General features: G+C 38.6%; 3 protein-coding genes, 1 long non-coding RNA gene and 1 pseudogene across 6 annotated transcripts; 4 read left to right on the top strand and 1 right to left on the bottom strand.

The window, feature by feature from the left end:
- Positions 1-16,785: 16,785 nt before the first annotated feature.
- On the top strand, positions 16,786-23,358 carry LOC145776342 (uncharacterized). Of its 2 annotated transcripts, XR_014290207.1 has the most exons (3): positions 16,786-16,871; positions 17,963-18,136; positions 21,552-21,698. It is a non-coding gene; the product is annotated as an uncharacterized LOC145776342 (long non-coding RNA). The 2 variants fall into 2 exon arrangements; XR_014290206.1 differs by lacking the exons at positions 16,786-16,871; positions 17,963-18,136 and adding an exon at positions 22,337-23,358 and having other exon boundaries at positions 21,601-21,676.
- Positions 23,359-31,317: 7,959 nt separating this feature from the next.
- On the top strand, positions 31,318-46,143 carry LOC145775827 (uncharacterized). Of its 2 annotated transcripts, XM_082587203.1 has the most exons (5): positions 31,318-31,334; positions 40,850-40,927; positions 43,333-43,503; positions 44,160-44,284; positions 44,687-46,143. In XM_082587203.1, the coding sequence occupies exons 3-5, from the start codon at positions 43,399-43,401 to the stop codon at positions 44,910-44,912; spliced, it is 456 nt and encodes a 151-aa protein (XP_082443329.1). In that variant the 5' UTR covers positions 31,318-31,334; positions 40,850-40,927; positions 43,333-43,398; the 3' UTR covers positions 44,913-46,143. The 2 variants fall into 2 exon arrangements, with proteins under 2 accessions (XP_082443329.1, XP_082443330.1); XM_082587204.1 differs by lacking the exons at positions 31,318-31,334; positions 40,850-40,927 and having other exon boundaries at positions 43,318-43,503.
- Positions 32,680-33,591, top strand: LOC145776034 (protein CFDP2-like). Its single transcript, XM_082587442.1, has one exon. The coding sequence runs from the start codon at positions 32,680-32,682 to the stop codon at positions 33,589-33,591; it is 912 nt and encodes a 303-aa protein (XP_082443568.1).
- An 8,113-nt stretch (positions 46,144-54,256) lies between the features above and the next one.
- On the bottom strand, positions 54,257-57,579 carry LOC145776033 (uncharacterized). Its single transcript, XM_082587441.1, has 5 exons — positions 57,453-57,579; positions 56,838-57,011; positions 54,857-54,981; positions 54,297-54,340; positions 54,257-54,264 (listed from the first exon to the last, which is right to left on the bottom strand). The coding sequence occupies exons 1-5, from the start codon at positions 57,549-57,551 to the stop codon at positions 54,257-54,259; spliced, it is 450 nt and encodes a 149-aa protein (XP_082443567.1). The 5' UTR covers positions 57,552-57,579.
- A 2,640-nt stretch (positions 57,580-60,219) lies between these two features.
- LOC145776032 (uncharacterized) lies at positions 60,220-62,402 on the top strand (annotated as a pseudogene).
- Positions 62,403-72,089: the final 9,687 nt, after the last annotated feature.

Raw genomic sequence — 72,089 nt, 5'->3', positions numbered from 1 at the left:
GTTTTGTCAATGAGAGCATTTCCATAGAACCTTTATTTCGAAACCAGGTTTTCGTGTCTTTATCCAAGAAAAGATTTCTTATTGTATACAAGATTTCTTATTGTAACGTTTTTTATTCGTCAATGAATATTATCTGCTTGAAACAACTGTTTTGAATAGTTTGTGGCCTCCATAGCCTACTATTTTGATCGTGGATTGCTATTCTTCTTTGTAGAGCTGATAACGCAAAAAAGCTTGCTATTATTGTTTCTAATTAACAGCTTTACGATCACTGGCTTTTCTTTGTAGCATAAGAAATAACGCGCTTTGTATTATTGAGGTCAAACCAAACAAAAGAAAGCAAGAGGATGCTTCTCTCTGCTCGCGCATATCGATGCACGAAGCAATTATGAGCTTATGGCTTGTCATCGCAATGTAATCCATTTCACGCTTTGCTGGAAGTTAGCTAGAAATAGCAAAAATTCACCAAAATCTTGAATTTACAAGAAAACTACACAACTTTTAGCATCAAATTTAATATCATCAGATCCGCCTGGCAATTTTAGGAAAAGTCAAGAAAAACCAAGTGCATGGCGTTACTGTGCTTCAAATAATTAAAGGAAATATGAGGGGGGGGCCAAATCTGGCCTCCCTTTGAGGAGCAAAGTGTTAAGATACTCCTTATCGTATGTTCAAACTTTTTGTCTCTTCGTCTTCCGGGATGAAACATCCTGAGATTGCTGGGCTTCACATTCCGAATCATTCGACTTATCCTTTCGCTTCAAAAATTTATCCATAAGATTTGAACTATAACACTAAAATTTAAAAACAGAAAAAAAATATCCGTGTCAGTCAGGATATTAGAAAAATCGCAGAGGTGGCACTGCAGCTGACTACCGGTAGGCTACATGTTTGACAAATTTATTTCTGCACAAACTTTTGCAACAGGCTATCGCTTAGCCTCAATTGTTGTAGGCCTACTGACTTTGTAGACTACCGGAGAAAAAGCTGCGCAGAAATATATTTGTAAAATATGTTGTCAGCTGCAGTGCCACCTTTGCCATTCTACTAAAAGTTAACACAAATGAATTATCTGATAACTTCGATTCGTTACTATTCTATCGTCCCTTCGCTACTGCTACTCTTATACCTAAACACTGCCCCTTCGCATTGAGTTATTTCTATGTTTTATCTATTATTTTTATTTTATTTTGAATTATTAAGCTAGGGCTAAGGCCAATTCGAACAAAAATTGAAACTTCAGAACTTCATAACCTTACCACGGCCACCTATGGGGTTATCTATTTTAATGCTCGGACTGCATAGACCTACAGGTAGCTAACCGAAAAACAGTTTAGCCTTTTAGCTAGGCCTATATAGCAAACATTCCCGACTGCTATACACCGTACGTTTAATTGTTGCATCATAGACGCCGCATGCAATTTTTAAGGTAGAGCAATTACCAAGACGTACTAATTCATTTCAAATATTTAAGATTGACACGGCCTAACATTCATTAAATAATTCATTTTAGTTACAAATCACGGCGGCATTCATCTGCGACAATGGAAGTACGGTACCGTACAATGTCAAGCCTGTTTTCGCCATTTTGTCATATCGTCAGGGACCCCCTGTGCAGTCTTTGCGGACCCCCAGGAGTCCGCGGACCCCACTTTGGGAAACCCTGCGCTAGAAGACCAATTGAAAGCTGAAGCTGACAAGTTCAAATTCTATAACAGGATGTAGCCTACCATTTGTACACTAGCAGATGAGAAACAAAACTTGTCAACCAAAAGCCTCCACCAGGACGGCACAGCTGCAAGAGGCAACTGATAAGTTCAGACGCCCCACCATCCTGCAGCTCAACATAGAAAGCTACACAACAAACAAGATCAAAGTTGTGCAGCAGCTTGCCCATACCAACCGGGTACTAATCCTCCTGCAAGAGCCCACTGCACCTCTGCAGATAGGCTAACTATTCCCAATTACACGCTAGCTGGGTTTACCTTAAGCAGGAAGCACGGCATTGTCACATTTGTGCATGAGAGCCTGAAGTGGACCTTTGGCGAACAATCTCCAACTGATGCCGAGATTGAAGCGGGTGTGTATTTGTATCTCAGACTATAACATCGTCAATCTACAAACTCCTAGCCTCGCAAATGTTGCCACTGTAGCGGACATCATAGAAGTGACGCGCTCTGCGTCAGAGAAAATTAGCTCTCGGGCGCCACACCACCATCCCTTCCAACGTTCCTCTTCCTAGTCTCTACGCTGGCGATTTCAACTGCCAGCACACCGACTGGAGCTACAACAACACAAGCATCGACGGAGAATTGCTGGCTGAATGGGCCTCTACAAACCATCTTGCTCTCCTATTAAACCCAATAAGGAACCAGCCAGTTTCCACTCCGGCCGCTGGGGAACAGGGACAAACCCTGATTTGGTCTTCGCGAGCGTCGACAGCTTTCTTCCAGACAGACATGTGCTTGAGAAGTTCCTGCGGTCCTAACACCGACCGTCTCTCATCATTGCCCCAAAACTTGTGGCTCCTGTCCCGAGTTCACCGGTGAAGCGATGAAACTTCAAAAAAGCCAACTAGAATCAATACAACAATGAGTCTATTGCAAAGTTACCAGCATCTGAAACATGCAACGCAGACGAGGCATACCAGGACCTTTGCAATGCCATAATAACTGCGGCAAAGGCCACAATACCACATGGCCATCGAACCAGTTATACACCAAGTTGGAACTCTGAGTGTGAGGCTCTCTATCACTCCTACCGAAACGCCACATCTGGTACTGCTTCTAACACCGCCGCCACCAGACTACTTGAGCGGCTGAATGTACAGAAGCTTGAGCGATGGAACGAAGCTGTCCAAACCATCGACTTTCACACTCAAGCCGTAAAGCATGGACCATCATCAATAACCCCACTGGGCGCTCAGCAAACTCCCCCCGCCAGTGCCCCGTTTCGGTAAATGCCATCGCTTCCCAGCTAGTGCAGAACGGGGTCTACAAGACAAAGGACCGCAAGGCATCCGCCTTGTCGCCAGGGAAGTATCTGCGCTGTGGTGAGTGGAAACATCACAAGAAGAATCTTTCTCTAGAGGATTTCACTCCAGAAGAATTCGCCACCACTCTACGCCTAATGAAACCACACAAGTCTCCCAGGGCCAGATAAGATCTTCCCTAAGTTTTGCTCCATGCTGGCCCTATCTTCAAGTCCTGGTTGTGTAGATTCCTCTCTTCCTGTCTGCACCAATTACAATCCCAAAACTCAGGAGAAGAGCTTTAGTAGTTGCGTTCCCTAAGGCTCACAAGCCACCAAAGGACCCATAGAGTTATCGTCCGATATCCCTTCTGTGTTCCTTTCAAAATCCTTGAAAGGCTGATCTATGCCCACGTCAACTCGATCATCGACCCGCTCCTTCCAAAAGAGCAAGCTGGGTTTCGACGCGAAAAATCTACCGTAGATCAGGTCACACTCTTGACCCAAGGCATCGAAGACTGCTTTGAGACAAAAAAGGTCGGTGCTGTTTTTCTAGATATCACAGCTGCTTATAACATCGTATGGCATCGCGGCCTTACTTCCAAGCTGTTTCGCCTGTTTCCTGACTGACATATGGTCCGTGTGATTATGGAACTTGTCAGGAATCGAAGCTTCACCCTCACCACCGGCAACTCACGGTGAAGCAGACGGAGACGCCTGAAAAACGGCGTCCCACAGGGATCGGTCCTGACTCTACTTCTTTTTAACATTTACACCCACGACCTGCAAACCACGGTCTATGCAAAATACGTTTATGCGGATGACCTGGCAATTCTCCACTCCACAAAGTCGTGGGAAAATCTAGAAGACGCCTTGAGCCAGGACATGAAAAACCGCTCAGTTTGTCTCCAGAACTGGCGACTGAAACTCAGCGAAACCAAACTATGGCAGCAGCTTTCCACCTACACAATCGGAAATCTGATCGTCACCTACATGTCCAGAACAACGGAAAATCTCTGTCATTTTTCCCGGACCAAAGTACCTTGGGGTGACACTAGACAAATCGCTCACGTACTGCCACCATTTGGTGTCACTGCGCAAGAAACTCACATTTCGTGCTGAGCTACTTAAGCGCCTGGCAGGCTCAGCTGAGGGACGAAGGATGACCCTTTGCGTATAACAGCCTTAGCCCCTGCCTACTCTTCAGCAGAGTACTGTGCACCTGTTTGGTGCCGCAGTGCTCACTGCCATAACATCGACACTGCCATAAACAGCGCCCTGCGCACAATGACCGGATGCCTAAGTCCCACACCATAGGACAATCTCCCCATTCTCGCTGGCATCCAACCTGCTGAGCTTCGTCGTGAAGATTGAAGAAGCCATTCTGTCTATCGGTCGACGGGCACTGGAGCCTAACCATCTTCTCCACCATGCTCTCTGCTCTCACAAGCAAGCACCCCCGTCGACTGAAATCAAAACACCCATTCGTGCCAGCCGCTCAACTTCTGATCAACAAAGTTGATGCACAAGACATCTCTGTGGCTACTTGAACGGACCATAAATGAAATTCTGAATGGAAGTCAAGTACCACAAGACTCCATTCGTTCATCTCCGACGCCGACACGCGCCCCATGGGCCTGACACTACAAAGACAGGCATGGGTGCGCTTCAACAGTCTTCGTACGGGCGTAGGGCTTTTCCGCTCAACCATGCACCAATGGGAAATGGCCTCTTTCCCATCCTGTGAATGTGGTGCCGAGGAACAGACCGCAGACCCAATCATCAATGACTGTAAGCTACCATCTTTGCCACCTAACGGAGTGGAAAATGTGCTCGTCATGGATGATGAAACCAAAGACTGGCTGCTCTCTTAGTACCGGTAGCTTTCAAGTGTAGTCTGCGAACATCGTGAATCTGGGGTGGTAAAAGAATAGACCCTCGACCCTAGGCTCACACGAAGGCGAAGACGACGACCAGGATGTGGCCTGTATTTTAAGAAAGTCAAGTAAGGCTAAGTGTCATGTGCTACTGACAGCTTGTAAGGCAGAGCAATTAGTAGTAATAATGACAACAACATTTATACAGAGCCACAGTGCAAACTAACAATTAGCAAATTCTCGGGGTGTGCGCTTGAGCAACGCATTCTAAGGACTGCTCTCCATTCAGCGGCACCCAATGGATGAAACCATTCCCCTCCAACAACATTTCATTTTTCAACAATCAGAAACTTTACTCTGTCAATCTCGGTAACCGGCCCTGCGTCAAGAGCCTCTACAAGTATGCGAAACTGCCAGGAATGACCTATCAAGGTTTTGTCAGTCCGATGATAAAGATTCAAAAAAATAAAATAAATAAATAAAAAACTGATCTCTACAGCGCTACAAACATCAATAATGTGACACATGTGACATCCCATCAGTGATGTCACATGTCACGCATGATTACGTTACTGCTTTGGGGCAGAAGAATACTTTAAATTGTCCAGTTTGTTTACTTTGATTTTGTCTGCTGTAGACTTTATGCGCAAAAAATTCTACAGCTCTAGAACCTACGCGTCATCAAAGCAAACAAACCACATGAAGTAAAGGCTAAAGTCAGGTGACAAAGACGTCGCTTACCTATTTTCAGCAGGGCCGGATTAACCATTAGGCTAATAAGGCTATAGCCTTAGGCCCTGGAAAAATTCGGCCCTCAATTTTTGTAAGGCTGATAGTGATACAGATCCAGTAGCCTACCAGTAGGCCTACAGTTTTTTCTTAAAAACAAATGACTGAGTTGAGTCAATAGCCCACATACGAAGAACCCATTTCTAAAACCACGTTGGCGCCACTTTTACTGAAATTGAGTTTAGAGCAGGGTTTTTTAATCTGGAGGTCGCGGCGAGCCGTTCTTCAGAGGTTCGCAAGGTGCTTGAAATTCCAGTGTAGGTTATTGTTTTCAATTCTTTTTTGCCAGAAAAGATTAAAAACTGTGTTTTTGGCAATCGCCCATTCCTCTACAGTACTTGAGGTTATTATATCGTTTAAGCTTTCAGACGTCGCAAGGCTTTAACTATAGGAAAGCATTCGATATTTTTCACCAAGTTCTTGTACGTTGCTTTCTGCAGACTAACCAGTAACAACGCTATGGTAAAAATGCAAAATTATGTAGAATCTTATGCAAAATAGATTTCTCAGTATTGTTTTCAATGGCTTTGAAAAAATTGGTGCCGGCTATCTTGTTTGAAAGTTCTTTCAGCAACAGGTGCACGCATTGACAAACTTAATAGTTAAAAATATGCAGCACCAACCATCTCACTGAGATTGATTTAAATGAATCCATAAAAAGATTGCAATAAATTCAACCGGTGAAAGTGCGAAAACGTGGATTATTCTCATTATTTTTTCTCCTATCATCTAACTAAGCTTGATAGAAAATAAAAATAACAATCTGTGGAAATGTAATAAAAGCCGTGATAACATCGCTAAAAAACGTTTTTCGTTTCGGAAGTTTACGTTGGAACAGCAAAACTAAACATTGGTTAAATTTTGCATTAAAGATGCTTTTGTTGAATACTTTTATGGGGGGGCGCGAGACTACAGTGATTGCTCTGAGGGGGTCGCGGTGGAAAAAAGGTCGAAAACTCCTAGTTTAGAGTGCCATCAGGTAAAGTATTACCATAGGTACCTACTATCCATTTCTTTCCAAAATCTTTTCCATCTGCTTCAAATTTGACAATAAAAATTGTCTTTGTTCCCAAAACCAATTATGCGCCATACTTCTGTTAACTTATGTTTATGTTATTTTGCAGTAAGTAATTTCAATCTTTCATGTATGTATTTTTATTACTTTTTGTAGCTTGGTTTTCAAAAATAGGCCCTTCTCTAGTAAACAGCCTTAGGCCTACAGTACCCTTAATCCGGCCCTGATTTTCAGTGCTGTATTCGGGGGTATACGGTGGTATACGCAGTATATGCTAATATCTGCTTTTTTCGGGCAACCATAGTAGCCTATACCCTCTGGTTTTCCAAATAGAGTGCCTATGCTATAGTATGCTATCCTTACTGATTCTTGACAACTACGAACTAACTACTTAACCATTTGAGGACCAATGGCACACGGGTGTACCATGAACTTAGTTCCTTACCGAGACACAAAAACAATTTTGAAGGCTAACTCTCGTCCAATTTTGATGTTGATAATTCATGGTATGGTAGAATAAACATTAATATTTTGAAAGTTGTGTATTATTTATCATTTTGGCAAATCTGACAGTATACCCTGTGCTTTTTTTACGAATACAGCACTGCCTGTCTTGCAATGATAACTTCAAGCGGCTTAGGAAATGTTTCAACCAGGGCTTCGGGAGGAAATGCTCAAAAATGGGGAAATCAGAAGGAAATAAAAAAATTTATAACAAAAAACAAAATCCTTGTCATTTATGATTGCTAGAAATGCATGACTTCTCTTCTATAGACCATATTCGGTTTACTGCACTTGCAAACGAAAAACTGCATGTTTCACATTCCTCAAACTTTTCTAGATTTTTCAACTTAATTAAGTTAGCTTTTAGACTAATTTGTTGCTTGGATGGCTTGAGAGTTTGGCTTTTAGATTATGCAGTGATGTGAAAACCAATAACAAAAACGCATCATTATAATGAACTAGCCGAGGTAGCACGGGTATGCAGATACCACATCAGCTGGCACTCATACTCGTAGTAGGCTGGATGTGTAAGCTGGAAGTGGAATAATGTTTGCTTTACATAGCGCAGCCATGCAGTGCATCACTTTTCAACCAGTCATGCACTCAACTTGACAAAAAGTCAAAAGAAAAGCTCAAAGAAGGAACTTTTATGATTGCAATATCAGACCAGTGCAAAGCAAAAGCCTGGCTGACTAAACATGAATTCATTAACTTCAATAGCTCGGTTCAGTTATGTCAGTCGCCATTTTTGTCATTTTTTTATCATGCTTCAGTTCACCATGTTTCTGTACACAGTAATCTTATTTTTAAATTTTATATACAACGGTGTTTTATCAGCATGCTCATTGTTAAATCGTCGTCATCGTGTAAGCCTCTAAGCCTCTAGTTATTTTTAAGTTTGTGTGAAAACATATCGTAGTTTTGGGCGAGTTTTAGAGTTCTCTCGCAGATTTTGTTGTAACAGCAGAGACAGCAGATATTGCGTAAATTCTTTGTCTTACTAAGGTCATCTTTGGATATTTTATCTTTGTCATCGAGCGTGGCGGCATTTCAAACTCTAGGAGAGTCTAACTCTAGATCAGGGGCGGGCAACTTCTCCAGTCGGCGGGCCAGATATGGGAAAATGAAGTACTTGGCGGGCCGGATTCGTGAATCGCTACATTAATCGCGTATTTATCTACTTAGACAAGGAATAAATCGTATGTAATGTAAACTTGAAGTTTGAAGCTTAGAGATCAAAAACAGTATTTAATGAATTTATTAACAATTAGCATAATGTACTTCAATAGCTGCTGAAGTCAGTGAGACATCTGTGGTCGATTTCGATAACACTTTCATTGCAAAGCAAACATAAGGCCTACTGCTTACGTTTCTTGGCAAAATCCATGGGAAAATATTTATTGTAAATTCATAATCTAATTTTAACTGAAAACAAAGAATCTAAAAACACAAAGAACTGAAGAATAACTAACAGTCACTATTATTTGCATACGTTCCTCCCCGTTTAATTATTAGGCTACACTAATTAGCCAAATTTCACTTTGATATATTTTTCCGGCTTGAAACAAGGTTTGAGACTGAAGGAGATTCTTACAAGAGACAAAGAAAAAGGATGGAAGGTCCTGTTTATGACAGAATATAACATGCTTATCACTTGACTAAAAACCGAAAACAAAGAGTCAAAGAACACAAAGAACTAAAGAATAACTAACAGTCACTATTATTTGACGTAGTAAGCAAGTAGTGGGGGATTGCGGCAGAGTGTGGCCGCGGGCCACATTATCATGTAAAGACCGGGAACTGTCTGCGGGCCGCTCAAAATCCCGTCGCGGGCCGGATCCGGCCCGCGGGCCGTATGTTGCCCGTCCCTGCTCTAGATACTGGTCAGGCGAGTTTCCTTAAGCTGGTTGTTACGTATAGTATAGTGTTTGGTTGTTCAACGTAGATTGTATGTATTTAGCGTAGATATGTGTCATTGCTTTCAAATCCTGTAACTGTCCCTTTAGGCGTGGTTTTAGTCAATAGTAAAAGTTTATTTGACCAGTTTCTTGCTTAAATGTGAGCCTAGCGTGATTTCGTACGAATAGTGCAGTTTCATGTTATGACATAAAGAATAAAGATGGACAGTACCAGTTTTTTACTATATCATCTTTCCGAAATAAGCTTATGGAGTTATGGTAGGTGTTTGCATGGAGATGGTGTTTGCCATATGTAATTGAAAGCTTACTCTCTTACTATATATCTCTGACTCTCTTTTAATCTTAATTTGATATGTTGTTTGTCTTGAATTTGTCTATTGCAGTGGTTTTCAACCTTTTTGGTGGAACGGAACCCAATGAAACATTTCAAAAGCTCGAGGATCCCCTGTTCAATAATTTAATTGCCTTATGCAAAAACATCGTTTGATTAATAAAATTAAATTAAAATACTCATGTAGGCCTACTCATATCCATACTTGTAAGGCTGTAGGCATAATTTTATAAATATATATAAAAACAAACCTAACACTAGCAAAACAAATTGATCTCTAACACGTTCACGGCGATTTGACCCACCGGTGTACAAACGAAAGAACTCCGACTGTCTGAAAGAACTCCTTGAAACGAAGAAAACCATGGACTTCTAAATACTATTTAGAAGTCCATGAGAAAACATGTCGACGAAATATGGCGGGAAAGCAGAATGTTAAAAGTAATCGCACCACAAGAAAACAGCAAAAATTCGGGACTGCAGCGAACGTGTTAAAGTGTAGCAAATTTTTTATAGTGGTAAACCTAATCAATATTTGATTATATTTAAACAATATGCATATAATAAGAAAATAGACTCTCGGATTTAAATGTAAACTTGCGGAACCCCTAGACTTATTAGCGGAATCTTAGGGTACCGCGGAACCCTAGTTGAAAACCACTGGTCTATTGAAAGCGTAGGCTACTGTTCATTTAAGTGAAAACGTTAGGCGTTTTAAACTAAATTACTTTAAGACCATTTCGTTTGGCACCAACAGACGAGACGATCAGAGACCCGATTGCCAATAAAAGCTGCACACCCTTGTCCTAGCTCTTCGGATTTGGAGAGCGACGTCAATTGGTGAAATGCTACGTACAACATAGGGTTCAATAGTAAGATTAAAAAATATTCCAAAGGCAATTGGCCGCTTTACTAAAATTTGCAAACATGTTGCATGGCAACCGTACGCGTATTTTTAATCTGCCTGTGTCACAATCAAGGTGCAATGCCTCGCGATGGCTTGCTTTGTATCTTCAACGAGCGTGTTGTTTTGGTTGTAGAATTCTGGTGCGATGTGTTATTATCGGTTATGACCTGAAGCAACCTCTGATTACGAAATCTGTATTATGTAACGTGTTTTCTACAACCTTCGTCCCTACGTGACATTCTGGGGGCTCGTCCGGGATAACCGAAAAACCGAAGAATACCGAAAGATTTATTGAAAGAATAATAAATTAACAACAAGCTGTCAAAATGGCGGATGCCGTCAAACATGAGATGATTGAAGACTTACGGAGCATGGCTGAACGAATGGGGCTGAGTGACAATGAAAAGTCTCAATTTGTGATGGAAGAGTATCACAAGATAATGGCCCAAAAAGCTCAGCGAGAAGCTGACGAAAGAGAAGATAGAAGAGCTGCTCGTGAGATAAGGAAAGCAGAACTTGAAGCTGAGGAAAAGCGAGCACAACTTGAAGCTGAGGAAAAGCGAGCACAACTTGAAGCTGAGGAAAAGCGAGCACAACTTGAAGCTGATGAAAAACAAGCACAACGAGAAGCTGAGGAAAAACGTGCACAACGGCAGTACGAAGCAGAAGTTGAAGAAAGAAGAGCGCAGCGCGAAGCAGAAGCTGAAGAAAGAAGAGCGCAATATGAATTGGAAAAGTTAAAATTTGAATTAGAAAGACAAAAGCTGGACATTGGTGAGCGATCTAATTCTACTAATGATAATGCTCGAGATGTTATTGTGGCGCAAGTTAGACGTCCAGATTTGCCATCATTTGTTGAAGAAAAAGATGAGTTGGATAGTTATTTGTTAAGATTTGAAAGATAAATAAATAGCTTTTTTTCCTTGGTCTGAATCTTAAAACATTTGACCAGGCTAACACACACAATAGTATTTCAATAAGATAAATTTATGTTATGGAACCGGTTTTCTTCCATTAGGAATCGTCAGCATAACTGAGTCGAAATAAAAATTAGCCTACATCAATAGGTGTCAGCACAACTGAGTCGAAATAAGAATTAGCCTACAATATCAATAGATGTCAGCATAAATGGACCAAAAACAAACGAAAAATTACAAATTAATTAAATAAATAAAACTGTTCAAGTCAAATTGAAATTACAATATTCGATAGTTGCGTTTTGCTTAAACTATGAAGAGAAGAAAAGGCAGAAATAAAGAAATGAATATGAAGGATTGGAGGTCATGAACAGTTTTATTTATTTAATTAATTTGTAATTTTTCGTTTGTTTTTGGTCCATTTATGCTGACATCTATTGATATTGTAGGCTAATTCTTATTTCGACTCAGTTGTGCTGACATCTATTGATGTAGGCTAATTTTTATTTCGACTCAGTTATGCTGACGATTCCTAATGGAAGAAAACCGGTTCCATAACATAAATTTATCTTATTGAAATACTATTGTGTGTGTTAGCCTGGTCAAATGTTTTAAGGTTCAGACCAAGGAAAAAAAGCTATTTATTTATTTTCTTAGTGATATTGCTTTCTGTATTAGGTAGATCGCCCATTTGAGGAAGTGTCATAGTACCAGATCACCTTTTTCAGTTGGTTTTTCCCATTTTTGATTTGAAAGATATGCTACAATAGCCAAATTAGAGAAGTCGACGTGGGCTACCCAGCTAAGCATGTTATTATCGGGACAAGCTCTTGATGTATATTCAAGACTTTCGCAAGAAGAGGCCATGAATTACGACAGATTGAAGTTAGCTCTGTTAAAGCGATACAATTTTACTGAGCATGTATACCGTCAAAGATTCCGTGAGGCAAAGCCTGAACGACACGAAAGCCCAGGTCAATTTATTGAACGTTTAAGAAACCTTTTGTTAAAATGGTTTGAACTTTCGGGGGCCGAACAATCATTGGACGGATTGGCAAATCTTATAGTTAAGGAACAATTCACAGATTCATGTTCAAAAGATCTGTCTGTTTATTTAATGGAGAGAAGTCCAAAGACTCTAGAAGACATAGCCAGTGTGGCGGAACAATACTTAGTTTCTCATGATGAGAAGTTGTCGACTGAAGAAACGCTGTCATGCGATAATGACGAGGAGCAAACAAATAATTTTAAAGGAGGTGCTGTTCCAAGAGAAGTACGTTGTTTTAATTGTAATGGCTTAGGTCATAAGTCTGTTAACTGCCGGAGGAAGACTAACAGAAATCATCAGGAATCGAGAAAGTGGTGCAATCGTTGCAATAGGCAAGGACACGAAGCGAAGGAATGCAAGGACAAGTCGTTTTCCCTATCCAATCAGTCTGGAAAAGATAAAGACACTGACGTTTATCGATGCGGTTGTGCGTTAATGATTCCTGAACCCACGCTTGACGAGGAGAGACCGGATGAAGATGTTTGCGGAAAAATAATACCTGAAGATTACTTGCCAGTAGTGGATGGAACAGTTGGAAACAAAAAGGTAAAAGTTTTACGTGATTCTGGTTCTACGGGTATAATAGTGAGGAGAGATTTGGTTAAAGACAGTCAGTTAACGGGAAAAACTGGAATTGTGATGTCGATAAATAACACTTCAATCCAAGGACCGTTAGCGAAGATATATATCGAAACTCCGTATTGTAGTGGGACTGTGAAAGCATTATGCTTACAAAACTCTTTAGTTGATCTTATAATCGGAAATGTTATTGAGAGAAATTCTGAAGTTACTTGTTATTCTTGTGGCAAGAATGGTCACTTTGCTCGAGATTGTTCTGCAGATAATCAGCGACGATCTCACGGTCATGGATACAATGAGCGCGAAGAACCGAGGAGAAGAGGCAAGCGACGACCATTTGGAGTTTGCTATAGATGCGGTAGACGCGGACATTTCGCCAGGGAGTGCGTTGCTGACGGCGGACATTCGGAAAACAGACGTTGCCGTGACAACCACTGCTACCGATGTGGGGAGATTGGACACATAGCCAGGAACTGCCCTTTTGATGAAAAGGCTTGCTACACTTGTCATAAAGAAGGTCATCTCGCCAAGGACTGTCCGGAGAGGAGGTGTTTCCGATGTAGGAAGATGGGTCATCTCGCTCGCCGATGCACTGAAGATGTTGAGGACGTTGGAGACTTTCGCCGAAAACGTGACTATTGTTTTGAGAAAAGCTATCGTTGGTAGTTCATGCAATGATGGATTAATGAGAACTGTTTTATTGAGTAATTAATTGTTTTGTAGTGTGCTTTGTATTGATTGTGTTGTTATATTGTTTGCAACAATATTCTAAGGGGGGGCGTATGTCACAATCAAGGTGCAATGCCTCGCGATGGCTTGCTTTGTATCTTCAACGAGCGTGTTGTTTTGGTTGTAGAATTCTGGTGCGATGTGTTATTATCGGTTATGACCTGAAGTAACCTCTGATTACGAAATCTGTATTATGTAAAATGTGTTTTCTGGAATCATTTTCCCTACGTGACCTTCTAGAGACTTCTGTTGTTTACATTTAAATGCTACGTGACCGAACGATGAGTTCGTGTGATGCAACATTACGTAACCTTTTCGAAGTTACTGGACTGAACAACCAACTATAAATAGTGGTGTAGTTTGTGTAATGTTATTATTATGATGATTATTATTGAGTTGGTTATGAGAGTTGTGCTATGAGTTGTGGATTGGTAGTTGATGCAGAAATTAGAGTTATTTGAGAAGCCGTTTGTTAAAGTTCTTCAAGAAGTCAGATTATCATTTCGCTAGTAGAATTATTCGACATTTAATTGACTGCTTTTCGGTTATAACCCATTAAACTACGTCATTGAATCTTTCCAAGTCTTTTTCCTGGTAAGAGATAGAAAGAAAGCGTGACAGCCTGTCGTTGCAGCAGATGAGGTTTATTAACCAATCAAGAGGAAAGATTTCAATCAGCTGATCGCAGTCATGCCACTCATTTCCGAGGACGGTTCAAAACAAAACAATAATCCTCCCAAAGTGGGCTACCTAAGTTTGCTTCTGAGCAGACGAATCAATATCTTGAATCAAATAACAGCACCGGCACACAAAAGCAGTGGGGCAATCAGATCCAGGTGTTGTGACCATGCTAAAACCTTTTGTTTTGTGTAGGCTACATTATTTATTTTTCGAGGACACCTTATAGTTTACATGTCGAATTTACATATTTCCAGACCTTTGCTATGTTCTGGCAAGTGGTATTGCTTTTTGGCTTTGATAGAAGAAAAAAAAACAAAAAAAACATGATGATGATTTTACAGGAAGGGAAGGAAAGGAAGGCTTTTCCCAGAAAGGCCAATATTTTCAGCGACGTCATAAACGAAGGCCATATAAATTAAAGGCTCCAAACAAGTCCAAAAATTTAAGAATGTTTCCGTACTATTGTAGGTCTGTAGAGTCACAATGATATTGCTTTCTGGTGAATGAGCTGTAGCAGGTGACTGTAGGGGTGAACAAAACTAAAAAAGTTTTTAAAGCACTGCAGTAGACTATTAGACCAACGCACAGCAGCGCTTTTGGGTACTTTGACTAAGAGAAACGAGCAATTCCTCACACAACTTTTTGGAAGCGTAGGCTACAAACTTATTTCAATGTTTTGTTGTGCTTTATTTAGATTAAGTCAGATATTTTGCAAATTTGAAAATTCACAATGGGTTTAACAGATGAAGTAATATTTGAAAGAAATGATGAAACTATTTATTGGAAAAAGTTGTCTAACTCTGACCAAGACGAAGTTGAAAGGCTGACTAAAGAATGCTTTTCCAAGAGAGAACCTCTTTGCCAAATGTTGTCAAAGACATACACTGCCGCAGAAGATATTATAAAATTTAATTGCTCTATGGCTCTGGTTGGTGTTGTAGGCCTAACTTACACAAGATCTGCTAATCTAAACCAGGCATTCCTAAAGTATGGGTCCCGACGCTAAGCGGGATCGCAATTCATAATTTTAGAGTTGCCAAACAAATTAAAAATGGGCCTAGAGTTGATAGCTTACAATGAAAACTGCCCACCAAAGCGTTGCATAGAAAGCTATTTTCTAAAAAGGGTTTGCAAAATAAAAAAGTTTCAGGAGTCCCAGTCTAAATTCTATTTGAAGAAATGTAGTCTACTGTACAATACTTCACGTAACAAAAAAATTGGAAAGTGTTTTGGCCTTACCGAAGTTCAAATTGTTGATCTCACTTCGTTATCGGCGATTTTGGCATTGGTTCACTTTGTAGCATAACTAGTTTGGAGTCGTAGGTTGATATATAAACTAGCCTAAATCTAGGTTGATATATGAATAAATAGAATATATTTAGCAGCAAGCAGCACAGAATCTAAGACAGGGATATCCAACCTGCGGCCCGCCTGAGATTTTTGTGCGCCCCCTAGTCATTTTCACTCCAAGTAGTATTCTGAACTTTGAATCTTTGCCTAATTGAAATTTAGCCTACCAGTCAGCTTTTAGGGGCGTAGACGCGTAGTACTAATATAGTATGGGAGCAACAGTAGCCTATTATATATGTGTGATTATATTTAAATTCTGATGGCTCAGTAGAGCAGCCACCTTAAAAAGATTTTAATTATTGTTGCCCGAAATAAAACAGTTCATGGAGAAAAAGAAACAAAATGTGAAGTTTATAGAAAATAAAGAATAGTTGAATGATTTGTCTTTCCGAGTTGACATCACAGAAATGCTAGTTGAGCTGAATTTGCATTTACAAGGGAAAGGTCAGTTGTGTAGTTCAATGTTCGAGCGAATAAGTAGTTTTACCAGGAAATTAAAACGTTTCATAGCGCAACGGAAAGCTGACGAAATTGCACATTTTCGTAGTTTATCTGAAAGAGCTTAAGACTGTTCTGTAAGCTATGAAAAGTAAGCTAAGTTATGTGAAGATTTGCTTAAAGAATTTACAGTCAGATTTTTTGATTTCAAAAAGATTGAAATTGAATTAAAATTATTCAGTGATCCATTTTCATTTTAGTGTGATAAAGCGCTACCCGAATTCCAACTTGAACTGATTGAACTGCAAAGTGGAGAGAGTTTGAAAACTTTCCACAGAGAACACACTCTTCCTTTATTTTATAAAGAATTACATTCGTAATGAATTTTAATAAGTTAGTTAATTTGTCAAGAAGATTATTGTGCATGTGGGGCAGCACATATTGTTGTGAGCAGTTATTTTCATCCATGAAAAACATCAAAACTACAGAAAGAAACAGACTGACCGACATACACTTAGCAAACATCTTAAGAATCAAGACAACGTCCTTTAATGCAAATGTTGATATAGCCTACTTAGCTGGAAAACAATGTCAAAAATCTCATTGACTTTGTATTGTAGAAATAAATTTTTGTTTCTTTTTATGTTTGTGTCATTTGTTCCTCTTTTCAAAGATGAAATTAATGGTTTTTAATTGTTTCTTTATGTACCCATTTTTCTTCAAATTTAATAGGTTCTGCGGCCCATTAAATTATTTAAAGTGACAATGCGGCCCACCATAATAAAAGGTTGGACATCCCTGATCTGAGAGGACGTGGGTACGTGACTCCAATCATTTTAAAGTTGTAGTAAAAAAATTCTTTTTTATTTGAATAAATTTTCTGCACTTTATGGTATTATTAGGGATGGTTAGGGTTAGGGGATCGGAATTACTCAATTAAGTTGCACAATTCATGCCCTTGAAACTCGAATGCAAGGTAATTAAAAGCACCCCATTTCAAGAATATGTCACAATATTGAAGTTGGTGTTTTTAAAAACATTGTTTCCCACGAAGTATTTACAAACTCATTTATGAATCATTATCGGCTTTCGGTCACATCAAAGTTTTGTCTTTTAGTTATCAGGCGAAATTAATAAGTTCAAAATCAGTGGAGTTGAGATTTACTGTTTCGCGACGTGCAGACGTCACTAATTTAAAAAAATGCATTTTTATGAATCTTTTTATCTTTGTTGGTTCGAGAGTCAATTCATTTGTCTTCTTTCATCTACAAATCAAAGAAATTTAGTTTCATTGTGCGCTTGAAAAAAATAAATGCAGGAGTAGCTTATACTATGTAATGGCGCAGAAAGAATCATGAAGTGCAAAAGTAGGCTTGCGTATGAAGTGCTTGGTTACAATCAAATATTCTTAAAGTTTCTTTGCTGGCATTGAAACAGCTATTTGGCATTTAATTTTTCTTCTATAAGATGTTCTCCTGCAACATTCTGACAACAACAGTAATCTTGTTTTCCAAGTTCATCTGTTAATAAGGTCCAAAACGACAAATGTCTACAGCTACTTGTCGGCTGCGTAGCCGAGTGGTGAGAACGTCTGCGCGACGTTCGAAAAGTCGTGGGTTCGACACCGCTCCAGAGCACGCGACTGTGTCTCGGCAAAGACACTTATTGGCAAGCCAAAATAAGGGGAGCAGCTGACTCGAAGACTATATGTCGCTGCTTCCTGTCGTCTGTTGTATCGCATCTGTGATCGCAGTGTACTGTATGTTATCGCAATGGTCGCAAATAAAACACGATTATTATTATTACTACAATTCATGTGCTTTAGCCTACTTTTGATATACTTTATGACATCTAGCTGATCTAACTTTTGTTTGTTTTCTTTCTGCTAAATATTTTATTGATGTACAGACCTCATTGAAACAAAACTATTCCATTGGAGCATATGATGCTAAACACAAGGACAAGCTTTGCGCATTTGCAATGGTATCTCATAATCAGCCTTCTACTGAAACCCACGATTATGCGACGTTCACAGAAAAGAAAAAGACCACCGATGACTCAGCTATTGCTCAATTGTATCGGGTACGTTACGTTACACTTTCGTGTTTTTTTATGTTACAACATTTTATGAGCCACTTAATACTTTATGCACAGAATACTTAAAAATGATGCAATAAACATAACAACAACAATTCATTTACTTTCCCGTTAGCTCACTAGTTACATGCCCGACTCAAGGTCAAGCGGCGCTGGTTCGGCTCTCGGGGTGTGCGCTTGAGCAACGCATTTTAGGACTGCTCTCCATCCAGCGGCACCTAGTGGATATAATTATTCTTCGACAACAACACTACAACACAATCGGAAACTTCACTATGTCAATCTTAGTGACCAGGCCTTCGTCAGAGGTTCAAAGCCTCTACAAGTAAAAAGAGGTTCAAAGGTCAGAGGTTCAAAGGTCAGAGGTTCAAAGGTCAGAGGTTCAAAGCGAAACTTCCAAGATTAAGCTTTCAAAGAAACTTTTTCAGTCAGAGCGTGAAGATCGAATCAATCAATCTTTAGGTTTTGCTCAGTGCAATATCTGGGGCTGTTTGTGTAAGGACAAAGTTGATATTCAGTTCAGAATTGCAGAAAGACAAACTCGCAGGGCCTCTGAGAGAAATTTTCAGTAGGGGTACGAAGAGTCATTCCGGGCCCCCCTCTCACTCCGGGCCCCCTTTGTCTTGGGAAAAACGTGTGATGTTTGCTTAGGCGTATTCAGTAGCGTAGCCAGGAATTTTGAAAGGGGGGTTTTGACCACCCAGCGGCGGGGGGTCTGGGGGGCCTCCCCCAGAAAATTTTGAAAAATTACTTTGAATTTGGTGCATTCTGAGAGCATTTTCAACAAAAATGTGGGTACGAATATTCCTGTAAAATGGTGCTGTCTGGTAGCATAGCAAAAGGATAAGATCATGTTTTCTTCGGCATTTTTCGGAAATAAAGCTAAGTCTCTGTGTTTTCTTGTTACTAATTCCTGGCTGAGATGTTTGAATGTTTGGTATTGGCAAAACTCGATCTTTTAATGCAATTTTGTTTAAAACTAGGCAATTTTTTTTAAACTGAAAGCATCATTCTCAATATTGTGACGTCACACGCGTACCAAAAGGGGGGTTGTAACCCCCAAAACCCCCCCATTGGCTACGCCACTGGGCGTATTGCACACCGTACACCATTTTACTGCAGAATTGGACATCTGTGCGCAATAATAGTATCAAGCTGCAATAAAACAATTCTTTAACTTTAATAGGCTATGCACAATAATACTGAATATGAAAGAGGATAAATATGTAATTTCCCTCATATGATATAGGCCTACCCTGCCCTGCTGCCAGATAAGATAAGACTGAGCATCATAAAATACAAGTTTATAACAACAGAGATTGGCATTGGCCTACCCTAGATTAAATTCTATTCCCATGCATCTGAATAATGACATAATGTAAGGTTTAAGTCGCTCCGATAGCTCAGTTGGTTAGCGCGTGACTTCGTGAACGAAGAAGCTTCAAGATCAAGCGGTGCTGGTTCGACTTTCGGAGTGTGCGCTTGAGCAACGCATTCTAAGGACTGCTCACCATTCAGTGGCACCTACTAGATGTAATAATTCCCCGGCAACAAGACTTCAACAATCGGAAATTTCACTCTGCCAATCTGGGTAACCGCCCTGCTTCAAGAGCCTCTTATACAGTCTACAAGTAGGCTATGCGAAACAACCAGGAATAACCTATCAAGGCTTTGTCAGTCCGAGGATAAAGATTCAAATCAAGTTTGCCCCCTTTTTCAAATAGTTTTTAAAAAACACAGAAAAGCCCAAAAACACCCGGGCATTAAAAAAAAATAGTGTTTTTTCAACCCAGCTTTTGCTACACTATTCTCCCCCCCCCCCCCGGACAGGAAAATAACCAACTTTTATGATTTAATTTAGGGTGCTTTTAACAGAAAATGTTTGCACGTAAAGCGTTAAGTCACCACTTTGGACACCTAATTTCTTTCCGGGCCCTTTTGCTACATTACGGGCCCCCCAAGGACTAACGAATAACAACTTTTATGTTTGAATTTTGTCGTTTAGGATGGTTTTAACGAAACATTTTTGCGCGTAAACTATAAAATCACAATTTCGGGCCCCTCAAATATCACATGCCTGGGCCTCAAGGGTACGCCGTACCCTCCGTACCCCCCTCTCGTAGGCCTTGCAAACTCGAAGCTCTTGTGATTTTGATTTTCGACCAGTGCACCATGGAGCAGTTGTTAAATTGATAAATTCCTTGCAAAACACCTGGCGATCTTTCACAGAACATTAGTGTTCCGTTGAACACCGGTTGAAAATCACTGGTAGGCTAACTTATATAGACTAGTGGAAAAGTTGTTGTGACACACAACAGAACTTTTATGCATAAGAATGTTATGCCCTGGTTCTAAGCATAGGCGTACGAGTCAGGGAATTGGGAGGAGAGGCAATTTTCCTTCGGTATGTAAGATAGGTCGCCAATTTGGGCTTAACCTACTGTAGAATTGTGTGATCACACACAAGCATTTGTTTACACAACTTCTGGGCAATCAAAAAATAATAAATTACCGTAATTAAATTTTATCTATCCGTTGTACGTCGCGTGACCAGTTATTGGTTGTGTGTGCCATTCGCTTGCTTTATGCGCAAATTACGCTTGCAACCGGCTACCTTTAAATTTATTTTCGTCAGTGATCGATGAAGACGAATTAGATGATTTGGCCAAAGAGTGGTGTGTACTATTTCACGCTACCAATGCTTTTTCTGAACTTGTCCATCTTAAACCACCTGAATTTTGGCACAAATTAAAATTGGTTAAGAATGGGAAATGGTGAGCCAAAATTCAAAATGTTAATTAAATTAATATGCAGTCTGGTGGCTCTACCACATTCAACAACTTGTGTTGAAAGCAAAAGGATTTCTTCACAATTTTCAAATTTTTTTGTCTACTTACACAAATGAATAGATAATTGTGTTTAAAAGAGAACAGTGATTTGTAAACATGTATCTTTTCTAAACTGTTGATTTCACAGTCATGTTATTCTTCAAATTGGCGCAAAATGGGTTGCAAATGTCCAATTTTGCAATCTTGTGCTTTTGTATCCAAATCTTGTGCTTTTTCTGAATATGCTATGGCAGCATTGTGCCATAATAAAGATGTCAAATCTCACTGTGGATCGCACAATAAAATTTGCACTAAAAGTGGGTCGCGAACTGAGAAAGGTTGGGAAGCACTGCTCTAGGCCTATATCACAATATTCGAATTCAATGCGTTTTGTAAAGTGACGTATGTTTCTTGTAGAAAAACAGGGCCAAGTGTAGAATTGCACCTAATATTTTTGTTGCAAATATGATTTGAGGATACGATATTGTTTTTGTTTTTAATTGTATTGTAGAAAAAAATAAAAAAAATAAACTAAACTGCATAGCTTTCTTTTATCTTTTTTTTCTCTTCAGTATCTGAATATATTCGACGAAAATCTGCGCAAGCACATTGGCTTAGCTGACTACCTAATGGTCGAAATGGTAGTAGTGGAGGATGGCTATCTTAACAGGGGAATCATGTCTCGTTTATTAGAAAGGTAAAAAAGCTTCTGTCGTCTGTAAATATGACGTGAAAGTGCATACTTGTTGTTGCATGCAAGACAACTAAAGCCGATGTTGGCGTATTGTTGTGGCCACAAACTGACCGTTTTGACCTGTTTCCTTGGTTGCGCAGGTGAGCTAGATTATGGGCAACGTAGCTCACTAAAGATGCTATCCAATTTAATCAGTAAAACTTGAGGGTAAATTTGTTGGAACATGAGGCTAATCACCATGCACTCAGGTTGCTATACAAATCTAGAAACACTTTTCATTTAAAAATGCAACCGTCGGAAGGTGAATACATAACACAAATGGCAAGTGTTGCCACAAGAGAATCATCGTTTTAGTAACTTGGGCAATAGCCTACTTTCTTTGAACACGACACCGAAAATGTCGTGTTTGGCTTCAATTTTTTGTTCATATTTCATGAGTTGCGGCAGAGTATAACCAAAAATACCAGGCAAAAATGTTTTCAATGGCCTACTCCAACCATGCCAATTACAGATAGTAATTTGTTTTGACTCCATGTTTTTAAAAATATAATTTATTTCAACAGGATTTTATTTTGATTGTGTGATTGAACGTCATATGGTAGGCTATAGTCTGTTATGTGTTGTCTCGATTTTAACAATAGCCATGACTCATGATGCTTTCAGACTTGCATTGATTACAAAAGAGACCAATATTCGGTATATCACAACCTTGGCTACGTCAAACTATACGCAACGCACAAACTTCAAGCTTGGGTGCAAAGAACTTAAAGAAGTCAAATACAAAGAGTACGTCGACAGCGTTACTGGAAAGATGCCTTTCAAAAACCCTCCATCACCGCACACTTCTTGCAAATTGACGTGCTTGAATCTTGACGAACCTCAATCGTAGAAGTGTAACACATTTGCATCGTTTAATATTAATCTCTTACGCGTGGACGTCGACCACGCTTCAATGAAATCGTAATTGGTGTCTGACTTGCGTTTCTTGTTGTTTTGCCGGACGCATTTTAAAAATCTTTAGCTTTGTTCGACGCTTGCAGAGAATGAGAAAAAAATCACCGCATAGAACTGTTTAAGGTTATTTTTGAGCCACATGTTATAGTCTACATTTTTTCGAACGTATACTGTCATCACTTGATTTTATAACTAAATCAAGCAATGAGCTTTAGTAAACATTTTATTTGTGACAATTGTGCTTAGTTCAGTTTTCTTTTCACACTCACACTGTCCAATTTGGTTATACATGCCGTTAAACGTTAAAACGGTTAAACCTTTTGTATTTCGCAGCACATCCCAGGAAACTATTTATTCGTTTTTAACATTGTTTCAACGTCTAGAGACGTTGAATCGATGTAAAAAGTGTCTGGTTTGCTGTCTAGCTAGCGGTTGATTACAGAAAAGTGAGGTAATGGTGTCACATGGTATTTGAACAACAACCTATCCAAAGGTCACTTGCTGTCACTTGCTTTGATAGGAGCTCGTTCCAACTTAGGCCTTCAGCATGCACTACAAAAACGAAAAGCGTCTAGAACTCCTGAATGGTAAACTATGTCACGATGCATTACAAAGTGATATGTTTCCATTCTTACCAACAATGATCACTTTGAATGAAATCATTTTGCAAACAGTTTTGATGAAGTATAGTGATCATAATCGTTTAGTCAAATCGTATTCGTAAGTAAAAGAGAAGGTCATTTGTACATTGCCTAATAATGGAACTCATAACTCATGGAACTCATAACGATACGAAAAATAAATACATTTAGCAAGATATCAAATCTTGCAAAAAATAATTTTTAGGTTGATTGCTATTGTCACACAAAAAAAAATCACGAAAGCTTGGACGTTTTGCTTCGACAAAACTGAAGGTTATTGATTTTTAAAAATGCACGTTTGTGTGTAAACGAGTGAAATGGCTTTTTTCATGTTGTCAACTAGATTTAGAATTTTACAGTAGATGTAGTTTACGGTTGACGGAATTACTGCAAAAGCCATCTTTTGTAATTGATTCACACCCAAAAACAAAAGCGCATAAACTACTGCTGACGTCTGCAAACATTGAACCAATGACAAAAAGTGATTTGCTGATTTGAAACAAAGTGATTGCTGTTCCCAATGTGCAAACATTTTGATAAAAGGTAATCAAGTTTTGGCCACATATTTCTGGTCCACTTAGGCTACTCTGGTCAATCGACTCACGTTGCAAATAACTTATCGACATTATTGGGTAGGCTCACATTGAAGTTGGTTTGTGTAAAGTCTTGCTTGTGAAAAAGTCCAAGTAAAAACACGAAAGTGAAGTAATTTATATTTACAAAGTATTCTTGAAAAAAAATATAGTTTGAACAGGTTTCATCTGATAGAAACTACAATTGATATCATCGCGAAGGATCAAATACCTGTAAAAATCGCTTCGAGCAATTCTTTGTTATGATTTTCATTTTTCATTATGCAAACCAAGGTGAACTTCAATATGCATATTTTTATGCCAAACGACAAAAATCCTTTTTCCTTTTTTTTAATTAGTTTTATGAGACAAGGAAAACGATCCGTAGAAAAAATAATTCAATTCAACACATTTCCCTTGTTTTGTCAGATATGTATTTTGTGCGACAATGCTTTAGAAAGATTGCTGAGTATGGTAGCCTATAGCGTTTGAAATGCAGTCAGAGAATGCAACTTCGCGGTTGATGGCGTTATTACAAAAGCCAATCTTTTGTCACGGAAATGTAGTCGAAAACAAAAAGGCACAAAAGCGCTGACTGATAGATTGCATACGTTACAAAAACGAGGCATTGATTTCAGATTCTTTCAACCCAACAAACAACTTTGCTCCAAATGACATAAAAGTTCAAATTTTTTGACAAAAATATATAGGCCAACACGGTTTTGAGGTAAGCTTTTGAAGACCAACATGTTCAGATTCAATCTACTTGGCTTGTGTCTCTGTCTGTTGTAGGCGCAAAACCGTATTAACTAAGCGACGCACATAATAATCCGATCCACTGTTTGGCGCCAGTGAGAAAGATATTCTCTAACGTAGAATTCGCGTCAAAATTCTACAGCTAGGTCTATAATATGATAATAATAATAATATGAGATAAGGTCTCACTGGACATCTCAATTACCGTACACAAGCACCATTCCATCAAACCAACAGCTAATTTGCTGCAATAGAGTTCTTTTTAATATTTTAATATGGCAGCAGTGGCCGAGTGGTTAGCGCGTTGGGCTCGCAGTCGAGAGCCTGCATGTTCGACTCCAGCCACCCGCACTTGCTGTTGTTTCTCTGGGCAAGAAACTTTACGATAATTGCCTCTACCCAGTGATCGATTTCGAGTAATGGGTAGTACCAAATTTAAATCATAAGTAGAGTAGACAACAGGAAACAGACATTGCCGTCAGCTGCAGCGTGGGTCAGGTGTACGTTGGAAGGCGTACACCGATGCATAGCGCTCAAGTCCGCTTTCTCGCAATGCAGGATAAAGATAAACAAACAAACAAACAAACATGCTGCCTGCAATCTCGCAACCTTCTGCAAATTCCTGTGACACCATAGACCAGAGGTGTACAACCTTTTTGCTATTGCCGGCCGCATTCAGATTAATTTTACAAAGCACGGCCGCTAGGGGGTTTGAAATGATTTTTTTTAATTTGCGTTATTTAAGAGAAGAATTTATTCGTTAATATCTACTAAACTTATCATACTTATACCTACAGTAATAGTGCCATGAAATATCAAACACTTTTTGAAATGAATTTATGCCGTCTGCGACATTGCAACTATTGACTCCCTTGATTTTGCATACGAGCAGATAAACTTGAAAAGTTGGGAACCTCGCGAGATACCATCAGTCTTAGTTGAGACTCCAGGTTTCCGTCCAACAATCGCGTTCGGTAGGCTACTCGTTTTTCAGGTACCGTACTTCATTTTTGAAAAGGCAGACTCGCACACGTAGCCTAAGTGCTTTCGAAAAGAACAAGAGTTACTCTTGTCAATTCTCGCAACGTTGGATAATCAAGTGCACTTTTTCACATTTTCGACGATTTTCTTCGACTCGCCTTCTAATTTTGCGTAATTGTGTGACATACGACGACGAAGATACTGCTTTGCATTACAATATCTCCTTTAACAGTTTTAACTACTTGACTGCATATTAGACACATCATAATATGCGCTGCCGTCTCGATTATGAAATAATTCAACTCCCATTTGGAATTGAACACTCTTTTTTCCTCTGCTAGTGTTCTGTTTCTTTTTAAGGACATAATGCAATGTAGGCTAATGTTACCGTAGCCTACAATCAATTTGGGTTGAGGAAAAAGTTTTGTCTTCAAACGATTTTAACAATACAGCCTAGCCTACAAAAAGTTATGATGAAAATGTTTTTCAAGCTCTAAAATTTGAATTCTTTTATATAATTACAAGGGTATCCAGTGGTTCTAGATATCTCTGTAGCCTATAATATAAAGAATACATTTCATTTTTTTTAATGAAATTTTTTTTTATTTCAACAACAGGACACGGCCGCCAACACATGCTGATGAAATTACGTGTTAACGGCCGCATAATTATTCATGGACGGCCGCAGGTTGAACACCGTTGCCATAGACCTTTCATCAGACCAGACACAAACATGCTGCGTCGCTGAGCGAAGTCAGTTAGAACCACTGAAGCGTGACTGGAAGGGAGATAAAGCACGAAAAAAGCCAGTTTCTTGTCTACTAATATAAAGTCTATGATTACACAGAAAGGAATTATTCAGTTCATGACAAATTTAGTCCTTTCATCGACACATTTAATGAAGCTTTAAATAAGCATGCACCTTTACGATTGTTGTCTCGAAGAGAAAAAAAAACTCAAGACCAAACCATGGCTAACAAAAGGAATTTTGAACTCCATCAAAACTAAAAACAGACTATATTACTTAAAAATAAAAGATCCCACAAACATTTCTGCACAAGCAACACCCAAAAAGTACAGAAATGTACTTACTCATACCAAAGAACAAGCAAAAAAATGCATTACAGTTTTCTTATTACGCAAGCAAGTACAGTACTGGAAAAATATGGAAAACCATAAATAACATCATCGAGTACAAACATAAGCACTCAGCTCACATACCAGAAGAAATAACTAGCACTGACAATGAAAAAATATCTGACCCTGCACAAACAAGTAGGCCTAACTATTTTAATGATTATTTCACAGAAATTGATCCTTCCATGGCATCTAAAATCCCTCTACCTTCTCCTGGCTCATTAGTGACATTGCAAAGTGTCCCATTCTCCTTTTTCCTTCGACCTGTCAATCAAGAAGAAGTATAAAACATCTTAATAATCTTTCTTTCTCTAAAAGTACAGGACAGGATGGAATAGGCTACCTATAAAATAGAGGTATATCCTGATGTACTAAAAGTCTCTCAAGTTACCCCAATCTTCAAAAGTGACTCCAAAAAAATTGTTCCAACTACAGGCCCATATCACTATTGTTCCCTTTCACCAAAATATTTGAAAAATGCTCATATGAACAAATGTACAATTATCTAACAAGAAAAGACCTGATCACACCACATCAAAATGGATTTAGACCACAATATTTCACTTTGTTAGCTGTGTCAAACGTTTGTGATAACATTTTAACTAATCTCGATAATAGAAATACAACTTGTTCTCTATTTCTTGATTTGGCTAAAACCTTCGACCTAGTTGATCACACTTTTCTCATACAGAAACTGCAAACATAGTTTTTGGGGCCTTCCATTACAATTGTTGAAAAGCTATATCAGTAATCGTCTACAGCACAGCACGGTCGTCAATGGAATCCCTTCAAACTGAAAACAGGTTACCTGCGGTGTACCCCAAGGATCGACATTGGGACCCCTTCTTTTTTTACTTAATGTAAAACAATACCAACTCCAACCAACATGAATGTTAAACTATTTGTAGACGACACCGATCTTACGATGAGCGACAAATGTGAAATAAATTTGCAGGACAATGTGAATGCCGAAATGCAAAAAGTTTACAACTGGTTGAAGCTTAATAGATTATCGTTAAATTTCTCAAAAACTGAATACATGCTAATAACAAATAGAAAACACATAAAAAATTTTAACATTAACATTGATAACACAAGCATTCAACAAAAAGATCAAATAAAATACCTTGACGTTTACGTAGATAACAAATTAACATGGAAATATCACATAAATAAAACTTGCGGAAAGGTAGCAAAAGGTTCATGGGCGTTGCTAAAACTCAGAAATTATGTCAACACAGACACTTTAAAAAATGTATATCACGCTTTGATTTACTGTCATTTGCAATATTGTATATCAAGTTGGGGAAAGGCCTGTGACAGTGTAGGCTACTGGATCAATTAATAAAATTACAAAATAAAGTTATAACAATAATTACGAAACAAAATTATTATGCTCACACTAATTTTTTATTTTTCAAAATGAACATCTTGAAACTAAAAGATACATAACATTGAAATAAAAAAAACATATGTACAAAGTTCATATGAATTAGTATCCGTCCAGGTATTGTGATTTATTTACAAATGCTTCATTCATTCATCAGCATAACACAAGATATCAAACAAGCTACAACTATTTTATAAATAGATCAAACACAGAATTTGGCAAAAAGTCCATGCAGGTATTGAGACCAATGGTCTGGTCAGAGGTTTCAAGTAGGCTAAAAAACTTATCATTTCATTGTTTCAAAAAAGAGATCAAAACGTTAATTTTACAAAGCTACAGTGCATCGTAACTCGTAAGTGATATGTTATAAAAATCAACTTGTTAGTTTCATATGCAATATAACATGTTCAGTCGGAAACTTTAGTAATCTCTGCTTGCTTCTTGGAATTTTGTGTTTACGTTACGGTCTTAAATATGTTTTTTTTGGTGCGTATGTTGAAGTGCGGGAACATTTTAACGTTTTATTTTTTTCTCTAGTATTTTAAATGGCAAAACCATCATTTTCGTAGAGTGGCAATTGACTAGTAGACCGTATGGTCGTCTCGTTGTCTCCCTGTCAGTATGGGAACTTGTGTAACTTTTGCATTGTGTAGGCCAGGGCTTTCCAAACTTTTTTGCTCGCGACCCCTTTTAATCTCTTAAAATTTTCCGCGACCCTTCACGGTTAAAATGATAAACAGTGCAAAATATAACCTACATTTGTGATATTGATGAATAGGTTTAATTCGAATGAAAACTTAAAACAAGTTAATGGCACTTAAAGACTGCTACTTTACAGTTGACACGTAGCCTACTGGAAACAAAACAAAGAACCAAACACATTTATTCATGTGGATGTGAGTGTGATGGATGCGACCGTTTTCTGCTGCAGAGCAAGTTCAGCCGTGGGTGGAATATTTTTTCCCACGAACTTTTTGTCTCATTTGCATAAGTTATTTCTGTAAGTGTAGCCATAACTGGTTACCGCGCGGCGCGCGTAACTGTTTTTACCGATTTTCGCCCTCCATGTCCAAATCTAAACATTGAACTTAAAAAAAACGTAGCTTGGAGTCTGGAAATACACCTATAGGCTAGTCTAGTCAAGTTTAAAAAAGTTGAGAAAAGAAATTGATTCTGGTCAATAGTCTAAAAGTAAAATTTTCTGAAATGATTAAGAATTAACCCTAACCCCCCTAACCTTACATTTTTTGAAAAGCTTTTGTGCACCGAAACAATTAATGTAAAGAAAAAAATTTGACTTCGATGGGCGTCGAACCGATGTCCTCACGAACATAAGGCAAAAGACGAAACCACTGAACCAAACACGCTAACGAAAAAAGTTTGCATTCATACGGTATAAATACAAACTCTGCGAAGTAACAAAAAGTTCGTGGGAAAAAAAATTCGCCATCCGTGGCTCAATTGGCTAATGCTGGTCCCAAGGCGGTTTCAAAGTTGCTTAGTTTTGATGATGTTTGTTCATCAACGTTGAAAACGCTGACTCGCACGAATTGTCGTCGTAGGCTCCAGCTCGTGTCCGAGCATTGGTTTTATTTTCCAGTCGGATGTTGCTTTGGAGGCCTAGTTTACAGCGGAAAAGACGTGGGAAAAAGTCACATTGTATGGAGAGTTAGGAACGTGGTTGTATTAGCTTTTTTTCTAATATTCTATTTTTTTTTAAACCTTTTTTATCCTGCTTTTTTTTTGAAAAACTCCGTGCCTTCCCATGTTCTCTTCTTCCAGATTGACTTATCACTAGCAAGTTGTTCCCACTATTCTAGATCAATGTTTGCTGGGTTGAGGGAGGCTTTAACTGATCTTTGTAATTGCGTCATTGGTGAGACGATTCTCTCAACGAGTACCTAGCATTTGCCTTAGTTTCCTCTGCTGGAAATTTTCAAGACAAATACGTCAAAACACACGACCGGAGTGCGGTTAGGCCTACTGCTAAATCAGGTCATGGACTCATGGTAGATATTCCGCTCTAAGGTTAAACCAAAATGTGTGAAGGGTTTTTGCATAAAAATTATAAATTTCCACAAAATTTAAACTTTAAGTCAGAAGATATACCAGTAATTTCTTTCTGAGAGAAGTGCTCGGTTAGCTACTTTGTTTTTGCGTTGCAAATAGGTTTTGGATTCAATATAATTTGGTATTGTCCAATTCTGAAAAAAAAAAAACTTTTAAAAGTGTCAACAGATTTGACAGACGTTTAATAACCAAAGGTTAACGTTGGATTTCACAGCATTTTGTTAACGAAAAACTTTTCAGTAAATGAGAACACTTCAAAAGCATCATTTTCAACTTCTTTTTTCCAGACAGTTAATGTGTTGATGAACGCTTTATTCTAGATTTCAATGTAACTTAAAACAAATGTAAAAACAAATATGTTTTCTCTATGGAGGGACAAGTTAAGTTCGTTCAGTTTTTTAAGAACATCTGGTAAATAGCTTACTTTCAAGAACCAGATGTCATTACGAAAATAGTGGGCATAGTCTGCATTTTTTTCGGTAGAAAAATCACTACTTCAATTTTCAACACTAATAACCTTTTTAGCTTCAACTTTTGAAAGCCACCTTACTTCACATTACAATAAAAGGGTTTTGAAATCAGATTCCGTTTTACCATACCAATTTGCGAAAATACGCGTAGCCTACTGGCAGTGGCGCCGCCAGACCTTCAACAATGGGGGGGCAAAAAATTGACAGTGCAAGACAGTAGCGTAGTCAAAATTTTTGAAAGGGTGGGTGTTGACAGCCGGCGGGCGAAGCCTGATGGCGTGTTCGCCGAAGGCGACACTTAGCGGCGGGGGTCTGGGGGCTTCCCCCAGAAAATTTTGAAAAATTACCTTCAGTTTGGTGCATTCTGAGAGCATTTTCAACAAAATTGTGGGTATGAATATTTCTGTAAAATGGTGCTGTCCGGTAGCATAGCAAAAGGATAAGATCATGTTTTCTTCGGCATTTTTCGGAATTAAAGCTAAGTCTCTATGTTTTCTTGTCGCTAATTCCAGACTGAGATATTTGAATGTTTGGTATTGGCAAAACTCGCTCTTTTAATGCAGTTTCGTTTAAAATTAGGCAAAATTTGTTTTAGAGACATAGGTTGATTGCTTTTTTTTTGCGAGATTATTACAGTTTTATTATTTATCAATTTTCTCCTTGGTTGATTGAAAAAGCGATCTTATTCCGGTAAGTCACTAACTTTTATGCTCTGAAGTAGAGATGTAAAAAAACGTTTTTTTTTTGTTTTTAAAGAAAACGAGCTCGTTTTTTTTTGTTTTTTATTCGTTTTTTTTGTTTTTTTTTGTTTTTTTTACCTATTTTGACATTAAATGTCACAATATGCAGCAATTAGGGTAAACTCATTGCAATAGCGTCTCTTTCAACAAAGAAACAATCTCATAATTCGTATAACTTACTTTAAATCAGACTGACTATATGTCTGGTATAGGCCTATTTTTTCATTGCATTTTTGTAGATCCCAAGTCTCGACACACGAGCTATAAAGATTTCTCACCGTCTCAAATAGCAGTAACAGTGTCCTATGGTTGGCACATCTCAAGTATTGTCTGTAATTTGGTCGAGCCAGTTGTTAAATGCAGTACCACACTCGTGTACAGTTTTGAAGCCACCTGGGATTTTGGTTAATGGGCATGTTAGGACCAGGGCTTCATAGGTATAGGAGCAATAGAGAAATGACAATATCTCAAGAACCGCTCAACGTATTTGGATAATTTTTAGCTTTATACCCCATGTTTTCAGGGGTGGGCTATTTGTTTATGAACATTAAAACAAGTTATGGCAACTATTTTTTCAGATAAAAAAAAATTAACCTCTTGTCGTTATGCACCAATAAAACCATGATGCGTAACTTTAAAAAAAAAATTTTTTTTTAATCGGGTAGAGGAAAAATTGATGAAAAGTTTGGCAAAAGCAGTGTAGTGCTAAAGCCCCAACTTTTAGCCCAAATCACATTTAAATGTAGTGAAAGATGGAAAAATTTTGATGTTTTTTTATTTTCCCTGAAGAGGTTCAATACTCCATTGTGATGTCATAGTCATGTTTGTTTTCCCTTAATCACAAGATTGTGCTGTCATAGACATTTTTAAAAGAAGCATGGTTGCACTTATCTATCCAAATTAAACTACTGTAGTTTTCAGGACTTTGAGACTTTAGCACTTTTCTGTTTTTGCCAAACTTTTCATCCATCTTTCCTCTACCCAATAAAAAAAAAAAAAATTAAAGTTACGCATCATGGTTTTATTGGTGCGTAACGACAAGAGGTCAATTCTCACTCCTTTTTACTCCAGCGTAGTTCCCAAATAAAATAAGTTTTCATCTTTGATGTTTGTTTTGTATCTTTATCCAGCATTGCGGTAGCCTAATATGGGTAAAACTTTATTCTTGTCAGGAAAAGGTATTATGAGGCATTTATTCACTATGTGAACACTGCGAAAACTTCAAAAAAAACTTAGAAAACTTCAAGGTGATATACTCCGGAGGGATCAAGCGCAGGAAAGGTGTAGGCTTCATAATGAGGCATAATGTAGCAAAATCTATGATATTTTATGATCTAATATGTGAAAGAATTATTTGCATGAAAATAAACACACACCCTTTCAACACGTTGCTAATACAAGTATATGCACCAAATGAGGATGCAAGCGAGGAGAACAAAGATACTTTTTACGAAAATTTGAATGAAACAAAAAGAAAGTATAAAAAATCAACTGATCAACTGGTAGTACTGGGAGATTTTAACGCTAAAGTTGGTGATGTCACATATGAAAAAATCGTGGGCCCATTTGGACTTGGAACACTAAACGACAATGGAGAAAAACTGATAGACTGCTGTGAAATAAATGATCTGTTTATAGCAAACACATGGTTTGAACAAAAAGTAAACTCAAGGCATACGTGGAGATTGCCAGATGGAATCACAAAAAATCAAATAGACTACATTTTAATGAGTAAACGACACAGAAATGGGATGATCAATCCAAAGGTACGAACAAGTGCAGACTGCGATTCTAATCATAACGTGGTGGTGTGCAAAATAAAAAACAAATTGACAGCATTGATGAAGACAAAGAAACGTTCATTGTGGGATGTCAACAAGCTAAAGGACCCCAGACAACGGGAAAATTTTAGAGAAGAACTGGACAATAAACTCGCAAAGAAATGTTTAGAAACGGACTGGAATAAGATGAAAATTTGTATAAAAGAAGTTGCGGAAAACATATGCGGAAGGCATTTGTTAGAGAAAAAGCAACAGTGGATGACGGAAGAAACACTGAATAAAATGAAAGAAAGGCGAAATCTGAAAGGAACATTGCTTGTAAAAAACGCACTTCTGCACAAAAAACTAAACAAAAAGATCCGACAAATGTGTAGAAAAGCAAAAGAAGATTACTGGGAAAAAAGTGTAAAGAGTTGGAGCATTTAGATGACATGAGATCGCCAAAACTGTTCACCAAGCTAAAAGAAATGAAAGGTCAAACTCCAGCTGCAAAGATGGGGCTGATCGATAAAGATGGACAAGTAATACAAACTCAAGAAGGAATAACCAACAGATGGCAAGAATATGTGTCAGAACTATATGATGACGAACGAGAAAATATAGAAATTTCACCAGCAACATTTGAAGTTACAAAAATAATGGAACATGAAGTTAGAGATGTCATAGAAAGACTCCCAGATGGAAAATCAACTGGGATAGATGAAATTCCTGCGGAAGTTCTAAAACAACTGGGAGAAACGGAATTGCAGCACATGACGACACTAATAAACAAGATATACAATAGTGGTGAAATTCCGGATGACTTCACTAAGAGCATCTTGATCCCAATACCAAAAATAACAAAAACAATGAAATGTGAAGAACACAGGACTATAAGTCTGATTTCACACGCCAGCAAAATTCTGCTACACCTTATCAAAAAAAGGATAACCCCAATAATACAACAACAAATTGATGAAAATCAAGCGGGATATAAAAAAGGATCCGGAACAAGAAATGCAATCTTCCTTCTAAGAACAATTGGCGAACGGAGAATAGAAAAGGGAAAACACACTTACATTGCATACATAGATTACAGCAAAGCATTTGACAGGATAAAACATACCAAATTACTGCAATTGCTCGAAAAATTTAATGTCCCGTTCTTAGAAAGAAGACTTATAAAAAACATATATTTTAAACAAACAGCAGCAGTTCGAAGTGGTAGCAGTCTCACAGAATTTTTCCCGATATTCAAAGGAGTTCGGCAGGGATGCATACTCTCACCAATATTATTCAATTTGTACAGCGAAGCAATAATCAAGGAAACATTAACAACACTAAACAAAAACGGAGTAAAATTCAATGGTCAAATAGTATGCAACATACGATACGCAGATGACACTGTCATACTCGCCGACACAGAAGAAAAACTACAAGAAAGCATGGACAAAATCAATGAAATCAGTAAAAAATACGGAATGAAACTCAATTTGAAGAAAACAAAGACAATGCTCATCAAAAAAAGCAATGGAAATAATAAAATAAACATTAAGCTGGAAGGAGAACAATTGGATCAGGTCACCACATACACATACCTAGGGTCCCTCATTACACAAGATGGAAGATGCACCAATGATATAAAAAGAAGAATCGGTCAAGCAAAAGCGTCATTTTGGAAATGCAAGGAATTTTTAAGAGGAGAAATAAATTTACAATTAAAACTGAGACTTCTATCTTGTTACATCAAACCAGTCATGTCATATGGAAGTGAAAGATGGACCTACAGCAAAGAAATTCACAAAAACATTAATGCTTTTCAACTCTGGTGCTACAGAAGAATATTAAAAATATCATATAAAAAACACATTACAAGCGAAGCAATTAGGAAAAGAATTGGAGTGCAAGATACATGGGCAAACGACTTGGCAAAACAAAAGATGAAATTCGTGGGACATATTTTGAGAGGATCGGCAGGACAGCTACATCAATTGGTTATTGAAGGTATGGTGGAAGGAAAGAGGTGCAGGGGAAGAAGGAGACGAACATGGGGAGATAACGTGATACAGTGGGCTGATTTGTCAAGCATTGGAGAAACAAAAAGAGTAGCGGAAGAACGTGACTTGTGGAAGAAAGTGACAGCCAAGCTCCGGATCGGAGACGGCACGTGATGATGATGATGAACACTGCGAGCAGTGCTGAAAAACTCCACTTTAAAGGGAAACTTTCTTCATTCATGATTGGTAGTTACTAGCAATAGTTAACATGGGTGGTGGGCATTTGAAAGAAACATTAACCTAAACCTTTTTTGACAAATGCACTTACTTTTGACAGCAAAAAATATCAGTGATAAGATCTCTTGCATTATGTCACAAATGATCTGCAGGAAGCATCAATGACAAAGTGTCTAAGACCTTACAACACACGAAAAGAATACTTCTGTTTCAACATTTATAAAGCATAAATACATCGTTGTTAAGGTATCAGTTAAAAAACATGTTTAAACAAGCTATTGGCAATAGCTTGCATTAGTAAATTACCACAAACAAGGTAATGTGTGTTCTGAATACAGCCATCTTGTTTTTGCCAAAATTTTGTCAACCCATTGAGTGTGTACAAGAATAACCAGTAGGCCTACCGGTGTACTAACATCGTAGGCTACCTTCCATAAAGGGCACTTCCATAAAAGGAAAAAGAAATTAACTCATCTACATTATGTCATGTATCAAATTGCATTAATTCAATGTTTGTCAGGTCTACTGCCACAAACATGCCTGAGAATGAAAAAGAAAGTGAAACAACGTAGGCTATATAGGGCTATGCAAAAAACATATGCTGCTGCCAAGCACACACACTTAGGAATTTCAGCACACCAATTTACTAGTTTAATGTTTTTCAAGAGCACTATAATGAAACTAAGCTGCAAATTGTAAAAAATTTGCAACTTTTCCAGAAAAATATAAAAAAAAATAAATAAATGAAAAAAAAAACGCGTGTTTTTTTGGCCCAAGTTTTTTTGAAAAAAAACACGTTTTTTTTAAAAAAAACGGTTCGTTTTTTTTTGCATTTACAATTCTACTCTGAAGTCAACCCAAAGTTTAGAAAATGTAACGTCATAGAGGTCATACATCTTGATGAGTGTCAAACAAAAAGCTTTGAGACAATGAAGTTACTTTAGGCTATTTCTGATATATTCAAGTTTTGTATAACGAATAGCTGTTTAGATGTTAATCTAGATCGAACAAGCGATCTCAGCAGTTGCAGATTGCTTGCATCCTTGCACAGTTTGACGAGAAATTACATCATAGGCTAAAGCTTTTCTTATAAACAATGTAGGCTATTAACATCCGTAAATTCAATTTGAAAGGTTGAAACTCCCGATCCCCCTTCCCTTCGTTACGCCACTGGTGCAAGACAGTGGTATATTATTTAATTTCTTTTGTTTTCTACCAGGGCTGGAAAACATGTTTAGCTTCCCGGGAATCTGTTTTTAGAGAAAAAATTTTCCGCGGCTTACAATCACGATAATGAGAACCTTATATTTTATTGATCTCCGGAGTTGACGTAAACCTTAAAAGTCATGTCGACATATTCTTGATGCCCCCCTTATCGAAAATGGTTCTTTGTAATACCGCTTTGAAGGAGGATTACGACTATGAACAAATAAATAAATTTTAAACTTCATTTTGAATTAAAAAGACATGACGTAATGTCTTCCAACCTTAGTTAGATATTTTTTTATTACGTAACGTCTTGTAGGAATAAATTGAAAATCAGTATGATCACTCAAAATGAAAGCAATGGGACTACGAATCCTCACTAAACCAATCAATCAATGGTCTTGTTGCACCGAAGATGACAACCTTATATTTTACTGATCTCCGGAGCAGACGTAAACCTTAAGGCATAGATCTGTTGACTCAATGCAAACCCTTTGAAGGTTGGGGAGGGGGGCTGTCAATTCAACTTTTTTGTATCAACAGTTGTATCTCTAAAACCACTGAGGCTGCGACTACGAGATTTCTTGACTTTTCCTAATTTTTATTCACCTCTATTGAGCTGAAATTTTGAGCGAATAAAGGTTATAAATTGAAAGATATAAGGCATTTCTCAGCACATCATCTGAAATATTTCATATTCTGTTGTGAAACATTTTTCCACCAGCTGGATGAAAGTAGGCTAATTAATTTGGCCCATGTCTCGTTAATCCTAACTGTTTCACAGCGTGAAGGGCATTGGCTGTATGTAAAATAATGCAAAAAAAATAATCACAACATTACAATGCACGTTATTCATTACTCTACCAAAAAATAATGTGTAAATTCACACTACAAATTACACTCATAAGTGACTTCAACATTTCAACGTACTGTATATGAGCAGTTCTAAAATTCACATAGTTTTAATTTTCGGATATGCTCAGCGTGAATATTTTTACAAAGTGAATCCCAAATTTTGAAACCGTGCCAAAATAACAGAGATATCACTCCTAAAGCATAAGAATAATCGACAGCCCCTCCCCCAAACTGAGCAAGACTCCAGGAGCCCAACCTTCTAAGGGTTAAAAGTCATGTCGACTTATTCTTGATGCCCCCCTTATCGAAAATTATTCTTTGTAGTACCGCTTTGAAGGTGGATTACGACTATGAACAAAAGAATAAATTTTAAACTTCAATTTGTATCGAAAATACATGACGTAATGTCTTCCAACCTTATCACATTTTTTTCATTACGTAATATTTACCACCACCAAACCACTTTTGACGATCGAATTTGTTAATTTATTATTCGATAAAATGTTTAGATGATGTCACGTCATTACGCCTATTTGAGATATAATTTCATTCATGACGTCGTATGGATGAAAAACTTTTACAAGTTTTATACTCTGCTGAGATTAAAGAAGAAACATAAATGATAAATATTGGAGAAATTGAGTCTCCTTTACAACTTAAGAATCGAACAACTCAAAACTGCTGAAACAAAACGTTTTGTTTAAGTGAAAGAATCACTGCAAGCAACCAATGCCAAAATGCGCGCGGAAGAAGTCATGGGAGTGTGAGGTATCAAAAATTTAACAGGTTGTTATTTTTCTACATCAATGTGACGTTAGTTAAAACTTTAAAAAGTCTATATCTTTGCTTCTGTAGAAAATCTTTTTATCTACTGTACAATTTAGTCATCAAGGTTTTCCATACTTTTTTTAAAGAGAGAGCTTTTACCCCCCTCCCCCCCCCCCCCCCCCTTTGCAACTTGAGTTGACTTACTTGAGGTTGGGATCTAAATATTAAAAAATAATATTAATATGTTTTAATAAAAAAAAAATTAAAAAGATGATGCCCAAAACATTGGGGGGCAGCTGCCCCGCCTGCCCCCCCCCTGCCGGCGCCACTGCCTACTGGGTACGTTACTCTCAACGTGTTTGGTTACAGTTAATAACTTGCACACTTGCACAGAAGCGTTATGCAGTAGGCCTACTTTGAGTAAAAGTGGCACACTCTCTGCGACCCCTGAAATTCGTTACGCGACCCCTTGCGGGGTCGCGACCCCCAGTTTGGAAAGCCCTGGTGTAGGCTATATTACTTGCATATTTCAAACATGTACTATGTTCCTGTTACTGACAAATAAACCATTGACTGATTGATTGACAGTAATGTCAGATGTCACGCATGATAGCGCTACAAATATAAGTTATGTCACGCATGATTGCGTTACTGCTTTGGCACTGAGGAATACTTTAAATTACCCAGTTTGTTTGCTTTGATTCTGTCTGGTGTAGACTTTATGTGCAAAAAATTCTACAGCTCCAGAACCTGTCATCAAAGCAAACAAACCACGTGAAGTAAAGCGTAAAGTCAGGTGACAATGACGTCGCTTGCGTATCTTGCAATGATAACTTCAAGCGGCTTTGATTGCTTTGAAGCTGTTTTAAGCAGGGCTTTTACTTGCGAGGAAATTTCCTCATTTGAGGAAACCTGGTTTTAAAATTGATGCAGGAGGAAATTCATGAGGAAATAAACAAAAGTGAGAAAATGCTCAAAAATGAGAAAATCAGATTGAAGGAAATAAGAAAATTATAACAAAAAACAAAATCCTTGTCATTTAGGATTGCTAGAAATACATTACTTCTGTAGATCATTAATCGGTCTACTTGTAAACGAAAAACTTCATGTTTAGTTTCCCGATTGGCATTTGTTTGACGTTTTTTTTTTTGGTCTTCATAGTTTAAGTCCTTGCGGCTTTCTACTGTAGATAGGCTACTGTAACTCGAGTGAGATTTCGGCATTGGCGATGTCACAGAGCACCAGAGATCTTTCGGTTGGGTGGTCGGTAATCTAATCCTATTTCAGCTGGTCAGGTTTAACTTTAAACTGGTATTCGTTGTATTGCATTGCAAAAGCTTTAGCCTAACTGGTTTTGAATGTTTAACATGGCATATAAAATTGAGATATTTATTGGATTCATGATGTGTTTCAAACCTCATTTTTTTGCAAAACAGCTCAAACAATTATCAGCTAAGTAAAGCTCAGATTGCAAGAAAAGTTATAAAACCTAAGGCAAATTTGCAAAAATTTTTCTGGGAGAGCATGCCCCCAGACCCCCCTACACTGGCCATGACCCTCCCTTCATTGCATGCGTAGTAAAATCAACCAGGATACGCCACTGGGTTTAGCCATGTCAGTCTCCATTTTTGTCAATTTTTTTTTGTCAACCTTCAGTTCACCATGTATCACATTTCTGTAAGCTACAAAGTACGCTAATCTTATTTTTTTAATTGTTATACAACGGTGTTTTATTAGCATGCTCATTGTTGAATCGTCGTCGTCGTGTGAGCCTCTGGAGCTGAGGGTCTATCCTTTTACCACCCCACATTCACGATGTTCCCGGACTACACTGGAAAGGCTACTAGAGAGCAGCCAGTCCTCTTGAAAATCCTTCAAGAAAACCCTGCGTAGCCTACGCCACTGACCATGGGCTCCGTTAGAAGGGGGGGGGGGGGGGGCGGGAAGTGATTACCCCCCCCCCCCCACACACACACCCACACACTAATGTAGAGATAAAAATTTTATTTTTAATATTTTTTTTACTTTTGTGCTTTATTTTTATTTTTTTATTTTGTTGCACAACTTTTGAGTTTTTTGCTTGGTAACTACGACTCGCAAGACAACGCCAAACTATGTATCCTGTCAAAAATATACGCATCACAATGCGCTATGAATGATGTCATACTTTCTCACTGCTACAAACTGTTTAATTTCGCTTTTACCACTCACAAACGAAATCCATACAGTTGCACTGTTTCAATGTCTTTCGGCGTTGAATCGTTGTAACTCGGCGGCTTTTTTCGAGGAGATAGTTTCTCTTCGCCTTTGTTTGAACCATGCGGGGTTTGATGGTTGCCATGCCATGCGATTTTGCTTATGGCGAGACGATGGGTGGCTTTTAAAATTGATTGCAAGGGATAGCTGAGCCAAGGGACGGCTATTTGCTGAGTCAAGTAAAATTCCTATTTATTTTTAAATAATATTATTATTTGTAAAATTCCATTTTTTATTTAGTGTTATTTCTTACAAGACGCAGATGGTAGGCCTTCCTGTAGTATCGATCACGATGTCTCTCCATTTTCAGTTGTTGTAAAAGTTAATGCATTTTTTCTGAGTTGAATGTAGGCCTGGCTTTAACCTTAACGCTTTTGATCTTTTAGATCTAACCTTTTAGCGGCGTCTGGAGTGCAAAATTTGGAGGACTTGAGCCAAGGAAGAATACTGAAAGGGATTTTTGCGTACGTCCCCTCTTCCAGTTAAAATTGTCTCAAAACTTCAAAAAATGTGGCAAATGATAAAGAGCTTTTGCTCGCGATTTCAGATTCGTTGAAATAATTTTTTGATTTAAATCGTGCTGAAAAGCAAAAACTTTGCGCCTTCGGCGCGAAACATGTCGCTAAGACGCTGTATAAGAAACTGAAGCTTTCAGTAATGCGAAGGGGGTCTGGGAGGCGACCTCTCAGACATATACGTGATGCGATAATCCAATAAGCCCCTGTCTATGTCAAAACATCGTTCCCGTCTCTGCTTAAGTTACCCCCCACTCTCGGAAAGTGTCCGGAGCCCCTGCCACTGACCATATGTCTGGACAATTAATTTTATTTCAAACACCTCTCAGAAAGCAAAGCTGGATCAGATCCAGATCTTGAAAATCTTGAATCCGTACTTCTCTGCTAGTTACTTTTAAGTTAGTGTCAAAACATATCGTAGTTTTGGGCGCGTTTTAGAGTTCTCTCGCAGATTTTCTTGTAACATACAGCAGATATTGCGTAAATTCTTTGTCTTACTAAGGTCATCTTTGGATATTTTATCTTGTCATCGAGCGTGGTGGCATTTCAAACTCTAGTGCAGTGGTTCTTACTTTTTTCCTTGTTGGCACTATACTTTGAAATCACCAACCAGTTTTCGCACCCCTTCTGGAATGACTCAAGATTAATGTTCTTTACATGTGTAAATAACAAAACCATCGTTTCTTTAGGCCTGACCTTTATTCACATAGGCTAACTGACAATGCAATAACACAATATGATGCTTTCCTCATACGTGAGATCTGAATATTGTGTTTTTTTATGTTTTGTGCCACTATCTCTACGATTTAACGTCTGTTTTCTGTATTGCGAGGGTTGGTGGCTAACGATATTTTTTCTGTTTTATGTCGTTTCTGCATGCCACCGTATTTCGGGTCGACCAAGACGAAATCCGCCAACAGCAAATCTTTTCCAACGCATCCTCGAGGAATAATCCTCCACGTAGTCTAGCCAACGCTTCTTAGGAAGTCCTCAAGGCAAGGGTTGTTTCTATGGACGTTAAATGACTGAATTTTTTTGTCCACGCGACTTCTTTAATGCGTTTCACGTTTCCGTACCAACGTAGCCTTCTTCATCTCATGACATTTCCAAGCATACCAAGCCTGGATCTTAGGTCTTTCATCGTCACCTGGTCAGAAAGGCACTTGGAACAGATCATGGCATTATAATTGCAACTCAGCCGATTTCACTTTTCGACATGTGATGGGTCAGCTCTCACTTGCATGCAGTATAACGCACCTCACACACATATCATGCACGTGACCTCGACTACCGAAGGGAATATCCTTGTCCACAAGGATAGTAATGACCTCACGGAAACTCTTCCAAGCCAATTGCACCTTCACTGCGACGGCATCCATACAACCTCCCAATTTTCCAAGATAACAAAAAGCATGCACGACATAGAATTCTGCGTTTTCGCTTGTCAGTAGTTGGTTCCGAAACTACCTTTATTTTTTCACCATACGGTACCTAAATACTTCTGTTATTTTCTGTTAATGATGACGTCAATGATGATGTGTTGGTGCTTAGTGCCACTCTCTTGTCAAGGATCCAATCAATTTTTGTTTTTGATTGAATTACTAGGTTTAATCATAATTATTCCTTTATGATTAAAACCTACCGATTAAGCATCCCCGCACCCCTGAACAGCTCTCGGTATTTTCCTTTTGTTAGTTTTGTTACTGTATTTCTTTTTCACAATATCATTTCTTTTGCATTCTGACAAAGAAAAATAAATTGAATTGAATTGAATGGTGTATGGGCAGCTGTGTTAACAACTTCTTTATGGATCAGAATGTTGAGTGGTGCCTCTTATTTTGACCAGTGCTGTGCCAGATTCATTCTGAATCAACTGGATTAAGCATGGCCCAGACACTCGTCCCCTAACAGGCATCTACTTCCTCACACGGCTCTGGCGGCTGTACCTGACAATCACATGACTTTTTAGCCATAAAATCTGCAAATGACATGACTGACAAATGACATGCAAATTACATGACTGATCGGCAAATGACATGACAAAAATTTGTAGTTTAGAGTCTAAACTACAAATTTTTGTTACAAAGTATTACAGCCATAGGTTGTTTGCCAAAATATATCAACCTGGTCTTTGATTAACAAATGTGTACATTAGCAGCATGTGTAGGCTACCTGTAGTGTGTGCTTAATCTAAAGCAACAATAGGTCAGTACAGACAATACTTTGTGACCTATTTTATATGTTTATTGTGAACTTTGGTTCAATACCAGTATCCTATATGTCACAATTGATTGATTATTATATGATAATTCATTTATTATTTTTACTATGCTAATTATTCTACTGATGTATAGACCCCATTGAAACAGAACTACTCCATCGGAGCCTATGATTCTAAACACAAGGATAAACTTTGTGCAATGGTGATTGTATCTCATTGTCAGCCCTTTCTACAAACCAAAGACACTTTTTTAATAGAAGAGAAAAAACCTACAGAAGATTCCGCTGGTTCTCAGCTGCGTCGGGTAACTAAAATACTTCAGTAATTTAAACCTTCTACACTCTACAGGGATGTGAAATTGCTAGAATTAGGCTTCCAGAATGCCCTTGTTCTGTTAGAAGATAAGAGTGTTTACAATCAATTCGTTTTCTTTGAAATGATACAAATTTTTTCCCAATGTTGTAGATGTGGGTTCGTAGCTTTGGCATTTGATAATGTACTTTTATCCTATCTCATTTTCCAATGTATCTATACAGTCTTCCTGCGCTATTAATTAATAGTACAGGTTCATACAACTACTTTGCACCTAAAACGTGAATGTATAAGCTCACCTTGGTGATGTGTGTTAAATGTGGTTAAATCTTGAACAATTGAGCATCCTTCCCAAGGCAAAAAGTTGTCTCTTGTTCGCAGTTGGTGTATTCTAGTACTACTGTAGTAAGTGTAGTATGTTCTCCGCTGTGCTCTGATCGCCAGGAAGTATACCATATAATTTAATTTTTTTCTTACTTATTTTGTCAGCTTCGTTCACGATTTGATGCTGTCCTGTCTGCTTTTTTAACGTTGTTGGTATTTTCATGTATAATACTGTTTTCACTGTACTAGGCTAATGAGTTCATGAGCTTGATTTCCAATTTATTTAAGCAACAAAGATTTTTACGGACTGTTTTATTTTTTCAGTTTTTAGAAAAAGTTGGTGAAGGTCTCAGAGAGCACATTGGCACATCTAATTATCTAATGATTGAAATGGTAGCAGTGGACGATGGCTATCTTAACATGGGCCTCATGTCTCTTTTATTGGAAAGGTAAATAATAACGGCCGAGAAGATGATTGAAAGTACATACCTGCTGTGTACGAGAGACAGCTAAAACTTAGCTTGGCGTGTTGTGACCATAAACGGACCGTTTTGACCCGTTTCCTTGATTGCGCAGGTAAGCTAGAAAATGGGCAACGTGGCGTAGTAAAGGTGCCGTCTAATTCAATTATAAGTAAACTTGGAGGTAATCAGGTAAATTTGTTGGAATATTATTAATATGGACATAGGAAGCTTTGGGGTTCACCTTACCACTTTACACACTTTATCATAGAACCGGTTTCGACATCAGACATCGAAAATTAGACTCCACAACCCTATTTGCGACTGTGCGATCACAAATAATAACCTTCATGATGAGTCATCTCGATTTTCACATAGTCATATTTTTAGACTTAGGTTTATTGCAAAAGACAACAGCATTCGGTACATCTCAAGTGTATCTTCATCATACTACGCGCAACGTATGAATGTCAAGTTTGGATGCAAAGAACTTAAAGAAGTCAAATACAAAGACTACGTCGATAAAGTTACTGGAAAGATGCCTTTCAAAAATCCTCCATCACCACATACTTCTTGTAAACTGATGTGTTTGGATCTTGATGAACTTGAAACGTAAAAGTTTAAAATATCTACTGTATTGTATTCAAAGTTCATATAAATGCCTCTTCCGTTTTATGCATGTTTCATCGTATTAGGTTGAAGGTACTTATTTATAGAGATTGTATATATCTTTTTTTTTCAATAACTAGGGAAACGACTGTGTAATTTCAACCAATTAAAGGGATACTAAAGGAAAATCCTGACTTGGCAATTGTACACGTTCTTTGTGTTTAACATGCTACCATAAAACAATTTTCAATAAAATTTTGCCCCATTGCGGTCTGATCAGCATTCCGCGCGTACTTTTGTCGGAGCTTTCAAAACGGGAATGGGCGTGAGCAGCGAAGCGTGCGACTGTAAGTCTACGTCACTATAGACTAGCAATCAGCTGATCGAGCAATAGTTGTTACTGCGGGCGATTTAACTGTATACTATGTATGTATGCCGTATGTACATCAAAACATCAGATTTCAACATCAAAACATCAGACAGTTTGCTCAAAACATCAGATCTGATGTTAAAACATCAAATGTAGTAACGTGGATTTTGTAATTGCTGTCGATAGTGACGTATTCTCGAGCAGTGTTTCCACTTTTTGGTCATTTAAAAAAAATTAAAAATAAATGAAACATTGGACTTTGGGCCTTGCCAGTGCCATTGAAAACAAATTTTTTTGAAATGTATTCTTGAATGTGCAGTTTACGGTCACTTTACGCATTTTAATGCTTAATTTCCGGTTTGAAAATTTCACTTAGTATGCATGCCTTTAAAGAAGGTGGACTGTATAAACTAGTGAAAAGGTAGATGCTGATCCTACGTTGGTTAAACTGCATTTTTTCGTAAATTCCCCACTTGAAGTAGTTCCCGTTGGCTATTCTTGATACATCGATGCTGTGTATTGTGTGCTGTCTGTGTTCGACTCCCGGCCGAGAGAATGGAACTGGCTACTCTTGCTGTCATTAGTAGGCCTAGCCTACCCAAGAGTGAAACTAATAGGCTATAAACTGAAGTTGTTAAATGATTCATTTTTGTGCTATATTGTGAACCTTACGTGGACTAATACTTTCAGAGATAGAAACACTTCGGTCAAATGTTCATGAAGATTGATGCGTTAATTAGATGCAAAATGGTTCACCTATAGCTTACAATATTTTATACAGTGAACTCAATTCTTATCGTGCAATATTTTGAAATACAGTCGAGTTTGTCGTTGTTGACTTTGTAAGTTGATTGACTTTATTCTGATATACAAAGAAACTAACCAATGCAATAAGCAATGATGAATGTTTGTTTGTTTTTCATATCTTTATCATGCATTGCGGTAAAGCGGACTTGAGCGCTATGCATCGGTGTACGCCTTCCGACGTACACCTGACCCACGCTGCAGCCGACGGCAATGTCTGTTTCCGGTTGTCTACCAGGGATGGAGGAACCATTTTAAAAGTAGGTGGGCCCAAAAGCGTAGCAGTCAAAGTTAATCAAACTTCTGGGGGTTCATGATTGCTTTTTGTGCCAACCAGCGAAAAATTTCCGTTTTGAGGCCCGATTTGGCCAAACAAAATACAAAATTTTTAAATTGCTCTATAGCACTCTACAAAATATGGCGATGTACACACAAATAAAAAGGCAAAATACACACACAGTTATAGGCTAATACCAACCTGAGAGAAATAATCTGCAGCATTATACAGTAGGCCTACGTGCATGCACTGCATAATATGTAATGCTATCATTGTTTTAACCTTAGAGAACAATTAGATTGATTTATAGATTACTCCACCAATCACACGCAACCCCACCCACATGTGCTGCCCATCAACAGTTGGGCTCAAGCTCAACAGAAAAGTTTGAAGATTAGATTTCATCATTCACAGGCCAACAAAAATTTTTTTCAATAAGCACGGCATGTGAGAGTAATTTTAGGGTATTTCGAGGCCCCTGATTCCGAAAATGCACTTGCTTTTTTTTCAAATTGGCTCTAATTTTTGAGATACAGCAAAAACATTTTTTTTGCAATTTTGAGCCCCTATAGATTTAACGTCGTGTCGTTTATTACATAGACAAAACTGAAAGTAATCCCAGGCACATTTCTGAGTTTTATAAACGCTGTTTGGAACCAACCACGTTGAATACAACCCAAACAAACGGCTATTTAACGTTTACTGGCCTAGTAACAATCAAAATACGACGTGAAGCAAGCCTTAAGATACAATATTAAGATGTAGAATATATAACTTGTGCTTTGCGTTAATATATTTGTTGACTTCAACAATAGGCCTATCAGACTTACTAACTAAGCTACTAAGTACAAACAACAAAATACATAGGCTACATTGTTTTGCTTAACAAACTAGACGAATAAGCAAAACAAAGCCATCGATGAACGAAAGCAATTCTTTATTACGGTAGGCCTGCTATAGCCTACTGAGCAACACCCATCAAGGTACGAAGGCCATTTACCGTATATAATTACAGAATACAAAGTTGTGTTCTTCAATAAAGTACCTGCTTAAAACTTTATCCTTGTTTCGGAAGAACGTAATCTTGGTTCGAAATTCAATTCCTGGTAGTTTCGAAAATTCGAAAAAACTAAGTGCATTTTTGGAATCAGGGGCCCTGAAATACTTTAAATTGACTCTCACCTTTTGTGCCAAAATTTTTTTGTTGGCCTGTGTAATCAAACTAGTGTGTATGAGTGAAGAGCTTTTTTTAAAACTCCTTCTCTAATTTGCCGTTTTCGCTACCTTTTCAAAGAAATTTGGCTTTCAAAAGTGGGTGGGCCAGGCCCACCCAGAAAATAAAGTAGGTGGGCCCAGGCCCACGTGGTTCCTCCATCCCTGTTGTCTACTCTACTTATGACTTAAATTTGGTACTACCCATTACTCGAAATCGATCACTGGGTAGAGGCAATTATCGTAAAGTTTCTTGCCCAGAGAAACAACAGCAAGTGCGGGTGGCTGGAGTCGAACATACAGGCTCTCGACTGCAAGCCCAACGCGCTAAACACTCGGCCACTGCTGCCGACTGAATGAATATAATTTGGTAAGGCCACCAAACCTAATCCCGGTAGTTCAAACAAGCAGATGCATTAGTTGAAAGAAGCAGTCGTCTTTTCATGTGTCGAAAACTCGAAAGTATTGTGTGCAATTAAAAAAGCAATTATTTGTATGGCTGAAAAAGTCTTCTAAAAATTGAAGGGCTTAGAGGCAAACCGGTCTAACCCCAAAAATGTCAAATTTGATTTAAAGATGCCATTCAACAGATATCGATATTATCTGTTTATGCTATAACGGTCTAACCGTTATCACGTGTATGTGAAGGCGAAATGAGCAGACTAATTTCAAGCTCTTCGTTTTTTTTCATATTTGCTAGAGCCAAAGTGGTCTAAGCCATAATTTTTTCCCTGCGCTTGAGCCAAAGCGGTCTAAGCTACAATTTTTCCCCTGCGCTTGAGCCAAAGCAGCTGCTGTGCAAATGCTTCAGGGTTGTCAGTTGTCATTATTTGCAAATTTGGCTATTTTCAATATTTTTTCAATAATTTCATGCATACAGCGATTCCTGTGGTGGCCAAAACAGAAATATTAATATTGTTCTTTTGTGGAGTTATGGAGTAGCTAGACTTGGTATTGAAGAAGTCAATCACAAATTCATGGTTTCTGGCCATAGTTATCTTCCGAACGATAGTGACTTTGCAAAAGTAGAAACCGCGAAAAAGCGTCATGAGAATGTTTACATTCCGCAGCAGTGGATGGACATTGTTGCAGAGGCAAACAGGAAAAAACCTTTCAACGTTATTCCCATGTCTTCAGAAGACTTTATTGGTGTGAGTGATTGCAAAAAAGAACTGGTGATCAGAAAAAGGGATACTGGTGGCAGAAAGGTAGAGTGGTTAAAAATTCAATGGATCAGACTTGTCAGTGAATCACCAAGTTTAATGTATTTCAAGTACAACTTGACTGATATTACTGAATGGAATGTATTGGATTTGGCAAAGCATCAAAATCGTGGTCGACCAGCCAATGGTGTGGCAGTTCTCAATCGTCTTCATGATCAGCCTGTGCTGATTAACCCGTTAAAACTAAAAGATATCAACGATTTGTTGGATTATGTTCCTCCTGTCTATCACGATTTCTATAAGAACTTGCGTAGTTCTGCGGATCAGGATCTTGATGAGATGCTACCAGACGAAGCAGATCATGAAAACGAAAATGATTAGAGGAAAGTTGTGTGAGTTAATGATATCCCAAAAGTTTTTCACAATAGAACTGCTTTTATTCCTTAAAAGCATTGACACTTTCTTTTGGTAAAGTTTTTCTGCCAAACCTAAATATTCTTTAGCCCTTAAAAGATCCAACTGTAGGTAGAACTCCCAAAATTGTAACTTACAATGTATGCTACAATGGTCTAACAGCATTTTTGTAGTTTGTATTGTTATGTTACAATGTGTGCCACAATGGTCTAACCGTATTTTTGTATTTTGTTCAGTAGTTATTGCGATTTTTTGAAACATTCAGTGGATAACAGATGAGGCTTGTCACAATATCTAATAAACTTGCAAGCATTGTTGTGTGTATTGTTTGTCGATTTTTTGGTACTCAAAATACTTCAATTGCGATTTACTCAAAATAATGTTTTTGTGGTTTAGACCGGTCTGCTTCTAAGCCCTTCAATTGTTGGTAGGCCTATTAGATTTTTTCTTTTATGATGCCAGGGATATCTGTATGATGCTACCACAATATGGAATAAGAAAAGAGACAGCATTTAGTTGAATCCGTTCGTTTCTAAGTTATATCTACTAGAATTGTGACAGTTCTGTTTATAATTAGACTGCAAAGTAGAATACTAGTGTAATTCAATCAGACTTTTCATGAACTGTGAGCAGGGACTTTGAGGTCTGATGCAGGGCATTGTTAACGTGTCCCCCCGGCCGGTAGGCCACGGCTCATTTTATTCTGTACAAGTGTATAATGTTTTTTGAGTAAGCTTATTTAATATAGAAAAAATTTGCAACAGAAGCTTGATATAATCAATAGGGTGATATAATCATGCAAGGCCACATTTACTACTTCTCATAGCCATAGGAGTAGGGTCGCTCCCCGCTAAAAAAATCGTCTCAGATTTGGGTAAATCAACCTTTCCATGATGTTTTGACATCTTACCAGTTTAGGAAATTTACATATTTGTTATAATTTATGAGATGCATTCATATTTTCCAATGAGTGTAAAATGTATTAACAATTTTGGAAACTTGTGAAGAAAGGGGCGTTCTTCCCGGCTATCAGCACAAGGCTGAGAACTCACTAGTACAGCGAGCAGTTGCGATTCGCTAACCATAACGGTGTAGCTTCCACGCTAGCCATTCAGACCATCCAATCAACAATATGTTTCTCGGCAGCCGATTTGTAGCAAGAATTGACAGCGATAGACACGTGTTTCGCCCATGAGGCTGGGCTCATCAACTATACTGAAAACACATAATTTCCTGGCAACAACACTTCAATAATCGGAAAACTTCTCTCTGCCAATCTCGGTAACCGGCCCTGTGTCAAGAGCCTCTACAAGTATGCGAAACTACCAGGAATAACCAATCAAGGCTTTGTCAGTCCGAGGATAAAGATTCAAAACCAACCAACCAACCCAACCATCTTCTCTGAGACACTTCTTTAGGCTGCTAGCGTTGTACAGAAATTCAAACAATTTGTAGGCTACTACTCTACTACTCCACGAGTTGGTAAAAGCGGGAAGAAACCTAAGACATGGCCTGATCAGTGAGAGCAAGAAAAAATTGCGATTTGAATTTTTCTTCAGCAGAAAGACAACCCAAATCATCAGCACGTTCGTAACCAAACATTCTCTTCCTACGTCTCACCGTGTTTTTTTGAAAACACCTGCTCAATACCAATAAGCTCTGCTATTTTGTGTGCATTTGTGACCACGTGGTTATATCCTGTATTTCGATAGTCTTCCAAAAACTTCGGCGGAGGGGCCTTCATTCCTTGCGTGGCCCCCTCCGATCGGAGGGTTCGGAGTGCGGTTGCTACGCCTTTGTGTATAATATAATGATGGGAGATATAAAGTTTTAATTTATACCATCAGAAATTCAGGAAAGTGAAAACGCGCAGTTTAGCAAAGCAATGCAGCCTATCAGTGCCGGTCTTAGGGTATTTCGGGCCCTGTGCTGAAAATGCTTTGCGGGCCCCAATGACAATGATCCAATTCAGTAGCGTAGCTATGCATTTTGAAAGGGGAGGGGGTGGTTTGACGGTCGGCGGGCGAAGCCTCACGGCGTGATCGCCACAGGCGACACCCAGCAGCGTGGTTCTGGGCACCCCCAGAAAATTTTGAAATATTACTTTGAATTTGGTGCATTCTGAGAGCATGTTCAACAAAAATTTGGGTATGAATATTACTGTAAAGTGGTGCTGTCCGGTGGCATAGCAAAAGGATAAGATAGTGCTTTCTTTGGCATTTTTCGAAAATAAAGCTATGTCTCTATGTTGAGTCTGGATGCAACCTATTTCTTCCCCTGAAAAATTCGTACCCCGATTTCGTACCCTGAAATCGGAGTAACAAATCAAATTTCGACCTATTCGTCCCCTGAAAAGATCGAGAGAAATTTTGATATGTTTGCGGCAACTCCGATCAGCGACTTCGGCTCTGTTGTTTTTTTTCTCGATCTTTTTAGGGTACGAATCGTTCAGGAGACAAAATAGGTTGCACTCGTTGAGCTGCTATGTTTTCTTGTTGCTAATTCCTTTGTTAAATTCACTTGTTGAATTTTTCCATTGGAAATAACAAAATTACTGTATTTTCTAAGTAAATTGCGGGCCCCTTAATTTGCGGGCCCTGTGCGATCGCACGGTTTGCACACCCCAAAGACCGGCACTGAGCCTATATTGGCCCTTATTAGGAGCCTTTAAAAAGGGTGTATTTTCATTATTAAAATCAAATATTTTTCAAAAGGAGCTTGAACGCTCCGCTGGAACCCTGGCACAGGTATCGGCAACCGGTGGGTTAAGGGCCGTCAGTGCCTTTAAATATTAATCAAAGGAATGGGCATGGGCCTATTGTCACTGTCAGTATTGTCGCAAAGCACTCGGCCGACATTTCTGAATTAACCCCTCCTAATTTTTTTTCTGGGTGCGCTAACTGCTGGCAGAATGATAAGTTTCGATTTCACAACTGCAAAAAGAGCACAGTTGGCGAACGAATTAACTTAGCTTATTAGGCTACAGATATTCACTAACATGTAGCCTAGGCTGCATTTCTTCACGGGTAAGATTTAAAAGTCCACCCCGTTAGCTCAGTGGTTAGGCTACGCGTCCGGCTCAAGATCACGCGGCGCTGGCTCGACTCTGGAGGTGTGCACCTGAGCAACGCATTTCAGGACTGCTCTCCATTCAGCGGCACCTAGTGAATGGAATAATTCCCTGGCAACAAGTGGAAAACTTCACTGTCAATCTCGGTAACCGGCCCTGCGTCAAGAGCCTCTACAAGTATACGAAACTATCAGGAATAACCTATCAAGGCTTTGTCAGTCCGAAGATAAAGATTCAAAAACCAACCATAAGCCTGCTGGGTAGGTCCTATGTACAGTGCTGTATTCGTAAAAAAAAGCACAGGGAAAAGCCTACTGTCAGATTTGTGCTCCAAACAAAAGCTATAACTTACTAAAAAATAAAGACACGGCATATCTGTTTTTATGTTCAATATATTTGTTTATACTCAAACTATAAACAATTGTTGATCTGGTTGATTTATTATGGCAATAAATAACTTTACATGACTACAATTTGTAGCGTTGAGAAAAAGGGGTACTTTTTGGACCGTGGGGCAGGATGCTTTCAGGCGTTCTAAACATTACAAGTGGCCCGTTTTTCTCAGACGTGCCTTGATTTGGGGCATAAGGATCGCATTGGCACCGGACCCAAATTATCCTCTGTACATAGCCCTGACCTCAGTCGACTATAGAGTCGTTTTCTCAGCACCGCCACTGTAAACGTTTGGAACATTTAAGATTGGGTAAATGAAAGCAAACATTTTTTTAGAATTTACAAAACGGATATGTAGACAAATAGCCTAAGTTGGGTTAGTTTTTATTATACGTCAATATAAAGTAGGTATACGTAAGTTTTCTTTATGTGGAACAAAGAAAGCTTTTTCAATATTAAAATGGCAACATTGACCAAACTAGATTGAAACTTTTGTCAGACACATATCATACTGACAATATAGCTTAAGGCAAGTTGCCACTAATTACTTTGTATAGAACGAGTTCTAAAAAAATGCTTCCATTTAATAGGTAAACTTAAATTCTAATGTAATCTTGATCTTACTGATTTTTAAGATCAAGATCATAAAAAAAAGCTATCTGAGATTACCAAAATAAAAGTGGTCTTCAAGATCAAATCACGATCTTGATTTACAAATGCACATTGTGACCCTCAAGATCAAGATTACGCCCTCCTCAGTTCGAGAGGTAGCATAGATTATAAAAGAGAAGAAGTTATTACTTTAGCTATAGGCTACTTGCAATAGATTTTTACATTCATACCAGTCTATTTACAATATCAATGCAGCATGAGTGGCTATAATACAAATAGCGTCAAAGAACTATATCACAATGTTTCTAATCAAAACAAACAGCTTGTTTAACCTATGAAGGACTGTAAAGAGATGCATTTTGATCAGTGCTCTTCAACAGGGGTTCATGTAGTCACTTGTAGTGGGGTCTCGTGAACTTAAAGGGTTCAGTGAGGGTTCACGAGGATTCCTCGTTTTATAAGGAAATTGATTTCTTGTGTCAGTATATTGCTGTGTGATTCTAAATTTTTGTATCACTGCGCGTATTCACACTCTTACTAGGCCAATTATTTAAGCAAAAGGTTGAGTGCAGTCAAAACCGAAAAAGAATCGTTGATGGTTATTGCGTCACTAGTTCATTGTTACGCTATCAACAAGAACGTTGTTGTTTTAATCTAAATTTTGTTAGTAGGAGTTCCGTGACAAACGCGAAAGTAAATCAGGGGTTCTACGATAGCAAAACGGATGAACAGCTCTGATTTAGATATAAAAACTATAGGTTTGTCTAATTGAATAACTGACGATGACTCTGTCTTTACTAAGATAAAACGTACAGAAATAGCCTGTTCAGATCGATGAAGGGTGAATTATTTACGATGAGTAGTAATTCCAAATATCGTACGTATTTTAAACGTCTATGGTTGAGAAGGGGCCAAATCGTTACACATCAGTTGGCATGTAGTGTGTGGCGGTGGAGGGTTTAGGAAAAGCATTTCTCCAGTAACTTTGTCTACATAATCTTTGAATTTGACTTCATTTAGTATCTTGGATCCAAGCTTAACATTCTTATGTTGCGCATAATGCGAAGAAGATAAACTTGTGATATACCGAATATTGTTGTCTTTTGCGATTGATCCAACTCTGAAAAGATGACGATGTCAAAAGTGAGATAGGCTGGTAGCTACATGAACAAATAATTTTCATCTTTTAACACATGGTCAAAATTAGAACTGTAAAAATAAATTCGAAAATGAGGAAGGCCCGCAATCAGAATCGGTTTTGTGAAAAAAAAGGTCAAAATCTGTTTTTTTAGGTACGGTATACAATATACAAGGTATACAGGTATGCAACCCTCTGAACTCCCTACAACTCTAAGACAACATTTTTTAGATTTAATCAATGGAATGGCTAAGTCTGCGTGGCCACCTGCGTAGCTTGCACGATCACTAAAAAGTTACCCTTCAAGTTTCCACTATTGAAGTAGGCTAGCTAGAAACTTTTGTAAGAACGTTCAACACTGTAGCCTACCATGCTCGAATTCATTCGCGCTGTTGAGAACACACCAACACTTTCCTGCTCCAAGCTGGTCTTAACAACACACCAAGCTGTCGCTCAAACCACAATAAGCATTCATCTTAGTTTCATGTTGACACTTACTTTTTTAACAAAAAAGACATGAGTCCCATGTTGAGATAGCCATTATCCACGGCTGCCATTTCGACCATTAGATAGTCAGATGTGCCAACGTGGTCCAGCAAACCTTCAGCAACTTTGTCTAGATACTGAAAGATCAAACGCATTACAAACATCTTCTACACTAAAGTAAATTAGAAAGTGTAATCAATGAAACTTTTGTTTTTATTTTTACCCAACACAATAAAACAATGCATAACATAGCTTATCATTGCAGATATGAAAAAATTAGACAGCTCGTGAGAAAATTCAATTGTGCTTGAGATCGAAAAAAAAGAGAAAATATCAGAACGATCTCAAGTAGTCTAAGAGAAAAGGAGTTTTGCCTGTATTAACGCAAAGTTCGCTCGTCAGCAGTTCCATGAATCTACGAAAAAAATTAGGAGGTGTACAGACCGATAGAGCAAAAGTTTTAAGAGATGAGTACCCTCTGGACTGGACCAGGCCCGTAATTGCCGGGGGAGCTTGGGGGGCATTGCCCCCCCAAGCTCAAAGTAAGAGATACATATTGTATTCAAATCTGTTGGGGAAGTCAAAAAACTGGTGAAAATGATTCTGTTAGCACCATCAACTAATGCTTGCCGGGAGCGTTCATTTTCAGCAATGAAGCGTTTAAAAACTTGTTTAAGAACATCTATGTCTCATGACAGATTGTACAATTTATTGCTGTTGCATGTACACAAAGAAGAAGTCTCTAGCTTGAATGTAAACGATATATCAAGAGACTTCATCAATGCAAACTCTGCCAGGCAAGCTACATTTGGTTTTCCAAATGAGTAATCCCAGACCCAAGACTTTCTATATTTAATTTGTTTTGATTCTCATAGCCCATGTCACTTTGTACAATTATCTTGCTTGTAATTTTGTAGTTGTGATGTAGGCTACTGGTAGGGTAATAGTTATAGGGTTCGTCGTCGTCGTCGTCGTCGTCGTCTGAGCTTCTGGGGTCGAGGGTCTATCATTTTACCACCCCAGATTTACGATGTTCCCGGACTACACTGGAAAGCTGCTAGAGAGCAGCCAGTCTTTAGTTTCATCACCCATGACGCGCAGACCTTTCACTCCGTTAGGTGGCTTGAAGATGGTGCAGTCATTGATGATGTGGTCTGTTCCTCGGCACCACATTCACAGGAGGAGGAAGAAGCGATTCCTCATTGGTGCATGGTTGAGCGGAAAAGCCCGACGCCCGTACGGAGACGGTTGAGGCGCACCCATGCCTGTCTCTGTAGTGTCAGGCCGATGGGGCGTGTGTCGGTGTTATATGGTTATTCCAGACAGATTGCACGATAATGATTTTTAAATTTGGGTGAGTTTTTTTGGCAAGGCATCTCAGGTAAAAGCAATTACAATGGAGTAAGGTGCTGGTTTTGGAAATATTGTCCATAAATATCTCTTAAAAACAAATCCATCAACATTGGATAGCTGTTAGTGTTTTTTGACGTTTACTGGCGAATATTACACCCCAAAGGGGATAAATTGGTTTGGTGGAGACCTGTACCAAACAAAGTCACGAGTGTCATTCCTAACAAAGTTGTGTGTTAAAAATATTGCATCTAATCTATTCTGCAATCATTTTGGCTGGAATTACCCATGTTTTGGCTGAAATTATCCCAATCATTCAAAATTACTGCTATCTAGCACCTTGTGACTTTATAACATATGCCGTGCCTTTGCCCGAAAAACCGCAAATTAGACTCATTGCAACTACAAATGTTATGTGCATAGCCTTTTACTTCGCAACAGCTTTTGAGCCCCCCCAAGCTAAAATGTATAATTACAGGCCTGGACTGGACCCACTATCAACGCTGTTGGATGAAATAAACAGCTTTGCAGGAAAACTTTAAATATTATTGTCAAAAATGTATTAAGAATGTAGTACCGTATTTGTTGAAGGCATCCAGCATTTGGGCTTGCTAAGCAATATTGCATTAAATGTTTCACTTACCCGAAGCATCTGAGAAACAGCTGAGGCTTTGGTAGGCTTTTCCCCTTCTATTGCCGAAGAGTAGTCGTGGACTGCGATAGCACGTGGGTTGTGAGATATCACCAAGATTCCACAAAGTTTGTCCTTGTGGTCAGCATCATAGGCTCCAACTGAGTAGTTCTGCTTTACGCAGGTCTAAACATCAAATGAATAATTCGCAAAAAAAAAAAATTAAAGGTAATTAGAATGTGGTCACGTTGTGTTATACAAGCCTAGCACTACAGTACACAAAAAGAACTAGTGGGAAGCGGTTAGCTTACAGTTTAGAGTACTTTTGGACTTCGTCCACAAAAGGACTTGCACCCAATAGCTACACGTGTTTGTAATGTCAATTAAAAACGTAGTTATATTTTGGGAGAACATTGTGATTTCAAAGAGGTAATTTTACGTAGGTCTGGTTTTAACGTCTTGTCCAGGATTGATAAAATGTAAACTAACCCATTGCAAGTAACTTTTGGGAAGAAACATTGCAGAATATGTGGAGGACTCATGACTATATCTAGAAGAGATAGATACTGTAAATGTATATCTCTTTTCTCAAAATATAAGTTGAACAAGTGGTCTTAGTATACGCACCACAGCCAGAGAGCAGATATACTTTGCAACTTCGTCTTCTCCTGCAGTCTGTGACGCCATGTTGCAAAGAGGTTCATTTTTACAATACCATTCCTTCATTAGCGTTTCAACTTTCTCTCGGTCCGAGTAAGACAGTTTTTTCCAATATATAGTTTTATCATTTTTTTTAAAAAGTATTTCATCTGAATCCATCGTACGATATCTTACTCAACCAAAATGAATTATGAAACTTCCCAATAAGTTTGTATAGGCCACTGAGACTTTATGTAAGTGATTACTAATTTGTAGTGATAAATGACTAATCGAATTACCCACAAGTAATTATAAGCATACTCCACTTAAAAGAAAATATTGCACAGAACACGATGCATGGAAAAATTATGGGAATATATTTTAAAATATTCCCTTATTTGAAGTAGGCTATATCGAAGTGATGTCAATCAGTCAAAATCAGAAAATATGTGAAAATCTTAATGTTTTTATTTTCGTAAATAATTTCCCTTGTCTGTAAACCGTAGCTTAATGCTCGGACGTCTTTTACGTTTCATTTCTTCATTCAGAAAGTGTTGAGTGTAGTGAAACTTGACATCGCAAATTCATATTTCATGCGTTGCAATGTTAGACCACAATTTATGCAGTTATTTGTGGTTGCTTATTTTAGGCGGATTACCGAAAAAAGCTTCTGTCATAACAAGGATGGTGGATCCATTACTGGGGCATGGCCTATTACGCAGACGCACAGTGAAAAACTGGAGGGGTGTGTTTTATTTCACGTTTAACATGTAAGTGGTAAAATCAATCATTTTACCGTTTCGCAACCATTTTTAGATTTCTACAGTGAATAAATGTTGCTAGATATTGAAATGACGTACAAAAACTGATTTTGATAAAGGTTGTGTAATGCTCAAAAAGCAATATTCACCCAGCTAGCACAATCAAAACAACAAAACATGATGGAACAATCTCAGGCTCAGTCAATCAAACGTTTTCTGGCATAGAAACGTCACATTTCAAGCAAGAGTGACCACCAGCATTAACATTTTTTAGCAAGATATTTTTCGTGTCTGTGCTTGGTTTTGTAAATATCAACTTTTTCAAGCATTTGCTGTGTAGTAAAATATGCACTATCTTGCCAATGGAAATAAAATATTGTGCTAATTTGCCCATGTTGGCTTTCGTAGATTGCCAATAGTGACAATGTAATATTAGGTAATGTAGAATTTAATTATATGATGATGAAATTCGATGGTCGTAACATATCACTGCATATCTGTTTATGAATATTGTTAAATATTTTCATGCAGATAAACTTTAAGTTCCTTTCATTTGCATTCGGTTGACAAATCATAATTTCGCATGCTTTCTGAGCATTACACAACCAGTGTCAAAATCAGCTATTTTACTATATTTCAATATCTAGCAACATTTATTCAATGTAGAAGTGTTAGGTTTGACTGTCAGAAATCTAAAAATGGTTATGAATCGGAAAAGCGATTGACCTTTACCAATTACAGGTTAACCCTTTGAAGGTTGGGGGGGGGCTGTCAATTCAACTTTTTTGTATCAACAGTTGTATCTCTAAAACTACTGAGGCTGCGACTACGAGATTTCTTGAGTTTTCCTAGCTTTTATTCACCTCTATTGAGCTGAAATTTTGAGCAAATAAAGGTTATAAATTGAGAGATATAAGGCATTTCTCAGCACATCCTCTGAAATATTTCATATTCTATTGTTCAAAATTTTCCCACCAGCTGGATGAAAGCAATTAATTTGGCCCATGTCTCGTTAATCAAATGATTTAAATTGAGATTATGTAAAAAAAATTTAATCACAACATTGCAATGCATGTTTTTCATTACTCTATCAAAAATACCAAATAATTCAAACGTCATAAGTCACATCAACATTTCAACGTATATAAGCAGTTCTAAAATTTACATAGTTTTAATTTTCGGATATGCTCTGCGTGAATAGTTTTACAAAGTGAATTCGAAATTTTGAAACCGTGCCTTAAAAAATAACAGAGATATGACTCTTAAAGCATAAGAAGAATCGACAGCCCCCCCCCCAAACTGAGCAAGACTCCAGGAGCCCAACCGCCTAAGGGTTAAGCGTGATTTGAAAATTCTCACCTCCCAGTTTTCAGGCGGTACTGCGAGCCTGGTAGGCTTGTAATAAAGTGAGTCATGCTGGTACGCCATAGGATTTTCCAATCTGATCCGATCTCTCCTAAGAGTTTTAAACATCGATTGATAATGGTTTTTGTCCATCCCAGTTAAACCGACTAGATGGAGTTACTTTAAAGAGAAAAGTAACATTTCTTTATTGACACAGTTTCAGCAGCATGGCTGCATAGCCGAGTGGTGAAAGAATTGGTACGGCACTCGAAAGGGCGCCGGTTCGACACCATTCAAGAGCATACGGTTGCGTCTTTGGTAGCACACTTAGCCTTTAAGCATACCTGAAGGTGGACACGAAGATTGGTTCCTTGCCTTCCTGTTCACTTAATCTAAATCTTCACCCACCACACGAAAGCCTGGATACGACAAAAAAGTAGCATCTGATAAACTCTCTCTGCCCTCAGTAACAACTCGATTTTAAACTAGCAAATATTTCAGAACTTCTAAAGTTCGGCCTCTATCTTCTACCATCTTTACTGACGGCGAACCCACTCTGTTACTGAAGACATCCAGTTCTAGAGCAGCAAATTATCTTGTTCATTGCTCATCATCATCATCGTCCATGCCTGAATAAGGCGTCGGCTACCATGAGTCTCCACAAGGATCGATTGTCCATAGTTCTTATTAAGTTTACGAAATCTTGGTTTGTCCATGTTGAAAGGTTTTTGAAGATTGAAGAAGTTCATTGTTTGCAGCCACTAAAACTATTTTAGGATTTTTTGTTCAAGATACGTTTTGGACGTTTTATCTTGGCGATTATAGGAAGCGATCTGTTGGCATATTACAACTTACTCGTTGACTTTAAAAATAAGGCCTCACCTGTCAACACTCTTGTCACCAGGCAACAGACTCCTACAATACGCAACTTCATTGTCCTACGGTTGCGACTCTTCTGTATGGGCAGTTGCTCTTTCTCAACTACCACACAATGATATTTCAAGAAGCTTGACAAATCAACGAGCTCAGCACGTGCCAAAGGTAACTGTTGAGGATCCCAAAGATAACTGATATAATCTTAACCATGTGTCCATCAACACGAGACTAACAAAGCCGATCATCACCTGAAAACGTGGCAGCCCTACGATCGGAAACTAATAAGCTTCCAGATAGGAGTAGTCAGATCCACTAATAGGCTATAGTATGTATTCATAAACGGGGTGATTACTGATTAGTCACCAAAAAAAGATCTAAACCAGCATAGGTCAGTAGTTGATTATTGAGCCTCAAGCAAACGCAGCCGGATTGTTACGGATGTCCGTACTTACGCAATTGTGTACTACTTACACGTCTTTTGACTCAATTATTTTTGGCTCGACATGTATCATACGTCGGAACTAATTTAACCACTTCATCTCTACCACTTGCAAATGACTGTAAGCACTTTGAAGGAAAATGGCACAACCTCCAGTGCTGACGCTATAATATTAAATAATATATTTCATTCCCAAAGTGAACGTGTAGACAGCAATAAAAGTCAACGCACGAATTTAATAATAAACACACGCATTTAATCCGCGAAGCAAAGTTAATATTAGCACTGCAGTATTCATTGCACGTCTCACATATCGGAGAAATAAAAAAAATAAAGATATATAGTATAAGAATAGTTCAACTATTCTAAGCACAAGAAAACGATCATACAATTTGCTAAACATGATTCTACTGCAGACGTGAAAGCTTTAAAAATAATAACACCATTAAATGAAATACCGTAAAAATTCCATCTTTTAAATTCACTCCTGAAAACACGTGTGCCCTATGCAAGCGATTGGATTAATGATAGGTAACTGAGCGCACGAAGCAAGCTAGGAATTTCTTCAAAAACAGAGCCAAACTCAACGTTTCTTTTGGTTTTAGCAAAAGCAAAAGTTTAAATACACTAGCTAGGCCATATCTTGCTTAAAAACATTTCTTAGTAAAAGGGCATGCAACCAAGTTTCATTCCATGCCCTGCAGGATATTTCAAGGTACATTTAAGATTAATGGTTATTGTGCTTCACATCAAGTCGAAATAGTTTTTACTGTAAATGTTTTTGATTCTGCTTGCTGCATAGAGCACTTTATTGCAACTTCAAAATGATGAAATTTGTTTCAGAATAGTGGCATCCTTCAAAGAATGGATTACAACCTGACTGAAAAAATTCGTGAATTGGTAGCTGACGGAGTTTGCAGTGTTCCAGAAATAAAGCGTGGTTTACAGTCCTATGTTGAGCACGTTCTATTTGCAAACAAAGAAAAGCCACACGAGTCCAATAGAAGCTACCACATTACCAACAAAGATATTCAGAACCACTTCTTCATGGCTTAAACCAAGCAAAAGGTCTCAAAATGGATCAGGATAATTTACTGGCACTGGTCGAAGAGTGGAAGAACTGCAGAACAACAAGAAAATGACAATATCTTTTTACGACCCTACATTGCCGGTGATATAACGAAGCCATTATTACAACATAGGAGATCATTCACCAGCAATGCATTGTGCACAGAAATTGCTCTTTGTGGATCAAATGTCTTGGTAAAGAAGATTATTACATACATCGCTACGGTCAAGACACCTGCTTGTTACATGCAACTTACAAGGCACCAAAATAGTCTTCACCATTATTCTTTTTATGTGTAAAACAAATGTCGGCTATCAGGTTGTGGCTACATGCATTGCAGAAGCACTTGCCATGATAAAATCGTGGTCGCACGATTGGAACTCCTCGTTTTTATGACCGACAAGTGTGAAGCCGAAATAAAGACCAACGAAATTGTTTTTTCAAATTAGTGCATTGTTCTGTGTCATTTTTTACAGCTCGTTTTTTTTGCCACCAAAATGTAACATATCTTTGAGGGAGTTTTCCATGATCTTGCACATTTTCATCTTTCATCCACTTGTATTTTTTTTTTCACTGTTGTTACAGGAAAAAAAATGTTTTTTTTGCTGGTTGTTTAGTGCTCCTATGCGATTTTCATAGAGAGCATAAGCTTGGGGAAGATGGGTCAAAAGAGGCGAAAGTCGTGTTGGCGATGACAAAGCAGTTGTTTGGCTCATTTGCGCAGATTGGCGAAAGCCTGTTCTGTACAGTCCTTTGCAGAAGCGTTGAGTGGCCCCAAGAGCAGCAATTGCTGGACAAGAAGCACCAAGCTGCAGAAATATATTGAAAATGCTTGGCTTCCAGAAAAGCAGGTTTGTTGAAAGCTTTTTAAAAAATGGCATTCAAAAAATACCTGTTCATTGCAAGCAGGGCAATGGTGTCGGGGAGAGTTTGGCGTGTCTGGAGTCAGCTAGCAGTTCTAAACCGAGGAGTTGGAGTCGTATATTTTTGCCCGACTCCACAGTCCTAATTATAACCAGGGCTGTGGAGTCGGAAATCTTTATAATTTTATATAATTATAATTTTATAATCTCTTTATAATTTTATGGAATCTCTTTACAACTATAAGCAGTATTTAGTTCCAGAAAGATTAAAATGTAATCAGTCGAATGAATGTTGCAGCGTTGACTGTGGTTCTATCGTGCTGAGGAGTACGGAATAAATTTCACACAAACAATGGAGTGGAGCGTTAGAATAAAACACTAAAGGAGTCGTACATCCGCACTAGAAGAGAAAAATCTTTATCAGCTCTGGTATTGCTTCTTTACAAAGAATTTCTTTCTTACAACAAGCGCCGGTGAGTCACAATCGCCTTGGTATGCTCTGTCAATATTTATAAAAATTTCGGTCGAAAGTTCACTTTGTTGTCTAGGGATGATTAAAAACGTTTCTTTGATTAAAAACGACTCACATCTCTACGTATATCATCTCTAGTTGTGTCATAAAATTAAGCAACAACGATTTAACAATATTTTTTCTTTGGACAGTAAACAAGTAACATTTATTGAGGTTTCTATATGGCCCTTACAACGAACGGTCAAAGACCACGGTTGACTTTTTCTACTAGTGATATTAATGATATATCTGTTAGCACACTTTGCAGGTACAAACAGGAAAAACTTTTTTCTTCTGAGCATTATCGCCAGTACAACTCCTCAATACCGAAGTTTCTGCATAATCTGCCAAAACAAGTAGGGGAGATGCGGGAGAGTTGAACCAATTTTTGCTTTTGAGCCCATATTTCCGATTGTGTGGTTGCTGGTCCAAATGTTGTGTGCTGATGTTGAAGTAGAACCAATTGGCTTCCAATCACTCTGATTAAATGTTAGTCAATATCAAACGTATTTTCAGAATTTAACTTTAAAAAAGTTTTGCCAAATGGCTCAACTCTCCTGCACCTAAAGGAGAGTTGATCATAGTGTTAAGGAGAGTTGAACCGGATAAGGAGAGTTGATCCATGTAATGTAGAAGTTCAAAGTTAGAGTAACAATGTTCTGCAAAAGCCTCATAAACCTTGTGAGTCATAATTTTTGCTTTCAACAAACAATCAGAGCAGTTAAAAATGACTTTTTCTGTTAAAAAGTAAGCTATCTGTAAGCCTAAAATACTGTACATTTATGCACCACAGAATTTTATGAGTTTAGACTTTTTTAAAAGAAAACATCAAGCTTGTAAGCAGTATGCCACAAAATGCACCCGGATTTCTACTCGTAGTAGCTCTGAATAAGATCTCCAGCGTGCTGCTGAAGCAAATGAACGTGGCACCTGGATTCGATCAGCTGCAAACGAATTTGGGGTCAACAACAGGTTCACTTTAGAGCGATATATTAAGAAGCGCAAAGAAAAACGTTATGACAATTTTGGATACAAGAAATGTAAAACAGCTAATATGATATTTACAATGGAAATGGAAACCGAGCTAGCCAATCACGTGAAAGACTTGGCTTCTACCTATTATGGCTGGTCAAAAGACAAATGTCACATGCTTTCCTACGAATTTGCTGTGAGAAGTAACGTTGTTATTCCCGATAGCTGGAAAGAGGACAAGAAAGCAGGACAAAGCTTCTGGTTGGGATTCAAAGATCGCCAAAAGTTGTCGATACATAGGCTACTCCTGAAGCGACATGATTAGCAAGGGCAACAGCATTTAATAGATACACTGTTGGTACCTTCTTCGATAAACTTGCAACTGTAATGGATCGCTATCATTTCCAGCCACAAGACATATAGACTACTGTATTTAGGAAAAACAAGTTTTACTCAATGTGTCCGCCATTTGCGTCGATAACAAGTCGGAGACGCTTCGAAAAGGACCTGCAAAAGTCACAAATAACTCTTTGAGGTATTTAGGTCCATTATTTTTTCAGATTAGCCTTCAGCGCTTCCAAACTTTGGTGGTGTTTAGTCGAAACCTTGTTCTCCGGGTAAGACCAGATACCAAAGTCTAGGGGGTTCAGGTCTGGGGATGAAGGAGGCCATTCTTCCGTGGAAATGAAGAACGGCACATTATAGCTGAAAGCCAGTTTTGCGTTCTCTTAGCTCCATGTGAAGGGACAGAATCTTGTTGGAATGACCAGTTACGTTGTTTTGAAGTGTTTCTTTGCCCAAGGCAACAATGAACCCTCAAGAGTATCATTTCGGTAGTTTTCTTGGTTCAATTTCACTCCTTAGTTCACAAAAATCAATGGACTCCTTCCTGCTGATTCTTTGACTGCGGCCCACACCATCAACTGCTGATGCCGCCCCTTGTCTCCGAGTGACTACCCGGGGTTCCATGTAACCATTTCTTGACCAAACACGATCATTTTGACTGTTAAAATGATGCTAGACATCAAATTTCTTCTCATCGCTGAACACAAGGTTTGGCAGCGTGCCTCCTTCAATGCGTGAGAGCAGAATTCTGACTCTTGGAGAGACGTTTCTCAATAGTATTGACATTTAGCAACTGTTTCTTCATGTATTTAAATGGGCTCATCTTCAAATCTTTCTTGAGAACTGTGAACATGGTTCCATAGGCCACGTTCGCCTTCTTTGCCAGTTTTTGAATTGGATCTCTTGTAACGTTAATTATTGATGACCCATGTAATAGATACGCCGTTAGGTTAGCTATTCAATCACAGTATAACAAATAATTCAGCAAAGATAGCTTGGGCTCTTTTATAGAACTCACCACAAAGCCTGAAACATTTGCATGATTGGCTAGACTGTTTTAACAAATAGATTGAAGCAAAAGTCCAGTTGCTTTGATATTTTTGCTTCAATAATTAACTGTTGCAAGCAAGTAGGCCTATAGGCCTATCGTTTTTAAGCATAAAACAACAATTTAAACGCTAGAATTGTAGATTTGAGAAAACAAAATTTTTCATTAAATAGAAGGGAGAGTTGAGCCATGTGGTTCAACTCTCCTTGACGTGATGGTTCAACTCTCCTAATCGTAGCCATTTTGAATTTAGCGTGGATTTTTTCAAAATGCTTTTAAGAAGCTGCGTGGTAATTGCTGCATACAATCACCTTTTCCAAAGGTACCCTGCACTATATTTGTAACTTAAATATCTTTTATAGATCTAGAGTTATTTAAGCAAATGCTGAAATTTGTCAAATCTACTTTTTGATACATTTTTTGCATTTTCAAAGATAACTTTCCGTGGCTATATCGTGAAGCCTTCTTGACAACAGTGAAGCTGTAACAATGTTTTTTCATACCACTAGTGACAGTAGAGTGCAATTATGTTAAACAGAATTTCTGCTAGAGGTGGTGGTTCAACTCTCCCTGTGCCTCAACTCTCCTGCATCTCCCCTACTTCTTCATTGCTTAAAAAGGATGACTTCTTCTGAAGAAATCAAAGCCTCTTCCATTTCTGAAGATGGGGAGACATTTCTCGTCAAGAGTACTTCATCGGAATCGATGTATCGAGTAGCCTTTGGAGAAACAACCACAATTCCAAATTGTCCGAGTAAGGATTTCCAGCAGCATCTTCTGCAATGCAAAATAAGTTTGCTGTTATTTAACACTTCACCAATGTTTCTTGGGAGTCCTTTCCTTGTTGGCAGAGATGTACGTATACGCCGCAAATTCTACGCCGCATATTTGCGGCGTAGACTTTTTGTATACGCTAACGCTTGCGGCCACATTTTTTTGGATAGTTTGCGCTTGAGGCTACGCCGTAAAGTTTTCGCGGTTTTTTAGCGCATAGCGTCAACGCATAGGCTACTTTTGAATGTATTTTTTTCGCTACAACACGCCAATACCTTCCAGCGCTGCAGTTGAAAGAATGTTTTCAATGGGCAAAGACATATTGGATACAAAACACAGCAAAATGTCAGATGAGCACTTTCAGATGCCTGTGTTGTGTATCTTCCTGGAAATTCAAAATAAAACTTATTTGTTTCGAGTGGTTTATACCGTGTGAATGTTTGGCACCTAGCAAACAACATTAGTTTACGCTAGTGTATGCGCTGACGCTGACGCCGCCAACTTTTTTTACAAGTTACGTTGACGCATACGGCGTATGGTTTTTCGAAAGTTTGCGTTTACGCTGACGGCGTCAATATTTTTTGTATGCGCGTACATCACTGCTTGTTGGTACATAAATTCTCCGATTATTGTTCTTAATCTCCACGTAGTTGATTGCTTGAAAGCTAGTAGCCGATATGATTCCACCGAGGTGTACGACTCCACTGTTTTTGACTGTGCTGTTTTTGACTGCGTGGCATTCACACTGAACCAACTCGAGAGAACACACCTGGCTCAAGCAATATTGAAAGGCTAAGTTAAACCGCATCAAGGAATTGCGCACTGCGATGAATGAAACGATCGACTTCGCGTACAATGTGGAAGTTTCCACAAGCTTGAATATTGCAATTAATCGAGCACAGAGAGATTATTCTGCATCAATTTGCAGTTCTGATACAGGCTTAATAATTCTAAAGGATGGCAAAAAATCTCTTAAAGTCAAGCGGAAATTCACACCCGACACTCAATTTTCTTGTGATCCATTGCCCAAGCGACCAAAACCAAATCCGTATGCGCATCACCATGAAGAGAAAGCAAACATGGTGAGCTCTTTGTGTGCAGCATCTTCCTTGGAGGAAATGAGAAAACATATTAAACATACAATGTAAAGCTGGTAAATGGACAAGTAAGTGTTAGATTTAACGACAAGACAGAAACAATCATCCATGCAACATATAATAGGAACATTTGGTCTAATTATTCATCTGAGGCCGTCGATGCCTGGTTCAGGCAAGGCAATTGAAGAAGAAGAAGTGTTAGATAACGCGCTACTGTTACTGTAACTTTATTACTACACAAATGGCATCATATTAATTCTGTTAGTTCATTTCTCTGGAACCTATACCTACCAATTGATAATAAAACCATTGTTTAAATCGTCATCAGATCCCGCTTTGTGGATGTTGACTTTGGGGGAGGGACTTGTCGGAACATTTTTCTACATTAGTCTCCATTAATCTTTCTACGGTTCGGACAATTCGATTGTGCAGTGCTCAATGATTCCTCCAGTCCATGTCCTACTTGGTCGCCCTATTAAAAACTCAACTAAACACCTAACTGAAATTTAGTTTCTGGAGAGAGTTTGCTTTTTTATACCAAAGACAGGCAAAACACAACAATATTACAGGGTTGAGCATTACAACAGTATATATTTTACATGTTTACAAAATAGTTTAACATTCGAACGTTTTCGGCTTAACCTAAGCCCTCGTCAGGAATCTGAAAATATTAATAAAATGCAATAAATTTCAACTTCTTGAAGGTAACTAGCTAACTAATTGTAAGCATCAAGAAATACGCAGCGGTTAACTATATACTAAACTAAATACTATTGCTTTTAACCGCTGCGTATTTCTTGATGCTTACAATTAGTTAGCTAGTTACCTTCAAGAAGTTGAAATTTATTGCATTTTATTAATATTTTTAGATTCCTGATGAGGGCCTAGGTTAAGCCGAAAACGTTCGAATGTTAAACTATTTTGTAAATATGTAAAATATATACTGTTGTAATGCTCAACCCTGTGGTATTGTTGTGTCTTGCCTGTCTTTGGTATAACTGAAATTTGGCAAGCAAACGTCCTGCTTATATGTCTGGCCTAGCCAAGGAAATACTCTAATAAGCAACATAAAGATTTCATCGATCAATCAAATAATTGCAACTACGAAAATTTATATTATTTAGCATTCTGCAATTAAGCAATTTAATCCGTCGCTGACATGACATCAATTGAGTGAATTATGAATGGGTCCGATATGTTTACAAAGCTCCGACATATAAAGAATAACCCAACAAGTTAAACACGATATCCTTCATCGAGAATTTCCGATAAGTGATCTGAGGACAGAACAACATTATGTGTGTAGTCTTTGAGCTACGTTTCGCACGTATTTTGGTGCATCAATATTATTTTCAGGAAATTACTTTTTGGTTTTATAAAACTCTAAGATGCCGATTCATGCTTGGATATAATGACATTAATGAGACATGTAGGCTATAGTCGTTATCAAACAGCAATCCATCAACTTATGACGTGGGCTGTATAGCTGGTAATATGGGTTGTTACAGTACGGTACAATTATAAACAATACTCATAAACTAGCACCATAACAATCGAGATCCCACAACAGGAAGCAGCCAAAGATTGTAGCAGCCATCGAGTCAGCTGCTTTCCGTGATTTTTATGTGACAAATGTCAAGCATCGGTAAATTACTGTACGTTGAAAAACGATAGGCTGACGTGCAGTAAAAATGAAAAGAAATAAAGTTGTTTTCTGCAGCAAAAGCCTACTCAATTGACGTCCCGTGAGTTTTATTCAGATATCAAAAATGTCATGCCTTACAAAGGTAGGCTAGTAGCTTACAAGAAAAACAAAAAAAACACCTACAAAAAAACTGTTAACTGCTAGCATAAAGGACGAAGCAAAACAGTAAGCTATGCCTAATCATAGTTTATAATCTAACAGTCAATAAGTTTATAAGCCGACTTGAAAACAGTATCCTACATAGTTTCAAGTGCAGAAGAAGTGATAAAAAAAATAAGAAAATGTGTGAGTGATATGTAAAGAGTCCGCTACGCTAGAAGACCACTTGAAAGCTGAAGCTGACAAGTTCAAATTCTATAACAGGATGTACCATTTGTACACTAGCAGATGAGAAACAAAACTTGTCAACCAAGAGCCTCCACCCGGACGGCACAGCTGCAAGAGGCAACTGATAAGTTCAGACGCCCCACCATCCTGCAGCTCAACATAGAAAGCTACACAACAAACAAGATCAAAGTTGTGCAGCAGCTTGCCCATACCAACCGGGTACTAATCCTCCTGCAAGAGCCCACTGCACCTCTGCAGATAGGCTAACTATTCCCAATTACACGCTAGCTGGGTTTACCTTAAGCAGGAAGCACGGCATTGTCACATTTGTGCATGAGAGCCTGAAGTGGACCTTTGTCGAACAATCTCCAACTGATGCCGAGATTGAGTGGGTGTGTATTTGTATCTCAGACTATAACATCGTCAATCTACAAACTCCTAGCCTCGCAAATGTTGCCACTGTAGCGGACATCATAGAAGTGACGCGCTCTGCGTCAGAGAAAATTAGCTCTCGGGCGCCACATCACCATCCCTTCCAACGTCCCTCTTCCTAGTCTCTACGCTGGCGATTTCAACTGCCAGCACACCGACTGGAGCTACAACAACACAAGCATCGACGGAGAATTGCTGGCTGAATGGGCCTCTACAAACCATCTTGCTCTCCTATTAAACCCAATAAGGAACCAGCCAGTTTCCACTCCGGCCGCTGGGGAACAGGGACAAACCCTGATTTGGTCTTTGCGAGCGTCGACAGCTTTCTTCCAGACAGACATGTGCTTGAGAAGTTCCTGCGGTCCTAACACCGACCGTCTCTCATCATTGCCCCAAAACTTGTGGCTCCTGTCCCGAGTTCACCGGTGAAGCGATGAAACTTCAAAAAAGCCAACTAGAATCAATACAACAATGAGTCTATTGCAAAGTTACCAGCATCTGAAACATGCAACGCAGACGAGGCATACCAGGACCTTTGCAATGCCATAATAACTGCGGCAAAGGCCACAATACCACATGGCCATCGAACCAGTTATACACCAAGTTGGAACTCTGAGTGTGAGGCTCTCTATCACTCCTACCGAAACGCCACATCTGGTACTGCTTCTAACACCGCCGCCACCAGACTACTTGAGCGGCTGAATGTAAAGAAGCTTGAGCGATGGAACGAAGCTGTCCAAACCATCGACTTCTCACACTCAAGCCGTAAAGCATGGACCATCATCAATTACCCCACTGGGCGCTCAGCAAACTCCCCCCGCCAGTGCCCCGTTTCGGTAAATGCCATCGCTTCCCAGCTACTGCAGAACGGGGTCTACAAGACAAAGGACCGCAAGGCATCCGCCTTGTCGCCAGGGAAGTATCTGCGCTGTGGTGAGTGGAAACATCACAAGAAGAAACTTTCTCTAGAGGATTTCATTCCAGAAGAATTCGCCACCACTCTCCGCCTAATGAAACCACACACGTCTCCCAGGGCCAGATAAGATCTTCCCTAAGTTTTGCTCCATGCTGGCCCTATCTTCAAGTCCTGGTTGCGTAGATTCCTCTCTTCCTGTCTGCACCAATTACAATCCCAAAACTCAGGAGAAGAGCTTTAGTAGTTGCGTTCCCTAAGGCTCACAAGCCACCAAAGGACCCATAGAGTTATCGTCCGATATCCCTTCTGTGTTCCTTTCAAAATCCTTGAAAGGCTGATCTATGCCCACGTCAACTCGATCATCGACCCGCTCCTTTCAAAAGAGCAAGCTGGGTTTCGACGCGAAAAATCTACCGTAGATCAGGTCACACTCTTGACCCAAGGCATCGAAGACTGCTTTGAGACAAAAAAGGTCGGTGCTGTTTTTCTAGATATCACAGCTGCTTATAACATCGTATGGCATCGCGGCCTTACTTCCAAGCTGTTTCGCCTGTTTCCTGACTGACATATGGTCCGTGTGATTATGGAACTTGTCAGGAATCGAAGCTTCACCCTCACCACCAGCAACTCACGGTGAAGCAGACGGAGACGCCTGAAAAACGGCGTCCCACAGGGATCGGTCCTGACTCTACTTCTTTTTAACATTTACACCCACGACCTGCAAACCACGGTCTATGCAAAATACGTTTATGCGGATGACCTGGCAATTCTCCACTCCACAAAGTCGTGGGAAAATCTAGAAGACGCCTTGAGCCAGGACATGAAAAACCGCTCAGTTTGTCTCCAGAACTGGCGACTGAAACTCAGCGAAACCAAACTATGGCAGCAGCTTTCCACCTACACAATCGGAAATCTGATCGTCACCTACATGTCCAGAACAACGGAAAATCTCTGTCATTTTGCCCGGACCAAAGTACCTTGGGGTGACACTAGACCAGTGTTTCCCAAACTTTTTTTTAATAGCGCCCCCCTGGACAACGAACAGAGTATCAAACGCCCCCTCGACAAAAAAAAAGTAAAACCAAAGTTGTGTTCCATTCATTACAACTTAAAGTCCAACTCTAATGAGACAGATGAGGTTGGTGC

This window comes from Aplidium turbinatum, chromosome 8 (genome assembly GCF_918807975.1).
Source record: "Aplidium turbinatum chromosome 8, kaAplTurb1.1, whole genome shotgun sequence".
Lineage (NCBI taxonomy): Eukaryota > Metazoa > Chordata > Ascidiacea > Aplousobranchia > Polyclinidae > Aplidium > Aplidium turbinatum.
The sequence above is the reverse complement of the archived record's forward strand: the minus strand, read 5'-3'. Positions and strand labels throughout refer to the sequence as shown.

Coding starts and splice junctions, on each gene's coding strand:
- LOC145776033 (XM_082587441.1), bottom strand. CDS start 57,551: ATGAAGGAATGGTATTGTAAAAATGAACCTCTTTGCAACATGGCGTCA. Junction 57,012..57,452: donor ATATCTGCTCTCTGGCTGTG/GTGCGTATACTA, acceptor TTTGATGTTTAG/ACCTGCGTAAAGCAGAACTA. Junction 54,341..54,856: donor ATGTCTTTTTTGTTAAAAAA/GTAAGTGTCAAC, acceptor TCATCTTTTCAG/AGTTGGATCAATCGCAAAAG.
- LOC145776034 (XM_082587442.1), top strand. CDS start 32,680: ATGAGGCATAATGTAGCAAAATCTATGATATTTTATGATCTAATATGT.
- LOC145775827 (XM_082587203.1), top strand. CDS start 43,399: ATGGTGATTGTATCTCATTGTCAGCCCTTTCTACAAACCAAAGACACT. Junction 43,504..44,159: donor CTGGTTCTCAGCTGCGTCGG/GTAACTAAAATA, acceptor TTATTTTTTCAG/TTTTTAGAAAAAGTTGGTGA. Junction 44,285..44,686: donor ATGTCTCTTTTATTGGAAAG/GTAAATAATAAC, acceptor TCATATTTTTAG/ACTTAGGTTTATTGCAAAAG.